The sequence below is a fragment of the Phodopus roborovskii genome, unplaced genomic scaffold (assembly GCF_943737965.1).
Source record: "Phodopus roborovskii unplaced genomic scaffold, PHOROB, whole genome shotgun sequence".
NCBI classification, from domain to species: Eukaryota; Metazoa; Chordata; class Mammalia; order Rodentia; family Cricetidae; genus Phodopus; species Phodopus roborovskii.
The window spans coordinates 2,491,205-2,562,430 of NW_026125675.1; the positions used below are offsets into that span (position 1 = coordinate 2,491,205).

The window sequence follows — 71,226 nt, forward strand, 5'->3', positions numbered from 1 at the left end:
TCCTCCTCCTCCTTCTTTTCTTCTCCTCCTCCTTTGTTTTTCGAGACTGGAATTTGGAGTCTGTCCTAGACCTAGCTCTTGTAGACCAGGCAGGCTGGCCTCAAACTCACACAAATCTGCCTGCCTCTGCCTCCCAAGTGCTGGGATTAAAGGTGTGTACCACCACTGCCCGGCTGACTCTATTTTGAGTCTTTAAAAATTTACTTGAGGTATAAATATTATCTAAAAATTTATTAGATTAATATATATACATATATATTTTAAAGTTTTTGCCATGATACTAATGATTGTATAGACTACTAACTAATTATAGAAAAAGGCTTCATCTAGCTTCCTGTACATATTTCGGGTTTGAATCTCTATAGGGCAACTAGAAATTAAGTTTTTGTACTCTGGATATAAATAACAAATATTGATCCTTTAACCTCTTTGAAATCTGCTGCATATGACATTTAAAATGTTTAAGTTTTCTGCAGCAAACCATGACTATGCCTAACACTGACCTTTGAAGTCTCCAAAAGGATGATATGACCTCACAATGATGATTTCATCGGAGTATGATGATGGGTGATATCCTTCTATATGGTGTGAATACATTTTTCTCTTATTGGTTGATGAATATATGCTGATTGGTTAGTAGCATTGAAGAAACTCCACATGGAGTTTACTTTCTTTTTGATAAAGGTAAGCCACTGGGCAAGAAACTGCCCTTGCCTCAACTGCTGACAGTAAGCATGCTGTCCAAGCTGGACAAGCAGGTTACAAAGGAAAGTAACTGCAGAACTTGCCAAGAGACAGGGAGGTCTTTCAGGGTTCCTGATTTACAGAAGAAAGCAACTGACAAACTTTGCCAGTACAAGACAGAACAGATCTTCAAATTTCCTACTTCATTAAAAAGTCTGCCAGACACTATGGCCTATGGGCTAAAGATGGATGCTCCAACATTACAGAGAAACTTTGGTGACTGTTCAGGAAGTGAGATGTCTTTGTTAATTCTGGAGCTTATATATTATCCTTCTGGGGCCTCAAATTTACAGATATCTGCCTTCAGACTGCTGGAATAAAGGCATATGCTAACACATTCAGCTCTATTGTGTATTTTTTGAGAGAGGGTTTCTTCTAGCCCTTAACCCACTGTTTCCAAGGATGATCTTGGACTTCTTGCCTATACTTACTTAATCCTGTAATTACAGGTGAAGTTCCAGGTCTTTTATTCCTCCTGGGGTAAACTTTCAGTCTCTTTTTCCTCCAGGGCGTGAGCTCTCTCTCTCTCTGCACGTCTGTGCTGCAGATTGAATTTATGGTTTTGACATGCATTTGCTTTACTGCTGAGATAAAACGCCAGCCCTTTATCCTTTAAAATGTACAATTGTGGTATAAATTATATTCACAGTGTTTGCAGCAATTACCAGTATCTATTCCTGTATATATATAGGTATTTACATACAGAGTTTTTCTTTTAAGACAGGACCTTACTGTGTAGTCCTGGCTGGCTTGGAACTTGCTTTGTATACTAGGGAGGCTTTGAATCATGTAGATCAACCTGCCTCTTGAGTACTAGCACTAAAGGTGAGCTCCACCAGACTGGCTCCAAGGTTATTCTTTTTGTCTGTTTGTTTGATTTTTGAGACAGGGTTTATGTGTGTAGCCCTAGCTGTCCTGGAAATTACTCTGTAGATCAGGCTGGAACTGAACAGAGAGATCCACCTGCCTCTGCCTCCTGAGTGCTGGGATTAAAGACGTGTGTGCCACCACCACTCGGCCTCTAGATGTTTTTGAACTGCTGATTCTCCTGCTTCTACATTCCATGTCTTATAATTAAATCCATGACAACATGCCCAGCAGGATTTTTAGATTTATTTATAATGTCCTAATTTTCTTTTTTCTATTAAGTATGTGTGTGTTCATGTTCTTGTATGTTGAGTGTAGGCATATATGTACCAGGGCACATGTGTGGAGATCAAAGGACAACTCAGGTGTTGTTTTTCACCTTCCACCTTGAGACAGTGTCTCTTTTTATTGCTTTGTATGCCTCCCTATCTGGCCTAAGAGCTTCTGGTTTTTGTCTCTGATCTCCTCATAAGAGTGCTGATATTACAGGCAGTTGCTACTGTATCCTGCTTCACATGGATTCTGGGGATTAGAATAGCATAAGTGCCCTGCAGAGAGGCAGAGACAGGTGGATCTCTGTGAATTCAAGGCCAGCCTGGTCTACATAATGAATTCCAGACTAGACAAGGCTATATAGAGAGACCCTGTTTCAAGCAAAACAAAAACCTAAAAAATTAAGAACCCCCCAAACCCTTAAAGAATGCAGGTCCTCATGTTTGCATGACAAGTATTTTACCCATCTCCCTGACCCATCTGTTCTATTTTTTTTTTTTTGAGATAGGGTTTCTCTGTATGGCTTTGGAGGCTGTCCTGGAACTAGCTCTATAGACCAGGGTGGCCTCAGACTCACGGAGATCCCACTGCCTCTGCCTCCTGAGTGCTGGGATTAAAGGCATGCACCACCACCGCCCGACTACTTAAAACAAAACAAAACAGGCTCTTACTGCTTCTTGGCCTGGATGGTCTTGAACTTGCTGCACACCAAGGATGACCTTAAACTTCTGATCTTTATGCCTTTACCTCCCAAGTGCTGAGATTTCATGTCTGTACCACCATGCCTGCTTTATGTAGTACTTACTGGGGGTGGGGGTCTAGGGCATCATGCATGCTAGGTAAGCACTCTATCATCTGAACTATATCCCTAGTCCTAATTTTATGCATTTTAAAAGTAGATTTCAGTTTTTAAAGAACTGTCCTGACTCATTTTGTTGTCTACTTGACACACTTGGGAAGAAGAAACTTCAATTAAAGAGCTGTGGGAATGTATGTGGGGGTGTTTTTTTTTTGATTGCTCATTGATGCAGAAGTACTGAGCCAATTATGGGCAATGTTCTCTAGGCACATAGACCTAGTTGGGCTATATGAAAAAAAGGTAGCTAAATGTGTCTTTGGAAACAAACTGGCAAATTTTCTTCCATGTCTTCTGCTTCAGTTTATGCCTTAAGATTCCTGCCTTAAGTTCCTGCCCTGTCTTCTCTTTGTGGTGTATTATGATCTAGGAATTATGAGATGAAATACACAATTATAAGATGAAATAAGTCCTTTCATGTCCTAAATTGCTTTGGTTGTAATGTTTATCATGGTAATAGAAAACAATTGTAGGTTAATAGGAAAATTGAGCATAATTTATGGGATTTCCCATGTATAGCCTGCTCCTACATATGCGATATAATATCTATTGCAATCAAGATACAAAGAAGAATCTAGTGATATAGATTTTATAAGTGCTACCCATGTGGTAGTAGAACTTTTCCATGACATTGCTGCCTGAGTGTCAATCATGATCCTTTAGTAGGCACAATTATGTGATTGGGGAAAAAAAAACAAAAACAAAAAACCCCACCAAAACAGATGGTAGGAAAAATACAGAATGATCTCAGGTAGGCACTGAGAGGCTTAGTGGTAGAGTTCTTAGCATGGCTATGGCTCTATGTTCAGTCCTTGGCACCTGAACAATAAAAAGAAGGAAAGAGTGGTTAGAAGATCCCCTAGAGCTTCCTCTCCATATTTCCTGTACCCTACTCCTTCTTGTTTCCTGATAACCACTAATCTGTGCTCCTCCTTAAGCAGCTCTCATCACTTTGCTGGCCCAGATGCTTACCCAGTGAGGAAAACTGGAGTGCCTTTTTTTTATTTCCCATTTATTCTATCCGAGTCCTGTCTATGCAATAATACTACACACATTCCAAGGTGGTATGGTTTATCTATGTCCTAGGGGCTTTTTGCTGTTGCTTCTGTTTTTTTGCATCTCACTCTATAACTCTGTCTGTCATGGAGCTCACTGTGTAGACAAGGCTGGCATCAGACTCTCAGAGATTTCCCTGCCTCTGCCTCTTAGTGCTGGGATTAAAGGTGCACACCACTAACTTCAACATAATCTCATAGGTGCTTTTTTTGTTTTGTTTTTTGTTTTGAGACAGGGTTTCCTCTGTATTGCTTTGGAGTCTGTCCTGGAACTCGCTCTGTAGACCAGGCTGGCCCTGAACTCAGAGATCCACCTGCCTCTGCCTCCTGAGTGCTGGGATTAAAGGTGTGCGCCACCAATGACTAGCTATCCACCTAGGTGCTTTTTACTCCAAGCAAGTTAACATCAATTTTAACCACCAGAGTCCAGTATGGTGACTCAAACCCACAGATCTGGAACTCAGAAGAATGAGGCAGGGGGATCACTGTGTAACCAGGCCAACTGGGTGTGCTGGCTGGTTTTATGTCAGCTAAAGTCATCTGAGAGGAGGGAACCTCAATTAAGAAAATGCCTCCAGAATACTGGATTGTAGGCAGGCCTATAAAGCATTTTTAAATAGTTTTATGTGGGAGGGTCTAACCTATTGTGGGTGGAGCCATCCCTGGGTTCTATAGCAGGCTAAGCAAATCAGGAGGAACAGCACTCTTACATGACCTCTGCATCAACTCCTGCCTTTCTTGTGTTCCCTGACTTCTTCCAGTGACAGACTATGATGTGGAAGTATAAGCCAAATAAACCCTTCTCTCCCCAACTTGCTTTTTGATCATGGCATTTCATCACACCAACAGAATCCCTAAGACACTGGGCTATACTTATGCCTTATCACGAAGAAAAAAAAAAACTAAGAAACAAAAAGATTAACTGGTGAGCATTGGGCCAGAGTGCGGATCCAACAACCCCTCCATCTACATTGCCTGATCTTTGGACCCTATTGTCTGCCCTTTGCTGCAGAGACCTCCAAGAGAGCTTGGGTCATCCAGAGTTGCAGACATCGAACTCCTGACCCACCTACAGCCACCAGGACAGCAGGGTAGAGAGAGACTCCACCTGCACCCACTGGAAGAAGCAATGGGAAGACAGCTATAAAAGAAAACAACCAACAATAGAAAGTCATGACATCACCAGATTTAGGGACTCTACACCAACTAGACCTAAACGCACCAAAGCAGATGAAGCAGAAGAGAATGACTTGAGAAATAACTTGATAAAATTATAGAGCCCCTCAAAGATGATATAAGAAATCCCTTAAAGATATGGGAGAAAAAACAAACAAAAAATTGGAAGAAATAGAGGAAAAGACCAAGCAAAAAAATGCAAGAAATGAACAAATCTCTTAAAGAAAATAAGGAAAGCCAACAAAAAATAATCAGACAGATAAAGGAAACAATTCAAACAGTTCAAGACCTGAAAACTGAAATAGATACAATAAAGAAAACACAAATTGAGAGAATGAATGCTGGAAATAGAAAACTGTGTAAACAATCAGGAACTACAGATGCATGCATAACCAACATAAGAGATGGAGGAGATAATCTCAGGAATTGAAGATAAACTAGAGGAAATAGATTCATATACCAAAGAAAATCTTATATCCAACTAATCCTTAACACAAAACATCTAGGAAATGTGGGGCATTATGAAAACGCCAAACCTAAGAATAATAGGCATAGAAAAAGCGAAGAAGCCCAGCTCAAAGGTGCAGAAAACATATTCAACAAAATCATTGAAGAAAAATTTCCCAGTCTAAAGAAGGACATGCCTATGAAAGTAAAAGAAGCATACCAAACACCAAATAGACTGGACCAAAAAAAAAAAAAAAAAAAAGTTCCCTCAGCACATAATAGTCAAAACACCTAACATACAGAATTAAGAAAGAAAATTAAGGGCAGCAAAGGAAAAAGGCCAGGTAACACATAAAGGCAGACCTATCAAAATTACACCTGATTTCTCCATGGAAACTCTCAAGGCCAGAAGGTCCTGGATAGATGTTCTACAAATACTAAGAGCCCACAGATGCCAGCCCAGGCTATGATACCCAACTCTCAATCACTATAGAGGGAGAAAACAAGATAGTCAATGACAAAGCCAGATTTTTGCAATGCATATCCACAAACCCTACAGAAAGTTCTGGAAGGAAAACTCCAACACAAGGAAGTAAACTACACTCATGAAGACATGGGCCATAGATAAGCCCACTTTACCAGAACCCAAAAGAAAAAATGGGGCAAATATACTCACAATACCACCACCACCAACAAATCTAAAACAAACAAGAATTAATAATCAATGGTCCTTACTTTCCCTCAACATTAATGGTCTTAACTAGCCTATAAAAGACACAGGCTAATAGAATGGATACGAAGACAAAATCCATCCTTCTGCTGCATACAAGAAACACATCTAAACTTCAAAGACAGATATTTCCTCAGGGTAAAGGGTTGGGAAAAGATTTTCCAATCAAATGGAACCAAGAAGCAAGGAGGCATGGCTATCCTAATATCTAACAAGTTAGACTTCAAACCAAAATTAATCAAAAGAGATGAAGACGGTCATTTCGTATTCATCGCAGGAGAAATCCATCAACACAAAGTCTCAGTTCTGAACATCTATGCCCCTAATACAAAGTCACCCACATTCATAAAAGAAATGCTACTAAAACTCAAAGCTCACATAAAACCTCACACACTCATAGAGGGAGACTTTAACACCACACTCTCACCACTAGACAGGACCATCAGACAGAAACTTAACAAAGAAACAAAAGAAATAACAGAAGTTATGTCTCAATTGGGTTTAACCGATATCTATAGAACATTCCATCCAAACACAAAAGAATATACCTTCTCCGTTCCACATGGAACCTTCTCTAAAATCAACCACATACTAGGCAACATAACAAACATTAACAGATACAAAAAAAAATTGTAATAGTCCCCTGTATCTTATCAGACCACCATATTTTAAAGTTGGAATTCAACAACATCAAAAATTGCAGAAAACCTACAAACTCGTGAAAACTGAACAATGCACAATTGCACCATTCTTGGGTGAAGGGAGAAATAAAGAGAGAAATTAAAGATTTCCTAGAATTCAATGAGTATGAAGAAACAACATACCCAAACTTATGGGACATTTTGAAAGCAGTGATATGAGGAAAGTTCATAGCACTAAGTGCCCATATGAAGAAAATAGAGGATAGTCACATTAGAGAATTAACAGCACAACTGAAAGCCTTAGAACAAAAAGAAGCAAACTCACCCAGGAGGAGTAGATGACAGGAAATAATCAATTTGAGGGCTGAAATCAATAGATTAGAAACTAGAAAACAATACAAAGAATCAATGTAACAAAGAGTTGGTTTTTCAAGAAAATCAACACGATAAACAAACCTTTGTCCAAACTAACCAAAAAGGAGAGAGAGAGAGAGAGAGAGAGAGAGAGAGAGAGAGAGAGAGAGAGAGAGAGAGAGAGAGAGAGCATTCAAATCAACAAAATCGAAAATGAAAAAGGGAACATACCAATGGACACTGAGGAAATCCAGAGAATTTTCAGGTCATACTTTGAAAACCTGTGCTCCACAAAATTTGAAAATTCAAAGGAAATGGATAAATTTCTGGATAGCTATCACATACCAAGATTGATTCAAGAACAGATAAGCAACTTAAATAGACCTATAACCCCTCATGAAATAGAAGCAGTCATCAAAGGCTTCCTATCCAAAAAAAGTTCAGGGCCAGCTGGCTTCAGTGCAGAATTCTACCAGAAACTCAAAGAAGAGCTAATACCAATATTCCTCAAATTGTTCCACACAATAGAAGCAGAAGGTTCATTACAAAACACTATTTATGAGGCTACAATAACTTTGGTACCCAAGCCACACAAAGTCATAACTAAGAAAGAGAACTACACACCAATATCCCTCATGAACATTCAGGCAAAAATACTCGATAAAATACTGGCAAATCAAATCCAAGAACACATCAGAGAAATCATCCACCATGACCAAGTAGGTTTCATCCCAGGGATGCAGGGGTGGGTCTAGATATGAAAATCTATCAATGTGATCCACCATATAAACAAACTGAAAAAGAAAAACCACATGATCATCTCACTAGATGGTGAAAAAGCCTTTGACAAAATCCAACACCCCTTCATGATAAAGGACTTGGAGAGATCAGGGACAACAGGAACATACCTAAATAGCTTACAATCATTTGTAACTCCAGTTCTAGAAGATCCAATGCCCTCTTCCATCCCCATGGGCACTAGGTATGAACATGTACATAATAAAATAAAAATAGATAATATCTTTAGGAAAAAGAAAGATATTTTGAAGAAGGATGTGGGGTGAACCTTTGTAATCCCAGCACTTGAGAGAATGAGGCAGAAGGATTGCAAGTTCAAGGCCTGCCTTGGCTATAACAAAAGTTTTAGGCCAGCTTGGATTACAGGAAACTCTGTCTCAAAACAAACAAAACCAAAATTGCAGTAAGGGCCATTGAGGTGTTCTCTATCTTTCTCAGTCACTCTCCACTTTAATTAAAATTCTTTTTTGTATGTGTGTGTATATGAGAACAACTTTGAAAAACCAATTTTCTCCATTTACCTTTATTTGGGTTCTAGGGTTCTTACCTGCTGAGATACCTTGCTAGCCCTTCATCTTATGTCTTGAGATTAGGTCCCTCACTGAATCTGAGACTTGCCAATTTGTTGGTCAGTGAGCTATAGGGATCTTTACCTTCCTATCTTTAACCCCCCCAGCACTAGGATTACAGATGATCATTGGCCTGCTTGGCATGTGGGTGCTTGACATTGAATTCAGGTTTTCATGTTTGTGTGATAAGTACTTTATTAAGTGAGGGAGCTCCTTGGCTCTGACAAGCTTGCTTGCTTATTTATTTATTTTAGAGACAGGGTTTCCCTATGTAGCCCTGGCTGTCCTGGAACTAGCTCTGTAGACCAGGCAGGTCCCAAACTCAGAGATTCACCTGCCTCTGCCTCCCGAGTGATGGGATTAAAGGCAAGCACCACTACAGCTGAGCTTTCTGGTTGTTTTGAACATTTTACTTCTCTCTTGTTTCCTGTGGTCTCCATTATAGTACTTCTATGTATTGATTTCTTTTGGTGTATCCTGTTTGGAAGTGGTTGTTTTCTGTGCCTAAAGATAAAATTACAGCAGTTTGATTTCATTATATTTATTGATTTTGACTTTTCAGGACAGAGGTTCTCTGTGTAGCCCTGGATGTCCTGGAACTCACTCTGTAGACCACGCTGGCCTCAAAGTTAGAGATCCTCCTGCTTCTGCCTCCCAAGTGCTGGGATAAAAGGTGTGCATCACCAACATCTGGCTGCAACCAGTACTCTTAACTGCTGAGCCATCTCTCTAGCCCCAACTTTATTTTAATTGATAATTTATCAAAGTCTGAAGATCTAGTCTCAGACTAGTGCAGTGAATTACCTTTCTGTCAAATTTCCAATGTTCATTTTTAATTTTGAAATGTGGTGCTTATGTTTCTCAGACTGGTGTCCACGTTGCTGTATAGACAAAGATTACCTTGAACTTCTGATCTTCCTGCCTTCACCTTCCTAGGGCTGGACTGTCCTCACCTCTTGTTTGTAGCCTAGTATTCAAGATCCTAGGTGACAATTTAGAGTCCCCATCTGCGTTTTTGTGTTCCAGAGTTGAAGTGGCAGCTGAATGTCTTCACCTACTCATCATTCTCTCCAGTATTGGACCATGATCTTGGATTTCACTTGAATGCCATCATTTGGAACTTCACTTATGATTTATGTGGCTACATGGAGCTGAGGTGGTCTTTGCTGTCTGCTGAGCTTCACTGTAATGACCCCGAAGTAGAATAAGGTAGAAAAGACCAATTATTAGACATTGATTTGTTGATTTATTTAGTGATTTACTTAAAGCACTGCTTGTACCACCTATTTGCCAAACATGAATGACTTCACTTACTACCTGGAACAGAATGACCTAGACAAATACCTGAAACAAAGGGTCATTGCCCTTAATAACCTGATGACTACCACAAAGCCTTTTGTAAATTCTGCTTGCTTGACAACCCCACCTTGTGGTCTTAGAGTAGAAAACGAGAATACAAACTAGACCCACTACTGAAGCCTTTCAGGTGTCTGGGCTTTGCTCCACTGGTGACATTTCTCTTACAGTCTCATTGGTGTCAGCATGCTAATTCCAGAAAGATTTCTGCAACACTGTCATTGTACCTCTCATTCCTGAAGTGCTGTTGGCCTATTGTGTGTTTGGTCCTTGGTAGAGATTCACATCTGAATATTAGCTGAATGTACTCACCTCTCTCTTGTGCTTCTGTGTTAGGGCCCTGCAGCCAAGGTGAAAGGCAACTATACCTGGGCCTTTGAAACTACGATAATCTTCTCATCCAGAGACACCCAATGTTGTAGCCAAGACTTAATGTTTCTATTCTAGTTTAGCTACAAACACCTGAGGTGATAGTTGACTGTCCCACTTAGAAGTTCCTGATTTCATTCAGTATAGGCATTCAGTTGAATTCCCCAGATTAGGTCATGAATCTCAGCATTAATGTTGGCACCAGAACTAAGAATGTATTGGAGAAATGCCTTAGTGCGTAGGTGTGCCTGCTGGTCTTGCAAAGGATCTGAGTTTGGTTCTCAGCACCTACATCACATAGCTCACAGCTCCAGGGGTACCTGCATGTGCGCATATAGACACATGCACATAAATAAAAATAAGTATATATTTTAAAAGAACGAATGTGATGGATGACTCAGCATATCTGCCATGTTTTTCCCATTTGGCTCCAATAGCTGAGGTGACCCTTTAATCCATGGGAATCTCAAATCTCCCATCAATTATCTGTGCTTACTTGGTCCCTCATGATTATGTTTCAGTGTAGGCATTCAGAGCTGAGGTGACCTGCCAATATGTTTACTGAAGATCACATGCCTCTTACCCACTGTAAGTATGTAGAGCTCATCAGGACCCTCATCTTATATAATACCTTATATAATACCAAAAGGTATGGTAACAACAAAGTGTCCTCACTAGATCCTTTGGCTTCTGTGCCAGTGCGCGCGCGCGCGCGCGCACGCACACACACACACACACACACACACACACACACGACCACCCAGAGAGAATGTAGTGAGATATCCATCCTGCCCACACCTGTTGTACTGACCACGCCCACTAGGGCGTAGGGACAGGTGTAGGCATGACTGGTGGAGTCTAGGTGTGGGTCCCAGCCCTCATGTGCTCTTACTTCCTCCTGACACCAGATAAAGTGGGTAATAAGATTCTGGGACACAACACAGGGTGATTGAAGTTTATTCGGGGAGAATTCACTTACACAAGAAACAGATGACCCCAAGGATTCCAGCTCCAAGGATATCCTTGGATCTTCTTAGTCTCCGACCCGGAAATAAGAGAGCACATCTGGGTCATGCACCAGTGGGCGTGATCAGAACAACAGGTGTGAGCGGGGTGGATATCTCACTACAAGAGAATATTCTAAAGAGACCCTTGTGTTCCTTTTTTTCCCTATTTAAACATCAACCTCATGTCAGGACCCTAAGTATGTACTTTGCAAGGGGGTCACTGGGTCAAATGGAAGGAATCATTTTCACTATTAACTTGGCTCTTTTAATTGGCTTATTGAGGATAGATGTTTGAACCTGGCTCATTAGGGCCGCCAGAGTCACAGGCTCTGACTCTTAAATAACAAGAGAGACCTTTAAAGAGTCTATGATTTGTCTCTTATCTCCTATCAAGTACCTTTTCCCACTATTTAGTGTGCAGGTAAAGCTCTCCTGTCACAACCTGGAGGTACCACTTCTACATGAAGCAGGGGTTGCAGTAAACACTCCAGTATGAGGTGGGTGGAGGTGCTGCTGTGACAAACTTAGAAGAGCCCATATGCCCCTTGACTTTGTTACATTGTGAAGTCGAGCTCCCAGCAATGGGATGAGATGTGGTCACCAACTATATCAGGGATAAAAAGTAGAGGACATGTGTGTTCCCTAGTCTAATTTGGATTCTGGCACACTCTTTTTGCAAAAAGAAATTGATATGCTGAGATTGTGCAACATCAATAATGCCATGTGTCATCTTAGCAAATAGGCAAGTACAAACTTGCCAGTGTTCTTTTGCTTTTATCCATTTTTTTCCTTGTAGGTTTCTGGGAAGTAGCCTAGGGTCATCCTTTAGGTCTGCCTGCCATCCTCACCCTAAAGAGACTGTATCACCATCATGGATAAGAGAGCAGGGAGGTGTGAGGGCACCCAGTTCTCAATAGCAGGCTAGTGAGAGGAGTTGAAGATCTCAAAACCAAGATCATTTGAGGTCAGAAGGTCCACCCTAACTAAATCTGGCCATACCTGGTGGCACCCAACAGAAAAGGACACGGACAAAAGAAACTTGTGTTTTGCCTGCCTGTGTTCACTCTTGCTGGCAAGTTCACCTTTATTATTAACGAGCCATTTCTTTGCTGATCTTAGAACCTACTTCCTTGGGATTCTAATCTAGATTGAAAACTGGGACTCAAGCATGGGATTGGGGCTGCTGCTGTATTCAGTCTCATGGACTGAGCAACTACTGCATCCTTGGATTTTCTGTCTAGAGACAGCATTGTTGGACTACTTGAACTGTAGCTTGTAAGCAACTCATATATATATATATATATGTTCCAATTCATATATGTTCCTTTATGGACCCACAACTAATATACATGGGATTGGGGGAATAAGTCTCTTCCTCACAGTCCTGGATAGCAGGGAGGAAATGACAAGGGGACAAGGGACAACTGTTTGAGGTTTTAATGGCAGGGAAATCCTAGCTGCTACTTCTGCCTTCCTTTGGTAAGAAGGCTGCATGTGGGTGGGATGAAGATGATCATGGAGTATGGAATTGGTAAGGGGATATCTCTGGCACCACAATATTGTTGGGCAGTATGTGGTCTCTTCCAGCAGATGAGGAGGAATGTCAAGTGGCACTGAATCTATTGTGGCCATGGGCAGGTCCTCTCTAATGGGTACCCTTGATCCTTCCTTTGAGTTTTGAGGAGCTTGCCCATAGACATTAGGGAGTGTAGTTTGGTCATTATTCCTCTGAGGCTCAAGGTTCCTCCCCATTGTTTTTAACTCCTGCCTTGAGGAGTCTAGGGACAGACTGATAGGCTGTTCTTCCCTTTGCACAGACTGGAGTGAGAGGAGGAGGTGATTTGGGTCTTGTGGAGAGATGGGTTGCTCAGGTAGGATCAAAGGTGGTCTTGAAAGAATTACAGTGAGTTTTGAGAACTTGGTAGTTGAGGAATGTAGCTGGGCTCAGTGGTGGTGGTAACAGCAGCAGCAGTGAAGGTAACTACAGTAGTAGCAGCGTAGGATATAGAGTGGTGGCATGAGCCCAGGGACTGGAATGTGTGGCTAAGGCCTATGGTCCCAAAGTCCTTCCAATGTGGGTCACTAGTCCTAATATAGGGTTAGGTGGTGGGAAGGGCAGATACAGAAAGGGTGGCCAAAAGGGGCAGAGTGCAGATGGTGTAAGTTCCCAAAGTTCAGAGCTTGTGAGGGTTCACCCACTTGTAGGTGCCCTCATACTGGAAGCCCACTCTCTTCATCAGTTCATCTGCCTCTGTAGGGCCGCGGCTGGGAGGCAAAGGGAGACATGAATGACCCTCATCCATGGTAATTCCCACTGCCCTGCTTCATTTGGCTTGGCTCCCTTAGTTGCCATCCTTCCCTTACCTGCCATAAACATAGGGGATAGGCTGGGGCTTCTCTTGATCAATTTTGTGCAGCAGTGGTGTGAAGATACGCCAGGCTTCCCTGAGTTCATCACTGAAGGGGTACAGTATAGAATGGAATAGAGGCACATGTGTGGGGAGGGAGAAGACAACCCACCTTTCTTGCCTGACTATATTAGGCTGGGGGTCCCTCACCTGCGGACAAAATGCATCTGGCTCCCACAGAAGACATCTAGGATGAGGCGTTCATAGGCATCAGGGAGCTTCACATTCTGCAGGGTTGGGGAAGGGGAAATGTTGTTGATACCACTGTGCTTGTCTACCCAAGTCCTCCCTTAGGGCCCTGTCCAGATGATGCCCCCTGTGGGAACCTTGTATCTGTTGCCATAGGTCAGGTCCAGCTCTGACTCCTCAGGATTGAAGAACATGCCAGGCTTCTTGGTCATCATCTTGGTGTATACAGCCTCATTGGGCTGCACACGGATCACCAGCTCGTTACGCTTGCACTGCTGATGGAAGATGTCGCCTGCCACATCTCGGAACTGCAGTCTCACCTCAGCCTTGCGTTCATTCAGGGCTTTGCCACAGCGCAGGATGAAGGGTACCCCTACAGGGCAGGGCTGGCCTCAGGGACTAGCTTTCCTATAGTTTTGTGTTTTGTGAGTGAGTGAGTGAGGGAGGCAGACAGATTTCCTGTGCCTGTGTACATGTGTGAATGTGTACATGAGGAAAAAGTGACTAGCGTGGTGTCCCACTTGTGACAGCCCTCCTTCCAGCATCCCTTACCACTTAGCACCATGTATCTGACCTTGCTAATAAGTGTATATTTGAGGGCACATCTAGCACTGCCTTCTGGGTCCTAAAGATGTCACCTACCATCCCACCGCTCATTCTCCACATAGAGGACAGCTGCTGCAAAGGTGGCAGTGGTGGACCCACGGGGCACTGTGGGGTCATCTAAGTACCCGTTGGTAGCTTCTCCTTCTCCATTGGGGTTCCCCACATACTGGCCAAGGACCACATTGCTGGTTTCCACCTCTGAGATACATTTCAACACTTTGACCTGGGAGAAAACCAATGTAGAGTGGGTGGGCCCCTCAGTTACAGGAAAGGTGTAGGGAAATGGACATGAGCCCAGTGCCTTGTCATAGAGTGGCCTGCCATGGGGCACAGCTGCTCAGAATCTGGTGGACATGTCTCTCTACCTACCTTCTCATCACGGACATCATCTGAATCTGTGGAGGCAGGCTTTTCCATGGCCACCAGACACAACATCTGCAGGAGGTGGTTCTGCATAACGTCCCTAGTATCAGAAGAGGCATACTCTGGTCTAGTGCCACTTCGAGGGTGGGAACAAGGGTATGACCAAGTTCTAGGGACCCTAGGGTTACTAAAAAAGGCTTTCTAGTGACAAACTGGGAAATCTTGCTTCTTTAACCCTATTGTCTTCCAGATCTCCTAAGGCAAGAAAGTAGATACTGACCCTGGAAACCCTTTGGGGTTTAGCTGGATGGGTTGAATACTAGCTCTTAGGGTGTGAAGATGAACTGAATTGGGGTTCTTACCTGATGATCCCAAATTCATCAAAGTAGCCCCCACGACCCTCAGTACCAAAGGGCTCTTTAAATGTGAGGATCACACAGGCAATGTTGTCTCGGTTCCAGATGGGGCCAAAGATCCTGTTGGCAAATCTGTGGGAGATATAGGAGAGAGGCTAGCATGGGAGACATTATTATGGAAGGGCCCATGAATCGATCTACCCCTGGGATTCCACAGTATAGTGGTTGTAACTGAGCCAAGCTAGAGCCTAGCACCCTGGCCGGTATCTTTGAGGAATATGTCTTTGGGGCAGTGGGGCAGGTGGGGTTCCTCTCATTGCCACCCTTGCCCTGGTCCTCTCCCACCCTGCCCCTTTGCACCTCAGCACCATGAGGTTCTGGACCATCTCCTTGCCCAGGTAGTGGTCAATGCGGTAGATCTGGTCCTCACGGAACAGAGAGGAGATGTGGTTCGACAGCTGGTTGGAGCTCTGCAGGTCTCTCCCGAAGGGCTTCTCCACTATGATGCGGTTCCAGCCTCTGCTGGGAGACCCCAGTCATGTTATTTCCCAAAATTTCCCCCAGGAAAGGCCCAGGGCCATGTCACCCTAACCTTCACCCCAAGGAGCAGGGCTTTCATCCACTCTGTGTTCTCAAATGACCAAGGGAAGCTCTATTGACTACTTTTGATCCTTACCCTGCACAGACAGCATCTTAGAAGCCTTCCTGCCAAAATGCTGAGGACTGGATCCGTTTCTGGGATTTGCCTACCTTGGTGCTATGGTAGCATGACTGGCACATTCTTAGGTGGCTTTGTTTTCCTTTTCCCCCATGCCAGATCCTCTGTGGGTCTGAAGTAACCCAGCATCCAACAGAGAAGTAGGCAGATAGGATATTGAGGACACAGCTTCCTATTACTTTTATTTTAATTAGTTTGAGATAGGGTCTCATGTTTCTAAGGTTGGCCTGGAACTTGCTATGTAGCCAAGGATGACTTTAAACTCCTAATTCTCCTGTCTCCACTTCCTAAGAGCTGGGATCACAGGCATATGCCATCATGTCTGGCTTCTCTCATTGATTTTATATTCTTATTTATTCAGTGTACATCCACATGCCAGAAGAGGATGCTAGATCTCATTACAGATAGTCATGAGCCACTGTGTGGTTGCTAGGAACTCAGGACATCTGGAAGAGCAATCAGTACTCTTAACCACTGAGCCATCTCTGTAGCCCCTGGTTTTATATTCTCTAGATAAAGTCTTGCTATGTTACTCAGGTTGGCTTGGAACTCCTTGGCTCAAGGAGTATTCTTGCATCATCCCTTGAGTAGCTAGGACTATAGTTATGGCCCAATGTAACTGACTTCAATTGGCTTTGTTTGTTTTTTAAACTAGCCTTTTTTTCTTTTTGAGACAGGTTTTTTTTTTTTTCTTTTTGTTTTTGTTTTTTTTTTTTTCAAGACATGTAGCCTTGGTTGTCCTGGAACTCCTTCTGTAGACCAGGATTAAAGGTGTGTGCCACCCCCACCCAGTGAGACAGGTTAATACTATGAAGACTAGGCTAACTTTAAATTCACTATGTAGCTTTGCCAACCTTGACTACATAGTGATCTTCTTGCCTCCTGGGATTACTCTGTATTTCAGGTTACCCTTGAACTCCAAGTCCTCCCCTTGTCTCAGTCTCCACAGTGCTGGGATTATATGTGTGAGTCACCTTGCCCAGATTTCCACTGATTTTAAAAGAGCAGGTTCCTTTCTTTGCTTTTCACAACAGAGCACTAAAGTTATTTTTTAGATTCAAAATCAGGATCAAGAGAAAGATGGCGTTGTACGAAAAAACACTGCCTCCTGGTGGGCCTGTTGGGAATTTTGAAAGAGACTGAGGTGTGTGTGTGGGTGAGAGAGAGAGAGAGAGAGAGAGAGAGAGAGAGAGAGAGAGAGAGAGAGAGAGGGCACGAGCACACTCATGGGCCTCACAATGAACAGCCTTCTGTGTAGCAACACTGTCATCTTGTGGTCATGGTGAGAACTGTTGCAAAGGGCCACTACTTTGTAGTGAGACACTAGAAGTTGCTCAGTGATTATATGTGGTTATAGCAAAGACTGTTAGAAAACTCTAGTACTTATAGCCTGTTCCCTTTTTTGGAATGCTAATCCATCTGGACCACAAACATTCAGCTTTGTAGCTTGCCTAGATTGGCTTGAGCTGGGTTTAGAGTAGCAGAAGCAATTGCAAACAGACAGGGAGAGGAAAGATAGGCCTTACGTCTGACTCAAGCAGGTCTCTTGAATGTTCTTGGTGACAGCTTCATAGACTGTGGGAGGCAAGGCCAGGTAGAATAGGCGATTGGCCTGCATCCCCTGATGTAGGGCATTCATATGGCTGTTGAGGTGCTTGTAGGAGGCTGGATCATCATACTGGCCAGCCACATAGGAGTTACGGGCAAAGAACTCCTCCAGCTTTGGCCTTTCCTCTGGGGTAGCCTGGGAGAGATAGACAGGCAAATGTCAGTTTCTACTTCTCTTAGAGTCTATACTTGTTCTACCCTAAGGAGTGAAGGATATCATTTTTCTACATTTTTTCCACAGCTAAGTTGGATTTCTCTTGAATCAACAGTCCTGGCTCCACAAATACAAGAGATCCCTTCATCCTGGTAACTGTGTACCCACGGGGATGGGGCTGAGACATACAGCAGGAATACTGTATGTAGGTGGGGCTAATCACTGGTATAGTTTGCATATCCTTACGGCCCTCATGCCTAGAACAGAATTCTGATTTCAGGAAACTCTGACTTGAGAGAAAAGAATGTTGGAAAAGGATGTCTCTCCAAAATTATCACAGCAAACTATAGATGCTAAGAAAATGCCAATATAGCACAGTTGCCAGAGGAAGAGGTACTTGGAGGAGTCTGTCCGGCTGCTGGCACTTCCCAGTGTGGCACCAGAGCACAGCAGGATGAAGTCAGAGAGGCTAGGTCAGAGTGGAGCTGGGAAACAGATCTGAGGCTGAATTACCATCTTCTTCTGTCTTTGTTCAGAGGTCATGGAAAAGGTGGCATAATTAAGAGGATACAGCTTGTAAGTGGTTGATAGGTAGAGCAAGTATGTGAGGGGTTAGAGCTTGTGTGTTGTGGGTGGCCCTGCCTTTCGGCCAGTCAAGTGAGAAGTGGGGAAGGAAGTGTTGCTCATGATGTGCATGGAACATGTCTCCTCATGGGCTGCCTGGAGCTAGTCTTGCTGTGGAGTAGGAGAAAGGGCAGAACAAGGCTCTGGGATACTCCAATGTCACTCACTTTAAAGAAGGGTTCACTCTGCTTGCGGATGTCATCCACTGTGAGACGGGAGCGGGCATAGCCCACAATGAAGGTGTCTTCAGGTAGAAGTCCATCCCGGAACAGCCACCTAAGGGTACAATAAGGCTGTTTTCAAGCTGGGTAAGGAAGGTCAAGGCTTGTCCCTGTTAGAGATGGGGGGGGGTGGATAGTGTAGAGATATACCTACCAGATAGTGGGATAGATTTTCTTCTTGGCCAGGTCACCCTACAGCAGAGGAAACATGTGGTCAGAAAGAACTGTCATGACCTAGATCATCCCCCAGCCCCCCACACTGATGATATGGGTCCTCATTTAGGGTTACCACTCAGCTACAGATATATAAGTTATGCTCCCATATATCATTAGAGGAGCTTAGAAATTCAAGCCTGCCTCAGCCTTGTACCAATGCAAGTTAAGTAGATGAGTCTGCTGGGTTCAAGATGAAAATCCAGATACTGAGTTCATTAGACCTTAAGGATGATAAAGGCAGTGCATACAACAAAAGCAAATCCTGTCAGATATGACAGATGTCACATTAACATAAAAGGGGCTACAAAGTAATGAGATGGTCAATTAATGAACTTGAAGAATGACAGCAGGCTAGGCTTGATGATGCCGTGTGTGATCTTCTTTCAATAACCTTCCAACATATAGGGAGACACTATTCCAAAAGCTCCTCCTCCAAATCAGAATTTTAAGATAAAACTTTATAAGGAGGCAATGAAAAATACAAAGGGAAAATTGGGTTGGGATAATGCTCAGTGATTTTGGAGAAGACACAGATTCTCCTTTCTATCCCTGCAGTAAAAAACAAACAAACAAATGGAAACAAAACAGAAAATTAACAAAAGAGAGCTGGAGGATGAGGAGGAAAGGTATGAATTGTCTTCTGGATATGACATGGCTGTGGTTGCTTTACAAGATCTGCACAAGATCATGACAGTCAACATGCTAGCATGGAGTGTGTGTATGTAAGGGGATGGTTCACAAGCTCCCATCTCTAACTAAGGATCTATTGGCAGCTTATGGTTGCTGGGGAGTATAATTTTTCTTCATGGGTGTAGCTGCTCGTTGTTCAAGGAGAGGATGATGAAGCACTAATTGCACTTAATGGGTTATAAAAAAGAAAAGTTGGGAGGGTGAGGGGGAAGGGGGTTCAGAAGGAGTAAAGAGGGACAATGGAGGGTTGATATGCCTTAAATATTTTGTATACATGTATAAAAATCATGAAGAATAAATTAAGAACTAAAAAAAGAAAACCAAAATAAGACCAACTTCCCCAAATACCAAACCAAACATCAAACCCAAACAAAAGAAATCTGGGCTTGATGGCACAGGTCTATAATCCTGGTACTTGGGTGGTTGGAGCAGGAGGATCAGAACTTCAAAGCCAGCCAGGCCCTTTCCCTGTCTCAAAAAGCAAAAACAAACAAACACCAAAACAGAACAAAAACAAACAATAAAAAACCCAAAAAACAAAACAAAACAACAAAACTAATAAAAATCCAAACCAAACCACCACAACAAAACCAACAAAATCCAACAAAAGCATAGCTTTAATCCCTGCACTCTGTGTAGCCCTGGCTGTTTTGGAACTAATTCTGTAGACCGTGCTGGCCTTGGACTCAGATATCTGCCTGCCTCTGTTTCTAAGTCCTGGGATTAAAGACATGTGCCACCTTGTCCTGCCCATGTTGGTCTTAAATTCAGTATGTAGTCTTTACTGGCTGCTTGCTTCAAACTCCAAATAATCCTTTGTTTCAGCCTTTGTTCTGGGATTGCAAATGTGTACCGCCATGCTCTCAGCACAAGGGAGAAATGTCTGGGAAAAAAAAATCCAATCTACCATATAATGAAGCAAAAGACCTAAGAGGTGGCAATAACTACAAAGACAACCCCTGGCCTGGATAGCATTGCTAGTGACTTCTATTATAATCAAGGAAGTGAGAATTTGAGTCTGAAGCAAATTTCCCCTGAAGACAGAAGAAAGGGGGATTATTCCTAAAGCCATTCTGAGAACCTTAGTTCTACAACTTGATGACAAAGGCAGATGCAAAAGCCTTTCTATTTATTGACTGATTGTTTTGTTTGTTTGTTTTTTAGACAGGGTCTCTCTACATAGCCCTGACTGTCCTAGAACTCACAGGAACTCACAATAGAAACTTCACACTCCTATTACCATCCCTTCCCTGACATGACAGACTGTATCTTCAAACTGTGAGCCTGAATGATCCCTTCATCCTTTAAGTTACTTTCTGTCAGGAATTTTGTCACTGGAGTCACTAGAAAAGAGGGAGCAGGAAGGCCTCTATTAGACTGGCCTGTAGGCAAGTCTGTAGAACATTTTCTTAATTAGTGATTGATCTGGGAGGGCTCAGCTCATTGTGAGAGGGGCCACCTCTGGGGAGGTGGTTCTGGATTCTATAAGAAAGCAGGCTGAGCAAGCCAGGAAACAAGTTCGTGAGCAGCACTCTTCAAGGCTTCTGCATCAGCTCCTGACTCCAGGTTCCTGCCATGTTTGAGTTCCTGTTCCAATTTCCTTCATTGAAGGACTACAATAAATAAACCCTTTCCTTCACAACTTGCTTTTGATCATCATGTTTCATTACAGCAAAAGTAACTTTAACTAGGATTATCCCAGATATATATTTATTTATTTATTTATTTATTTATTTATTTATTTATTTATTTTGAGATAGGCTTTCACTGCTTGGCCTTGGTTGACATGGAACTTGCTATGTCAAGTTGGCCTGGAAGTAACTCTGTAGCCCATGTTGGCTTTGAATGTCTGCCTGAGACTTTTGAGTAGCTAGGATTAGAGGTATGCACAATTGGGCCTTCTGAGAAATCTTTACATATTTCCATGGATTTTTAAAATATAGCATCTTTGTTAAGTTCAACAAATACAAAAATAATTTCTGTTTAAGATTTTTCTTAATCAAGGATGGAAGGGAATCTCTTTATTTTTTTTTGGGGGGGGATATCTATCAAACACCCTAAGAACACCATACACCATGGGGTATTGGTTACTTTTCTTGTTGCTGTGACAAAATTCCTGACAGAAAGCAACTTAGGGGATGAAAGGTTCATTCAGGCTCACAGTTTGAGGGTACAGTCTGTCGTGTCAGGGAAGGCATGGTAATAGGGGATGAAGTACTTTGTGTCCACAGTCAAGAAGCAGAGAGATGAATATGGACACTTAGCTCATTTTCTCTTGTTTTCTTTTTGTTAAGTCATGGAAACCAACCAATAGAGTATGCCATGAACATTCATGGTAGGTTTCTCTCTTCCTCAGTTAAATCTTTGTGGAAACATGATCATAGGCACACCTCTGTCTATGAGAAGATTCTAAATGCCTGCGATTGCTTCTTTAGTCAGTCTTAAACTAGAAGCTCTTGCCAGTACATTAGACAGGGAAATGAAAATTGTGTAAGGTTTGGAAAAAAAGACAAGAACCTGTCATTATTAGATGAAAGCTTGTTTATTTAAAAATATCTCAATTAAACCTACAGAGTAATCATTAGAGTTAATGAGAGTTTAGCCAAGTAGCTAGATTTAAAAAAGTGATAGGAACATGTAGATTTCTTAGGATATAAAGTAATAATCATAAGCCAGCACTGTACTGCAACCTGTAATCATAGCACTCCAGAAGTAGAGGTGGGAGGAGGATAAGGACTTCAGGGTTATCCTTGGATACATAGTAAGTTCAAGGCCTGCACAGAGAGAGGCGGGATGGGAGAGGAGGGTGACATGACAATATGAAGGGTGTATGTGAGACTCTAGGTTCAATTTTCAGTATTATGAAACAAAGAAATGAAAGGAAATAGGTTGGTAAGCCTGGAATTATGGCCATGTGCTTTATATGTGCAGGGCCCAAAGTATAATCCCTAACACCAAAAAGACAAGCTGCAGCCTTAGAGATAGCATTCACTAAACTATCTGTATTCAGAATATCTAAACATCTTCTATGACACATTGTAAAACAATCATTGACATGGTTAAATGGCTTGGCCAGATGTTTTACAAGAAAGAAAATGAATGGCCATTAAATAATACATGGAAAGTGTTCAGGAATAACAGCTGTCAGAAAATACAAATTGAACAAGACACCACTTCATACTCATTAGAATGGTTGTAATCCAATGATTAGCAGTTGGACATGTTGGTATATACTTATAATTCAACCACTTGGGAGGCAGAGGCAGGAAGAACTTCATGAGTAAAACACTAGCCTGGGCAACATAGTGAGTTCCAGGCTAACTTGAGCTCATGGGACCCTGTGTAAAATAGAACTAATTCCACGCCCCAAAACAAAACAAAACAAAACAAAACTGTTGGTGTAGACCTCACAGACTGGATAGAAATGTGCAATAGTTATTAAATCTAAAACAGGCTAGCAGACTCTTATCATCTGAAACACCTACTTCTATCTTATGATCCACCATTCCTCCACTAGGCGTTACCCCCAGAGAAAAAAGCAGGCAGCCAGCCACCCAAAGATCTGTGCATGAATGATCATGCCATGTTTAATTTAAAATAGCTTGGACCCAGGTGGTGGTAGCACACACCTTTAGTCCCAGCAAATGGGAGGCAGAGGCAAATGGATCTCTATGAGTTTGAGGCCATTCTGGTCTACACAGAGATCAAGTTCCATAACAGCCAGTGTTACACAGAGAAACCCTATCTCAAAACAAAAGCAAAAGCAAAACAAAACAAAAGCCGGGAGATGCTCAAATCAACTTGCATACAGATAGACAAACCATATATTTGTATTCAGCTACTTGGGAATGAGCTACCATTCTACTATTCCAAACAGTGTTGGCAAGTCTCAAATACATTATGCTAAACCACAGAACCTAGAAACAAGAGACTGAATACACATGTGTTCACTTAAAAGTCCAAGAATGGGCAATATGAGTCTATTATGACAGATCTCAGGTGAGTGGTTGCCCGGGGAGGTAGTAGTCTGGCTAGCAGGGATACCCAAGAATTATGTGGGGAGAAAGGAATGTCCTGGATTAGGCCATCAACAGTACAGCTACTATTTATGTATTACAATATGTAAAAGAAAAGAGGGTAAAAGTAGAGGAGGTTTGACATTACTCCTGGGAAAACAATGATTGCAAAGTGGGAGGCTTCTTGGGTGCAGATTTTTGCTGTAGTTTTGAGTCAGGATCTGGTTACATAATCCTAACTAGTTTGGAATTTGCTGTGTAGCCTAGACTGGCCTTAAAGTCAAGGCAATCATTTTGTTCCACTCTACTAAGTGCTGTGATTACAGGTGAGTACCAGTACACCTGGCTTTATCCATTTAAAAGTGTTTTTTTTTTTTTTTTGAGACTTGGTTTTATGTATCCTAGGCTAGCCTCAAACTCATTATGTAGCCAAGGCTGGCCCTGAAGTCCTAACCCTCCTGCTTCTACCTCTCTAGAATTATAGGAGTATACCACCGTATGTTTTACATTGTTTTAAGCAAGAGCCTTGTTATGTTGATAGTCTTGAACATCTTCCCTGAAGTGAATCTTCTGCTTCAGTCTCATAAGTGGTAGGATTTCAGATGATAACGTTCCATTTCTTCTTTTTATTTAAATAATCATTTTATTTTTAATTATGTATATGTGTGGTGGTATGTGCATATTAGTATAGGCACCTATAGAAGGCCAAAGAGGGCATTGGATCCCCTGGATTGGGAGTTACAGGGAGTTGTTAGCTGCCTGATGTGGGTGTTAGGAACCAAACTTGGGTTTGAGCAAAAGTAGTAAGTACTCTTAACCAATGAGCCATCTTTCCAGCCTTTCATTCTTTCTTTGTTTCTGTTTCTTTTCTTTTTTTTTGAGACAGGGTTTCTCTGTGTAGCTTTGGAGACTGTCATGGAACTCAGTCTGTAGATCAGGCTGGCCTCAAACTCACAGAGATCTACCTGCCTCTGACTCATGATTAAAGGTGTATGGCACCATCGCCTGGGTCCAGTCTGTTTCCTTTCCTTTTCTTTCCTTTCTTCCTTCCTTTCTTCCTTTTTTCTTTTTTTGGTTTTTCGAGACAGGGTTTTTCAATGGGTTTGGAGGCTGTCCTGGATCTCACTCTGTAGACCAGGCTGGCCTCTAGCTTACAGAGATCCATCTGCCTCTCTCTCGGCCTCCCAAGTGCTGGGATTAAAGGTGTGCACCACTAATGCCTGGCTAGTCCGTTTCTTAATGTGAGAGAAATTTACAAGGGTGTGCCAAGTTTGTGAAAAGTTGTTCAGCTGCCCTTAAGGTCTTTTGATATATATTCCAATAAAAATTATAAACATCTGGGGCCAAGAATATAGCTCAGTGGTAAAGTGCTTAGAAAGCATGAAGCAGTGGGTTTGATTCCTATCATTGCAAAACTAACAAACCAAACAGCACCCCACAAAAACACTATAAATATAAGATAGCTGCTTTTATTTACTAACATCAAGCAGTTGGCAAAGTAAGCAATTTAAAACAATACCATTTACAAAAGTTAACAGTATATAAAAAAAAAAAAACCTAGCAATAAGTTCAATAGAATACATGTGTGGGTTTACTGAGAAAATGATCCAACTCCATTAAAGATGACCTATATAAGACCCCATACTCAACTCTAAGCCAATGTGCACACCCAGTTCAATCTCCCAGTAACCATCAACAGCCCAACATATTTTCATTTCATATCCTACCAAAAAAGGTATAAGAAGGAAGGGCTTAAATGGCTACCAGGCTCTTGTAGAATAGAGTAGGGTATCTGCCCTTTCATCTGAAACCCTATAATTAGGAGCATGGGATGGGTGCTAACCCATGCAACACAGGTACTGCTACTCCATGGGAAGAGGTGAGCAATTGGCATAGGAGTGTGGCACTGATCTCATCTGTATCCCAACTCACTTTCTACAGAAAAAAGCAACTCTGAGTATTAAGGACTTGGATATTTATGCAAAAGTAATTTGTTAAAACTTTTACAGGCATATCTAATTGAAATTTCAAAACACCACTCCAGCTAAGAAGGTATCTTGGCACTAATTTCCCAGACGTTTGGGATGAGTTTTCAGATGGAGTTGGTCTGTGTGGCATGAACTTTGCCAAGTTTAAACAAGCTATGCAGAATATAGCCAGACCAATACTCTGGGCCCATTGTGACCTGGGAAGGTGCTGGGCTCCATGGATCAGGCACCTCCAGAAAGTGAAGTGAACTGCTTTTCCCTTCAGCACAATAACCAATAACCAACTTCCTGCCAACACAAGTTGACTAGTATACAACACAGCTCATGCTGACTAGCTCTTTAAAATGAGGAGGTGGGGCTAGAGTGGTGGCTTGGTGGTTAAAAGCAATGGCTATTCTTTCAGAAGACCCTGGTTTGATTTCCAGGAACCATATGATGTCTCACAACCATATATAACTATAGTTTCAGGGGGATCTGATACCCTCTTCTGACTTCTGAGGGCACCAGGCATGCAAGTTCTATAGATATACATCAGGCAAAATACCCATATACATAAATAAAACAAAATCAAAACACTGAAGAGGCAATACAACCTTAGATATAAACTTGAAAAATGACTGAGCCAGATATAGTAGTATATACCTCTAATCCCAGTACTTGGGAGGCTGAGAAAGGAGACTGGCTACATTGACGAATCCATTTCTATAGGAAATGGCAGTTCTGGATAAGGATGGCTATTGGCACTCAGGATTCCAGTGGTTTAAATGTTTGCCCTCCACCTATAGCTAAACACTGAGCCAAACTCCTAGAATCCAGTTACAGAGAGGGAGGAGTGATGAGCAAAGGGGTCAAGACCAGGCTAGAGAAACCCACAGAGACAGCTGACCTGAACAAGGAGGAGCTCATGGACCCCAGACTGATAGCTGGGAAGCCAGCATGGCACTGACTCAGACCTCTGAACGTGGGTCTCAGTTAGAAGACCTGGGCAGTCTAAGGGACCTCTGACAGTGGAGCCAGGATGTATCGCTGATGCACAAAAGGACTTTGGGAACACATTCCCCATGGAGGGATACTCCCTTAACCTAGAGACAGGAGAGAAGCCCTAGTCCCTACTCCAAATGATTTGACAGATTTTGATGATCCCTACTGGAAGACATCACCCTCCCTGCAGAGTGAGCGGGCATGGGAGGGAGAACTGGGATCGATAGGTAAAATAAGAAAAAAAAAGAGTCTATAATACTGCAAAGGGATAAAACAATACATTGCATATAACAACAACAAAATAAATGTTTGTCTTCAACGGTTAGCTGAGTAACAGGTCCATGGAAGCAAGTGTGTGCAGGTAATTTCCAGGTTCTACTGGGTTCCTAAAACTTCCACAGGGGGCTGTTACCAAACTTTGATAACCTGGGTTGGCCTGAGGGAGGAATTCCCTCCACTCAGTGCCCCTGTCTGTCAACTATTCAGGGTTAAAGTCTTGAGCACTGTGGAGTAGGTCCATATGATACCTGCCATGTTCCATATGCACATCTGGAAGCCTGAGCCCAATGGTCACCTTGTAGCACCATGCTATGATGACTATCTTTAAGAAAATGTCTAAGATTTTTGCCAGCTGGGTTCATATTGTTCAAGAGCTTCCTCATGTGATGCCTAGTATGGCCATCTGAGTGGCCTACTTACTGTCCCCTAAGTCACTTTGCTGGGCATAACTTTTATCCTGTTGTGCCAGATAGGTCCCACAGAGTTCAGCTTAGACAAGCCCCATTCTGGGCCAGCATTTTCCCCGAGGATGGCTCTTGGTTCCTCAGACTACCTTCAATGCCTGCCTCTGGCATCTCCTATTAGTGGGATGTGGGTTATAGCCCATGTACAGACGGATTTGTCCTGGTCTCACATACTCCAGAAAGGGCTGGCTTGCTGGGAACTAGACACTGAAAGAAACAATAAGAACCCTGGCCTGCAGGCTTCTCTAAGCAGGCAGTGTTTGCTTACGATCAAATTCCAACAGACTGGGAGGAATCATGACAGACTCCAGCCAATTTATTGGTGGCAAGGGACAGGTTTGCTGAGTCATAGTTGCCCCACACCCAGGGCTGTTTTTCTTGTTCCCTCTGGGATTAACAAGACATAGAACCTGCTTTCCTTGTTTTAGTTCAGTCCCTGCAACCGGCAGTCTGCCTGGCTTCAAATCACTCAAGGGAGGTGAGGTAGGACTAAGGACAGTGGGAGCGGGAGGCAGACATTCTTCTCAGGGATGGGGTGACCCTGCCTTTCCTGCTGGCTTCATGGCTCTCACTGAACTCTTCTTAAGTAAGGAACATAAGAAGAACTAATATCTAAATGTGTGGGAGTGGGGCAATTAGTGGTAGCTTTAAGTCTCTCATCTTTGCCACCCCCTCAAATTGCCCAAGGATCATGACAGGGAAAGGAGTTACCTAAGGACATGTGGTGACTTAGGAGAATTAGGGCAAGATTAAGATCTCCAGCCACAACTAATGGTCAGATAAGGACAAAGAGCCCTGAGTACCAACTGGCCTATGGTCAGCTGAGGTTTGACCTCTTGCTTTATAAACCCAAATCTTACCCAAGGGTTGTTGTGGATAAGGGACCTACCTAAGTTTCCAAGGTAGAGTTCTGGGCTGTGACTGAGGATTAGCTGGCTTTCAGGTACTGGAACGAGATGGGTGGGCACGTGTTAGGGAGGTTTGGACTTAAAAAATCTAACAAAAGGCCTCCTTTCTACATCTTGGGGCTCCATGAGTCACCAGGCTTTTGGGAGAATGCCAAGGTCATCGTGACACAGCAAGGATTTTACCAGCCCAAGGGAGAAGGCAATTCTGAAATGACTCAAGAAAAGGGATGGGCTTGGAGTGTCAGATCATTCCTCACACAGGCTTGTCAGCAGGATGGACCCTGAGTACCCACAGAGTCTATGTCTATCACACAGTCTAGGTGGGAAAACTGATGTACAGAGATAAGCCCTGTAGTGTGCCCATCTGCCCATGTGGACATTTTCTTCTGCATAAGGGGAAAAGAGTCACTTTCCAGTCTCACCAAGGTCTTATTGGCTGGGGGAGATGCCCTTTTAGGTCCACAGTTCCTCCCCCCATCAGTCCATAAGGACTGAGTGGGGCAGTAAGGATTTCTGTTTCCTTCCTTGTTTGGGTGGGAGTCCTGAGAAGAGGCAGCATAAGAATGCCCCTATATAAGAAGCTGGGTACATGGGTAAGACTGGGCAAGGAACTGGGGAGGAAGAGGGGTAGAGGACACTACTTGGGCTCAACTTGCCCTAGTGTGTTCCAGGTTTTTAGGCTTGGGGCCTGCCAGCCACTGGATTTCTTTTAGTTTCTAGATCGTACTGAATTTATTCCCAACTTAAGAGGACAAGTGCCCTCCTATCCTCAACTTGCCTTGCTTTCTAAGTCCACTTGGGACTTGTGTGTTGCAGGGCCCTTAGTACACAAGAGCTCATTTGTGACTTCTGTCACATACAGCTCCCTAAAATCCTGTTGGTTTCCTTACTCCCAAAAGACACTGTCCCCACAAGGAGGATAGGGATTGAGGCTGTTGTGGATTGGAGGAGGAGACACTTAATTGCTACATTGAATGAATGTAGAACTTGCAGGTCTCCTAGATCAGCAAGCACCTTGCCTACCTCATGCATTCAGTAAAGTGTCAGGCAGGGGATTCTCTGAGGGTTGTCTCAGCACAGGGTGTGTCTGTCTCAGGCTCTCTGAGAGGAACAGAGAGAAAAAAGATGCTCTTCAGCAAACCTCTCTGTTCTTTCCCACTCCCCTCTGGTGGAGCTAGCACTTCCTATTTCTACTCTGGAAGACTCAGTTCTCACTCATAGAGCAGAGGAGAGCAAAGGGGAACTATATCGATTGCAGTGAAATGGAGTTGCTCAACTTCAGACTAGAATTCACATAATCAGCCTAGGATACAGCCAGAGGCTGTCTGGCCCTTGTTTGTTAGATGAAAACTCCTAATGTTCAGAGAAATGTAGACATTTGCTCTAGACCACACAACAAGCTATCAATGAGGTATCTAAGATTTCAGATCCTCCAGTTATAAACTGTCATTGCTGTTTGGATTATTATTGTTGCAAGCTTATGGGTGGGCAAGGGAAATCACCCTCAGTTACTTTCTTTTCCAGGTGATACTTTAGATTGAAGGGCCTAATAGAGTTCTATATGCTCAGGTTTGTGGTTGATACATGCATGCATGGCTTCTTTAAGGGGACTGGGCTGGAGCCAGGGCTGAGGGTAGGACTTCTGTACTGTGTGTTCCAACTGGGTACGTCTCTTGGGTGTTAGAGTTACAGGGAGTTAGGGAACAGTGTCTCTCCCTTACCATTTCTGTGGTTGAGGCCTTCTCCTCTGCTTCTCCATTCCTTTTCTAAGTTCTCCCAATCCTAGTTTTGCTCAGAAATACAAGGCTGACAAAGAACAGGTCTGGCAAAAGGGGTGGCATGTTCTGATTTCCTCTTTTTTGGTAGCACTGGAAATTGAACCTAAGGCCTCATGCATAAGAGGTTACTACTTTACCATTGAGTTACAGTCCTAATCCTTAGTGGGTGGCAATGCTATGTATGAATAAAGAACCACAGAATTCACCCAGCATTGAGGGGCCAAGAGTGTGGAAGGAACTGGCTACCCTCTCAAGAACACACTAGCTCTGAAGTTCTTGCTCAAGATTACACAATAATTTAATAGTGAAGGCGGTCATACGAGAGTGAGCTGATTCCAGGGTTAAAAGTGAGCAATTTCTTTCCCCACAAATCCTTGGTCACTGAACATGCCCTGCTGCCACAAAGCACATAAGAGAGGGTGCCCTCCCCACCTGCCCCAATCTCAGGGTGTACCATCATCAATACACCACCCCTCTGATTGTGTTTCTGTTCTTCAGTTTTCCCTAACAGAGCACATTGGTAGATGTTTCAGTTAGACAACTGAGAACCAGGTGGAATCAGCAGAAATCTGCAGTAGGCTTTGGAAGATTGTGGCAAAGAGGAGGTGCTTGCCTCCAGGGAACTTCATATAGTAGAGAAAAAACAGGCAGAGGCAGGACCTCAGATCCTTTCACTGAAATCAACTGTAACATTTGTCAGATTATAGATTTGGAAAACAATAGACTGAATAGCACTTCCTGCCTGCACCTCAGTTTTTTTCTATCCAGAAGAAGTCCAAGTAGATGGTGCTTTAGAACTTGGATGCTCCAAGTCTGGTTCACATTTAATGGCTAAGCATAGATTTCTAAAAGACCTTGCAAGTGAGAAATTTGACACAAGTATATGATGTACAGAAGATACTTCTGTGATGATCAGGACACACAGGCGGGAACATATGCCATAGTTTTCAAACTAGTAGAACCTGTATGGTTCCTTAGCAGTCAGTTGGGAAAATTCAGGTAAAGAGAGAAGTGCCTTGCAAAATGCTACATTTGATTTTTTAGACTCAGGGCCTGAGGGGAGACTCACCGATGCACCCATGATGATAAATATGTGTGTATCAGCTTGATGGAAGGCATCTCCCTGGTACAACTCTTCCCTCAGGATCCCACACACCTGGGTCCGGCTCAGGGCCACCTGCTCTGCCATGGTATTTTCTGGTGGAAGAAAGGCTCATTGATAAGGCAGGAGAACAGAAGAGCATTGACTACTTAACTTTATCTGAAGGGTCCTTTGGGTTCTCACTAGGCTGGAGACTGATTACTAAAACTACTGGCTAGGAACGGTGTGTGTGTGTGTGTGTGTGTGTGTGTGTGTGTGTGTGTGTGTGTGTGTGTGCTGCCTCTGGGCTCCAGCTATATCTTCCTATGCTTTCTTCTCTGGGGGCTATACATTACGAAATCACTATAAGCATTAATGGAATTCAGCTAGGGAATCCACTCTAGGAAACTACATAAAATCCGGTCACGGAATCGCACTGTGGGGTCATCGCACTCTAGTCTCTACCAGAAACTCCACAATGAACTGAGCATCTTTGATTGTGCAGATGATGGAGTTCAGCTCCAGCTCTCTCTTGGCCAAGCTAGGTGATCCCGGAAAGACCCTTTTCTTCTAAAAGTCTAGTCCTCATGGGCCCAATGCGGGGAAGTGTGGGGTACAAAGGGATGGGGTAAGACCTCGTAGATTTTCTTCCACACCTAAGCAAGGCAAATAGCGCTCATCAAAGGGACATAAGCGGGAAACACATCCCTCCACCTGTGTGCTATCAGACCACCCCTTTACCTGCGTTTAGTTGCTGCTGCCAAAGAGGTTCACAGTTCTGGAGTGTACAGCTCGTTTCCGGGGGCTGCGCTTAGCTGGCCCATTTAACGCAGGAAGGCGGGTGCTTCCACTGAGCTGACCCGCCTCAGGAGAGGCAGGAGGGGAGGCGCTTCGGACTACTCCATCAGTGAGGGAGGGGAGAGGAGCAGAAGTAAGTGCGCACGCATCCCTTGCCTGCCCCACCCTGTTGGCCGTCCCAGCTTCCCCTGCTCCGTGATCGCAATGCCTTGCTGGCACAGGTGCAGCTCCGTACAGTTCTCTCGTGTTCCTATCACCATCCCAGCTATACTTTATGATCTGTTTTCCAATGGACCCTAGTGTCTCTGCGCACTCCCGGATGACCCCACTTCCTCTAGCAGCATAGCCACGCCTCCCCTTGCGGTCGGTTTGGCGTCCTTTAGCAGCTTCTTCTAGGCTTTTTCCATGGTAGGGACTTGGTGGCAGAGAGCCTAGTGACAGAACCAGACTGAAACTGGGATGTTTCAGTGCGAATGCGATGCCTTGAAAATGTGGTTGGGGCGAGTGTGGGCTTGGTGACACGCACGCCTTTAATTCCAAGCACCCGGGAAGCAGAGGCAGGTAGAGATCTGTGAGATCAGAAGACAGCCTGGGCAGCTAGGAGAGAGACCCTATCTCAAAAAAAAAAAAAAAAATGTGTGTCTGTGTGTGATGTTTATCAGTAAGGAGCGTTTCGCTCTTCGGTTGGCCAACGCAGGCTGGCGGTCTAAGGCTTCCCTTCAGAGCGGGATGCAGCCCTATTGTGGCTTCGCATCTCCACTTATAATCTCCACGACTTCGACTCTGTTTTACTTCCGGATTCCACACTTACGACACCGGAAGCCGGAAGTAGGGGTTTCCACAGCCGAGAAGGGAAGGGTGACCGCTTAACCAGGACTTTCTGGGAGCTCCGATTCAGTCTGAGAGGTTGGGTTCTGCTGCTCCGATCCTCTTCACTTCTGGCCGACTCTGCTGACAGGTGTGGTTCTCTTCTCCAAAGACAGGGCTCCATCGGTGGCCATTACTCAGCTTCCGAGCCTCCTGAGCCGTCCCCCCACCCCCACCCCGCCTTTGGCCCAGTTTGTCCTGTCGCATGCTTTCACATGCTTTTAGAGCATTGGTTCAGAAGTACAGATTCGCAACCCTGCTGACTAGTCAGACTGATTCTGTCCTTCCCTCTGCTCATCTGTCGCCTAAGGGCTTGGCCCCTAGTGCTAGAACTCGTCTAGTTCAGAGACATTTTTCTGTTGATCAAACTTTGTTTTCTGAAACAGCATTTCCCCATGTAGGCCAGCCAGACCACGAACACAAAGTTCTCCTGCCTCAGCCTTTTCTAGTGCTGGTGTACGCCACCAAGCCAAGCTGTTTATCAAACCTGAGTGTATTTGAAGTCCTTAAAAAGTTTTCAAGTGTTCCCTTACAGCTAAATACCTTACCGTATGCATGTCAGCTCACTTTGCAAATAATTAGTAATCTATTTGCCTGTTCTCATACTATTTATCTGATATGAGAATGAATGTATTGCCTTGGCATTTCTTAGGTAAAAGGTAGCAAGCGCAGACAGTCAGGGAGGAATAGTTGGTGGAGAGGAAAGAAGGAAGAGGAATTTAGGTAGTATAAAACTTTGTAAGGTGTTGTACAGACTTTGCTTTTGCTTTTGATAGGGTTCACTAGAAAGGAGAAGTAGTCTGAGTTACCTTTGATGTAACTGGCCTCAGTGGGGCCATTGAATGTAAAAGACAAGGGAAGAAGCAAAACATGGCAATCTGTAAAGAGATTATTGCAGTAATCCATGTGAAAGATGATAGTGCTTTCAGCCTTTTATTATTGAAAACTTTAAAAATATACAGAAATAGAAATAATAATAGTAAGCTCCATGTACATAGTTCTTAGGTCATAGCTAACTTTAATTCACAGTCCTCATAGTCTTCTACCATGATTGTTTTCCTCTTTAGAGAAGATGTTATTTTATTGTAGGTGTTTTGGCTGTGAGTATGTATGTGTACTACATGTTTGCCTGGTGCTAAAGGAGGTCAGAAGAAGGTGTCAGGTCTGCTTGGATTGGAGATACAGATGTTTGTGAGCCATCATGTGGGTGCTGGGAGCTGTCCTCTGCAACAACAGGAAGTGCTGTTAACCACTGAATAATCATCTCTTTTGCCCCACCCATTATAATTTTAATAACACACAATTTTCATGCTGCACCATTCACATTGAAAAACTAAAAAATATTTACTATTATTTTTTTTTTTTGTGTGTGTGTGTGTGTGTGTGTGTGTGTGTGATGTGTGATGTGTGGGGTGTCATGGCCAGAATGTGTAGAGGTCAGAGGACAGCGTTGATGAACCAGTTTTCTCCTTTCCACCTTTCCATGTGTTCTTAGGTCTCCAGGCGTGCATACCAAGAGCTTTTATCCATTGAGATATCTCACTTGCCCATAATTCAAAATTTTTGGAGACAGAGTGAAGATCCCTTTCTTTTGAGTTCCTAATCCTCCTGCTTTTACTTGCTAAGTACTAGGATTACAGAAGTAAACCACCACTCCTGGCTACCATTCACATATTTAAGGTGTATAATTCAGTGGCTTTTTTTTTTAAAGTGGATTTATGGGAGTATACAAATATCACTAATTGCAGAATATTGCACCCCTACAAGAAACCCTAACTAAGAAACCCCAATCCACCTCATCTCTCTAAGTAACCACTAAACTACTTTCTGTCTGGATTTACATGTTTTGCATATTTCTTATGAGTATATAGCTTTTGGTGATATTTCTTTCTCTTTGTAATTATTTGGAGCATATGTTCTTGTTTTAGCATGTGGTTGTAGATTTTGCTTATTCATCAGTTGATGGACATTTGGATTGTTTATACTCTGGCTGCTTTGAATAATGCTGCTGCTGTGATCATTTATATATGAACACATGTTTTCATTTCTTTTGGGTATATATATCCTTGGTATCTCACTTTTATTATGCTGTGAGTTTCAGACATGTATTTTATTATGTATGTCTTTCAGAAAGGACTCTAAATATAACTACAACACCATGGTCACACTTAAAATACTTAATGTTACAGAGTTTCTTCATGAATTAGCTATGATGATGAGCAGGGGGTAATGTTACAGTTTCTTCATGAATTAGATATGATGGGCAGGGGGGAGAGAAAAACAGAAAAACTAACTGAACAAACAAACAAGCAAATACTCAGAGATACTCAAGCTTTTTGTCCTGATAATTGGGGAATGGATTTGTTTTCAACTGATAGTAAGGGAAGTTGTGGGTAGAAGTAGATTTGGGAGATTCATTTTTTTGGGTAGTGCTGGGGAATCCAGGGTCTGGTGAATGTTTGGCAAGTGTTGTATTGCTGAGCTATACTTCTAGGCCTGAGAAATTAATTTTGAGAAGATGTCTTTTTATTTTAATTTTAATTTTTATGTATATGTATATGCCTGTGTGTGTGTGCATGCGTGCGTGCATGCGTGTGTGTGTGTGTGTGTGTGTGTGTGTGTGTGTGTGTGTGTGCCTCAGAGACCAGAACAGTACATTGGATCCCCTGGAACTGGAGTTATAGATGGTTATGAGCTGCCCAACATGGGTGCTCAGAACCAAATTCTCTGGAAGAGCATTGAGTACTCCTAACAGTTGAGCCATCTTTCTAGCCCCTTGAATAGACTTCTAAACATTCAATTACTTTGGTATGTGAATCCGGAATTTAGGAGTGAGAACTATTTGGGATATAATATTAAAATTTGGGTTAAAGCCATGAGACTGGGAGAATTACTGCAGGGGTGAATGTAGTTAGGAAAAAGGTCCCAAGGCACCTCAACATGAAGGAATGGGAACTCAGTGAAAAGACCTCAAGAAGATCATCTTTTGAGTGAGTGAGAGACATCAGAAGAGGCTTTTCTGGAAGCTGAAGGAAAAAAATTAGGTGAAGAAGAGGGGAAGGGTCAGCTAGGTGAGCTTGGGCAGATGGATCTATGGGTATCAACACTTTTAGTGTAAATAGCTAATTTTCTTCAGTGTTACAGGCATCTTCCCTTACTGAAGGTCCACTTCTGGAAGCTTGCATTGATATTGTCCTGTTCCTGGCAGTCAGTCTTAGGCAGGATTTAGAAAGTCTCCAGGTTAGCTCTGACCAGCATGTTCTTCATCTGGTTGATAAGCCATAAGCAAACCAGGTGTCATTTGTCTCAGACTGACACTGCAAGTCCTACTTTCAAATTTCTTAGCATATAGAAGACACCAGAGGTTTCCTTTATCCCTAAGGAACACTCCTCAGGTGCAATGTTTTCTCCTGAATCCTCTTATCAAGTGTTTGAATTTCCTGTGATTCCTATTAAGGAATGACCACGGGCCTGGTGGCTTAAAACAACAGAAATTTGACATCTCACAGTTCTGGAAGCCAGGAGAATAAAGCCAGAGGGTTAACAAGACCACACTTCATCTGCAAATTGTACAAGAGTATCGTGTCTTTCAGCTGCTAGTGGCTTGGTTGTTCCTTAGCTTGTGGTTATATCAGTCTAATCTCAGCTTCTGTCTTCTCATGCCATCTCCCTGTATTTCCACCTGTTTTTCATCTCTCTTTTGCCTCTTTTGTGTGTATATGAGGAGCTGGGAATTGAACCCAGGGCTTTGTGCATGCTAGGTAAATGCTCTTCCACTGAACTATATCCCCAGTCCTGTCTCATCTGTCTTTCAGAAGGGTACTTGTTATTGAGGTCATGGCCCAACCCTGTAATTTAGGATGATCTCAATTTGAGAGCTTAATATTTGTGTGACAGGTTCTTACTATGTAGAGTATTCTAGCCTTGAACCCAGAGATTTGACTGACCTCTTAATTGCTGGGATTAAAAACATGCATCACCATGCCTGGCTTGAGGTCTGTAATTTAATCACATCTGTAAAGCTCCTTTTTTTCCAAGTAAGGAACTAGGACAAGCTATGAAGCCATGATGGGTAAGGAGAAAAGTGGGGTATAGGGATCAGTGGTAGTAGGTTTGATCTTTCTTGGGACACAGCAAGCTTTTATGTGGGAGGGAATTTAGTTTTCCTTGGGAAAGAGAGGTTTTTGCTAAGATGGAGTGTGGCCTGCTCATGGAAGGGTGTGGCTAGTTCCACTGAGAGGATGTCTTTGAGTTGCAGGAATTAGGACATGGATACATCAACCATTCTACTACATTAAGTGAGGAGATAGAATTCCCAGTACACTGTCCTTTCCTTCCACAAGTAACTCTCTCTTTGGAATGGGAATATTTGCTATGTCTTAGATCCATACTCTACTTTTGTATCTGGTTCCACCAGATAAAGTGTACAGCCTTTTGGTATGAATGGAAGTCTAGGGCTTCTGTATAGATTGAATGCCTTGTGTTGGTTGACAGAACTCTGCTCTGTGTCATGCACTCTTACTGTCTTTTTCTTCTAGACACTGTCTTGTTGGATGAGCAGGCACCTCTGGAAGAATCAGTTGAGTGAAATGGTGCAGCCCAGTGGTGGCCCAGCAGGGGACCAGGACATGCAGGGTGAAGAATCTTCTCTGGGGAAGCCAGCAATGTTACAGCTGCCTTCAGAGCAGGGTACTCCTGAGACCCTCCAGCGCTGCCTGGAAGAGAACCAAGAGCTGCGAGGTGAAGATTTCTGTGTGAAGGAGGCATGGAGTAAAAAGTCAGGAGGGGCCTGGCCCACTAAGGGCAAACTTATTTTCACCCGTACTTTAATATTGGTAGGGTACAATTGAGGCTATGTTCCTAAGAACCAGCCAGCATTTCAAACTTAGCTATCTTCTTGCTTGGTTAAAGGTGGGGTTCTCCGTGAAGATTTACATACAGGAAAAAATGTGGTTCAGGACCAGCACCAGGGAAGGGGAAGGGGGAAAAGAGGACAAGCTGAGAAGCTATGGTGGGTAGGGGGAAACGTGGGGTATAGGGGCATAGGGGTATAGGGATCAATGGTAGTAGGCTTGGTCTTTCTTAGAACACAGCAAGCTTTTAGGTGGGAGGGGATATGGTTTTCCTTGGGAGAGAGAGGGTTTTTCCTAAGATGTAGTGTGGACTGTTCTTGGAATAGTGTGGTCAGCTCTGGTGAGAAGAGGTCTTTGAGTGTGTTTTCTGTACTGGCACCCTGTCTCCCTGATCATGTCACCCTCATTTTGTAAGGTAGGTATTAACTGTACTTAAATATGCAGCTGAAGATGATGATTCAAGTCCAAGATATCACTAACTTGTCCTGTTTGCACCTTCTGTGCTCCTAGGCTGTAGCCAGAAACTACACAGTGAAATTTGCCTTGGGGACTACTTCCCCAAGTCTGCAGGCTGTTTAGGGCCCCCTGATCCTGAAGATAGAGATACTGGCCTGGGAGGACTAGAACAAAATATTCCAGGGTAGGGATATCCCCCAACTGAACAGAGTATAAATGAAGCACATAAAAAGAAAGTTGTGTTTGATGTATCTCTTCAAGTGAGGATGATGTGTTTAGTAATGCATTGCAGGCACTTGGGGGCATATCATCAGTGGACTTGGCTGGAAATTTGTTTGACTTCTTTGAAAAAGGCCACCTAGTATTACAGAGGTGCCATGCTGTCAGAATCCACATCTACTTTTCTGTCTTCCCTGTCCCCAGATGCCATCAGGCAGAGCAATCAGATGCTAAGGGAACGCTGTGAGGAGCTCCTGCATTTTCAGGTCAGCCAGCGGGAGGAGAAGGAGTTCCTCATGTGCAAATTCCAGGAAGCCAGGAAGCTGGTGGAGAGACTGAGCTTGGAGAAGCTTGACCTGCAGAGGCAGAGGGAACAGGTCTTAAAGGATTTGGAGCACCTGAAGAAATGCCAACAGGTAGCTGGTGGGTGGATAGCCCCTGTGCCCCATCTTTGTTTGAAGGCCATAATGAAATTCATGTTCTCATAGGAGGCATGTTGTTGGGGGTTCCCCAAGACTTCTTTCAGCTTGATTGCTGGGAACACTTTTAGAACCAAGAGAAGCCATCACATTCACTGTTAGATTATTACAGTGAAGGGGTCCACATTAAAATCATCCAAGGTACAAGACATGTAGGGCAGGAGCCAGTAGAGGCCAGATATGAGCTTCTCAGGGAGCAGTACTTTTGCTGTGAGCAGTGTACATGGAGCAGTGTCATCCAGGGAGCATGCCTATGTCTTAGGAGCCAGGGTTTATATGGGGCTCACTTGTGAAGGCATAGAGTGCTTGGACACCTGGCCCAGTTTGTTCAGATCTTAGGTACCCTGAAATCCAACTGGTACCATACCATATATTCCAAGGCCCTTACTTATACCTTGCCATCAGTCTAGATAGCCTGGTAGGTCCTTAGGCCCCTGATAAGCCAAGGCACTCTCATCAGGCAGGATGCCTCGGGGGTCTCAGAGATGATTACCAGGCACATTTGGAGAAAATATTTGGTCCCAGGCCTGTAAGTTGTCTTGTATTGCACTGTCTCCAAAGGATGGTGTTCTTAGTGTGAGATGATAGGATATTTCAGGGCCTTTTTGGACTGGCTGGTTTCAGGAGCCCCGTGACAGTAGTTGAACAGGTATTGTGCCACCTGGGAGAGTTAATCTGGGGAAGAAGGGTAGGGAGGAGTTGCTTTAGTCAGGTTTTAACAGTGTAGGGCTAAGTTCACAATGCTGCTGAGAGTGCCTGGTCAAAGCATTTGGTTCCTGTCTGAGAAGACAGCTGCAGGGTACCACATAGTGGGGACTTAGACAACTGAGATTGTCCCCAGTTTTGGAGGTATGGGCAGATGGGTTCCTCATAAAGGCTATTCCAGGTGCTTCTTCAAGTGTATTGTCAGTGTTGGCAACCCTTGGGGCTCCCCAGCTCTCTTGTCACATGGCCTTTTTCCTGTTCTTAAAATTTGTTACATTTTCTTTTGTGTAGTGTGTGTGTCTGTGCATCCTCTCATACATGTGGGCATGATTATGCCATGGTGTGCATATGTATGTCAGGGAACAATTTGCAGGAGTCATTTCCCTCTTTCTACCATGTAAGTCCCAGGGATTAAACTCAGGTTGTCTGGTATCATGGCAGGCATCTTTACCTGCTGAGACACCCTGAGCTGTCTCACAACCCTCCTCTCTTTTTATAAGGATACTAATGTGAAACATTAGTGGACAGTTATTAAAGCCATGAAAGCAGATTTTGTTCAGTAACTGATAACAATGAGAGAGAAAGAGCTAGCTGAGTGCTGGTGATTTGCACAGGTGACTGGATATTTTATTATTATTATTATTTTTTTTTTGGCTGTGAACCTAGCCTTTAATGGCTGAGCCATTTCTCCAGCCCTATTTTATCATTTCTCAAGATTTATTTTTATTTATGTGTTTGGATGTTTGTGTCTGTGTCTATGTATGTAACGTGTGCAGGTGCCCTTGGAAGCCAGAAGAGAGTATCAAATCCCATCAAACTGGAATTCTAGGTGGCTGTAAGCTACTAGATGGTTGTGGTGCTAGGAACTGAATTCTGATAATCTAAAGAGCCTCAAGTACTCTTAACCAGTGAGCCATCTCTCCACCCAATGACTGGGAATTTTAAAATGACAATAGGGACCAGAGTGTGGTTCAGTAATAAGAGTATATACTTTGCATGTGTAAGGCCTGGAATTCAGTTTTTAGTATTTCAAAAAATAAGATAAAGACGGAAATAGAGATAGAAAGAAAATGAATGTTTGGGCAGGGGAAGGAGCTCAAGTGAATGAATGACAAAGGGTATTACTGTCAATGTGATGAGGCCAGTGTGTTTATGAGCTTGTACAAATCAATATAGGATTTTACCATTTACTGGGAATCTGAGTCCTAACCTTTCTGATGATTCCATTTTAAAGGAGTAGCACTCAGGGTTTTTGAGACAGGGTTAGTATCATAGGAAATACATGGATTTTGAGAGGGTTAGAGGAAGGAGTCATGGCTGGTTGTACTTACTAGTTTTTCCAGCCTAGAGCATGTGTTGGCTAGAATAGTCTGTCCTTTTAACAGTTCTGACCATTTGCAAGTAAGAACCAGGAAGGGGTCTGGAACATTCCAAGAATGTGATCTTTTTTTTTTTTTTCCAGGAATGTGACCTTAAGTTGTTTGAAGGCATGTTAATGTTTGGTCAACCTTAAAGTTTTGCTGAGCTGAGTATGGTTTAATATCCCAGCACTTACGACAGTTTGTAGGAGTTAATTCTCTCCTTCCATCATATACGTTTTGAAGATCAAAATCAGGTCATTGGCCTTGATGGCAAGTACCTTTACCCGAAGAGTCTTCTTGGTGGTTCAACTCTCAGTATTTAAAAAAATTCTCATTTTTTGAAACTTCTCACCTGTTGTATATCTGGACTAGGTTGTTTATTTTTCTTGCTGTCTTTGGTCTGGTCTCCTTTTATAGAGCTTCAAAGAGACTGAGAAAGGTTCATTACTTGCTGAAAGTCAAGGTTGGTGACTGGGGGAGGACAGATAGACATTGGGCTAATGAGCCTCCAATGTACCCAGGTTTATAGGTACTGAGGGGCAAGAGAAGCCCTCAGTACATCAGCTGCTTGCTTGGGGATGCCAAAAGTGGGCATCGTGGGAGAAAGTAGTAGTGATAGGAAAGTACCTTTTCTCTTGCAGCAGATGGCTGAAGACAAGGCCTCTGTGAAAGCCCAGGTGACATCATTGTTGGGAGAACTCCAGGAGAGCCAGAGTCGCTTGGAGGCTGCCACCAAAGAACGACAAACTTTAGAGGGAAGGTGAGTAGGGAGAGGAAGCTAGCCCAGGAGGCCCTTTCCAGGGTTTTGAATGAGGCCCTAGGAGTTCCTCTCAGGGACTGACAGTCTTCTTAAATTCCCTGCCGCCTTCATAACTGCCTTGGGAGAGCCCTGGTCAGATATTCAGCAATCTAGTTCTACTTTTATTTCCAGTATCTGACCATTTACTGGGTGTCTTAGTTAGGGTATTTATTGCTGTGAAGAGATACCATGACCACGGCAACTCTTATAAGGAAAACATTTAATTGGGGTTTGCTTACATTCAGAGGTTTAGTCCATTATTATCATGGCATGAAGCATGGCAGCATACAGGCAGACATGGTGTTGGAGAAGGAGCTGAGAGTTCTACATCTGGATTGGCAGACAGCAGGAAGAGACACTACGTCTGGCTTGAGCATTTGAAAGCTCAAAGCTCACTCCCCAGTGACAGACTTCCTCTAACAAGGCCACACCTACACCAACAAGGCCACATGTCCTAATCTTTTCAAATAATGTTGCTCCATATGAGCCTATGGGGGTTGTTTTCATTCAAACCATTACACTTGGGTTCAGTTTATTCTTTAGGAAGCATTGTAGCCTCCCTCCCCCCAAGACCACATTCACGATCTTACTATCCAGACTGAAGTTTCTATTGGGAGTTGGTCACATTCACATCCTCTACCAGGCATGAACCAACATTTCTGACTCTTAGCAGAAAGGTGTTTAGTTGATTTTGCCAACTAGTGGCCTTAGGCCTTGGCAAGGGGATTGTGTTGCCACATGGGACCATTGGGTCACAGGCATGGGCACTTTTGTGTCTGTCTTACTGACTTGCGGCTGTCCTCCAGATAGTTGGCGAAGGGTAGCTTTGGTCCTGCCCTTTCAGGGCAGTAAGTAGTCATTGTGTTTGTGGAGCAGTAGGTTGGGGCTTCTGTCCTGTAGGAGGGAGGAGTTGACTTGGGTTCAGAGACCACTGGAGGTGGTGGGTGGGGAAGGGCAGTGTGAGTAAAGGCCTAAGATGAGCAAGCCCAGTAGTCTAGACCTGCCCTGGCAAAGTTGGGGTGACCTTCAGTCAGAGGCTACCTCAGAGACCCATGGAAATGATCATCATTGCCTTTATAACGGGCATATAAGGATGTACCATGGTGATGAGGCTAGTGCCTGGGAACTGGGGTTTAAGGGAAGCTGTAGGGTACTGTGGGCCAGGATCAGAAGATATGGAGGGCATCGGTGATATAGGTAAGAATACATAAGCTTTTACAATGAGAGTATAGAGGGAGAGATGGAGTCTCTGAGACTTTGATGCTATATCCTGTCCCATGAGGCTGTATTACTTAGATATGGAATCTGAGCCTCCCATGAGGGGGCCTGGGACTCTATCTGAGTTGTGAGTAACACAGTAGTTCCTGCCTATCCCTGAGCTCAGTGCTATCCAGCTCAGATGGTAGTCTTCCCTGCAGCTTCTAGAAGAGTCTCTTGATATACCTTTACCCAGACTGCTTTGGCACCTTCCTGGGGACTCCTTACATCTGGTCCCAACAGCAGCTTGCATGCAGGTACCTAATCCTCTTCCTTGTCTACCTCCTTGCCAACTGCACATGATTGTGTTATGTTGGGCATAAGAAGCAAACACATCAGGATATGCTTCTTTTCTTCTTTTAATTTATTCTGTGTCGTTTACATCATGTACCTTGATCCTATTCATTTCCCTGTCCCTTTGCATCTACTCTTTGCCCTTGCATGCCCCCAAAATTTAAGAGAAAAAAGGTAAAAAAATAAAAAAGGGAAAAATTAAAAATCTTGTTGTGGAAGCTACAGTATGACACAGTGAGTCATGCTGTAAATCCCTTTGTCCATATATTGTTAATTGTACGTGTTCATTTTAAAGAGTCATTAGTCAGGTTTGAGACTTCTGGTTTCTACTACACTAGAGATACTGGGCCCTCAGTAGGACTCTTCCTGGATATGCTGTTGTTGCCCTGTGTTGTGGAGATTCCACAGCTTTGGGTCTGCAGGTCAGGTCTAGTAGATCATAGATAGGGTAGATATTAGGGTAGGTCAAGTCATAACCCTGGATCTGGGTGTGGGCAGCTGTGGTCTGCCAACCAGTTCTCCTCTGTCCTCACACCAGGGTGAGCACTGCAGCATTGTCCCCGGCTAATTGACCTCTTGCAGCAAAGAGCGAGGAATGGTGCCAGTTCTCCTGCTTTCAAGCCCTTAGGGTTGGTTCTTCCACACTGGCACCATTAGGGCCAGCTCTGTTGTGTTGCTCAGGTGAGATGCAGAAGGCCACTTTCCTGAGTTCTGCAGCTGGTGAGGGGTAAGGACAGCTTATGACTCTAAGACCAGATTTTGCACATCTCTCAGGCATTGATGGGTGGGATGTGGGCTGCCACATGTGAGATGAGTAATGGGGGAAGTTCTCTTGCTCACAACATTGGGGCTGGGTCACCATCACCTTCAACCACTGGGCAGCTCTGCTGTGCTGCCTAGGCAAGGGACAGGGACTGATTCCCGAATGCTGCAGCTAGTAAGGAGGAGGGTCAGCTCTCTTGTCTGTTGCAGGTGGTGAGGGGTAAAGGGGGGCATCTTTCACCTCCCCACATTACCACATGACAGACAAGTAGTGGGGACAGCTCTCCTATGCTTACAACTTTGGGGCTCGCTCACCCACACTTCCACTGACAATGTTGGCTCAGGTAAGGTACAGGGCCTGCTCTCCCAAGTGTTGCAGCTGGTAGGGGTCAAAGACAGCTTTTTCACTCTTACGACCTCAGGGCCAGTTGCAGGAAATGCTTCTTAGTTTTCATCTTGTGGCTGCCATGGTCCCTGTACTCTGGTACCAGAATCAGCTCTCAGACACAGGCTGTTCAGGACCTGACCCCTTCCCCAGGCTGTCTTTCTCCAGCCCCTTCAGTATGTTCTTTTTTGTTGCATGCCAGGATACGAGCAGTTAGTGAGCAGGTTAGACAGCTGGAGAGTGAGCGGGAGGTGCTGCAGCAGCAGCACAGCGTGCAGGTGGACCAGCTGCGCATTCAGAACCAGAGTGTGGAGGCTGCCCTGCGAATGGAGCGCCAGGCTGCTTCAGAGGAGAAGTGAGTGGCTCGGAGGGTTGGTACCAAGAGATCCCAGAGCACCTATGGTACTTTCTGCCTTTTGGGGAGTTCTGGTAGGGACTGGCTATGTATGGAAGAGCTGACTTTCTCCCTTTGCCTTGCTAATGACAGAATCAACTATTATATGTAAACAGAAGTATTTTCCATCCGCATTCATATTTTACTATATGTCCTACACAAGTTCTTGTCACCACAATTGAAATATGCCCTTGGTGTAAGGAAAGCAAAGAGCCATGGTGGCTTCAAGCTGGCCCTAAAGACTTACCCGGGCCCACAATGCCTGCACAGGCTGTAAGCATGCTATTGGCATATGGTTCAGGATCCTTTTGAGTTTTCTTTAATTTAGAACAATCTCCTTGCCTCTTTGTTTTGTGCTGAATACAGTCAGATACCATTTTATTGAAAACATTTCTCATATTTATTTTCTTTTTGGTCCTAAGGGTGGAGTGTTTGGTGCTAGCCAAAGGTTCTACTCCTGAGTTGTACCCTAGCCCTTGTTGTAAATATTCCAAGATGCTGTCTTTAATGAAAACATGAACTATGTAGCAGCCAAATTAGTTGCAGGGTATCCTTGCAGTCAGCAAAGCCTGTCTTAGAGTTGATGGCCTCAGGAGCCTACATGTAATCCAGGAAGCCCACATTTCAGGTCTTTTATGGGACAAGAAGGAAGAGGGTGAAGCTATACCAGGCAAGCTGTGGCTGTACTGGGACAAAGCAGTTTCTTCAGTGACAGCTCCTTTTGCACAGGCGGAAGCTGGCTCAGTTGCAGGCAGCCTATCACCAGCTCTTCCAAGACTACGACAGCCACATCAAGAGCAGCAAGGTGAGTGAAGAACACAAGCTAGTAAGTATGGCTGCCCTGGGTTTTCCAGGGAAAGCCCCCCCCCCCCCCAATATACCTGAAGGGGAGTAATGTAAGTTTTGAGATCTGGCACATCTAACTTTTGGAAGGGACTCTCAAGTTGCCTAACACTGTCATTGGAGCTGTAGCTCTGACAGTTTATAGGTAGCCACAAGGAGATGAGATGCATCCACAGAACATCTGTAGGGCATCTGTGTCTATGACCTTCAGATACACTGTATGGCAGTTCCTTCATGATCAGAGCCAGGGGAAGTCCCAGAAACATTTATAGTTTTTTGAAAACATTTTTATAGTTATTTAATGTATAGAGAAGTATTAATAGAAGTATTTTGCTTGCACATATGTAATTATGTGAACTTGGTATAAGTGAATGTGAGTGCCTTGTTTTGGCACCAAAAAAGTGAGTGTGAGTATTACAGCTCTGGAGTGTCTTGACTTATTGGGAAGCCAGTCTACCTGAAGCTGGGGCGCATCCTCCCCCACTCCCCACGCAGGATATAACAATCCTGCTCATTTCCTAGAGAGGGCCATTACAGCTGAGCTCTGCTCTGTTCCTGTAAGGGAACGTCTTAGCAGGGTCAACAGCTTCTTCTACCTTCTTAGGTTACAGTCTGCTAAAGGGGAAACTCATGCAGAAATGTAGCAATCTTTTCCGGATGTGGCAAGAAGTAGTTACTTTTCTGCTACAGACTTGCTCAGTCCCCTAAGGGAATGTCATGGCATTTTTTTTTTTTTTTGTTCTTCTCAACCTTGCTCAGTCCCCTTAAGGGAATATCCTAACAAGTTCTTCTATTCTGTGCTGGTGAATGAAGATCTTCACCCAAGATTCTTTTATATTTTTAAAAATTTATTTAATTTAGAAACAATCTTATTTTACATATTAATCCCAGTTACCTCTCCCTCCCATCCTGCCATGACCCCCACAAAACACCAAGCCCCCATCCCCTATTCACTCCCCAAGTACTGTGAGACCTTCCATGGGGGATCATCAGTGTCTGTCATATCATTTGGAGGAGGGCCTGGACCCTCCCCCGTGTGTCTAGGCTGAGAGAGTATCCCTTCATGGGGAATGGGCTCCCAAAGTCCACTGGTATACTAGGGATCAATACTGATCCACTACCAGAGGCCATATAGACTGCCCACATTGGGAGGTAGGTAGGTAAAAAGAGAAGGGGAGAAGACATGAGGGGAGGAGAACATGCAGGATAACCCAAGACTCTTTTTGAGAAAGAGATTTATTTGTAAAGGAGTCCAGGAGAGTGGCTGCCTTCTGCCAGGGTGGTAAAGGACAACCAACAGCTGAACAGGCAGATGGACTTATATAGGGCTTCTAGAGGGTGGTGTTTTCCTAGGGAGAGGATTTTCTGCTCAGGGATTGGTTAGTTTAGTGGAGCAGAGATAGCTCTGATTTGAGGGCAAACTGTTTCTTTCACTGGTCCATTATAGCTTTTGCCTCTTAATTTTAGGACCAAGGAGTATTTCTTTCACTGGCTCTGGTTCTAGGGACAAAGTGTGTTTCTTTGGCTCTGGTTTCAAAGTCAGGGTATTTTCTTTGGTTCTGGGTTCAGGGATAAAGTGTTTCCTTCACTGGCTCAGGTTTCAGATCCTGGGTGTGTTTCTTTCACTGGCTCTGGGTTCATAGTCAAGGTGCTCAGAGATTGGTTGACTGTGATTCAGTTGGTCAGGGGCAGAGGTGACTCTGCTGTCACTTGGCCAAAGTGGGTTTCTTTAGCTGGCCATTTACCCTATACTTGATACCCAGTCACATAGAGAAGAGTGATTGACCTTTTGGAACTGTAGTTATGGATGTTGTTGAGCCATAATGTGGGTTCTGGGAACAAAACCTGGATTCTCTCCAAGAGCAACAAGTGCTTTTTTGTTTTTATCTCTTTGGTTTTGCGAGACAGGGTTTCTCTGTGTAACTGACCTAGCTGTCCTGGAACTTGCTTCGTAGACCAGGCTGGCCTTGAACTCACAGAGATTCTTCTGCTTCTGCCTCCTGAATGCTGAGACTAAAGGTGGGTTCCACCACTGCCCAGCTGCAACAAGTGTTCTTAACTGCTGAGCCATTTTTCTAGCCTTTTCTTTGCTTCCCCTGAAACATTTCTAGGGTGATTTAGAGCACTTTTTGAGTTTATCCTCATCAGACCTAAACTGGGTTTAGTTTCTAGAGATCACTTTGTGTGTATACATATGCATAAATATATGTGGAAGTTAGATGACATCATTGGTGTTATTCCTCAGGAGCTCTTTTTCTTAACATTGGTTCTCTTGTATTCAGGTCCTCACAAGTACTTTATTATATTTTTAGTTTTCCTCTTTTAGTTTATTCTCTTTTAGTTTTTTTTTTTTAATATTTGTTCTTTTAAATTTCCTTTTACATTACACCCACAGTTCTCCCTTCCACCCCTTCTCCCATCCCTGTTTCCCTCCCCTACAGCTCACCCTCCAGTCCACTCCTCTTCAAGGGTAAGGACCTCCATGAGGAGACAACAAAATCTGGTTGTGGCAGGGTGAGGCCCCTCTCCTATGCATGGCATCCCACCGCAGGGAGTGGCCACCAATAAGCTATCTCATGTACCAGGTTCATATCCTGGTCCTACTGCCAGGGGCTGCTCAGACAGTCCAAGCTTCACAACTGTCTCTCACATATGGAGGGCCTAGTCCAGTCCCCTGGAGTCTCCACAGCTGTCTGTCTATAGAGTTCATGAGTTTTCATGAGCTTGGTTCAGATGTCTCTGTAGATTTCTCCATCATGATCTTGATCTCCATTGCTCATAAGTTCTCCCCTCCCTCTCTTCAACTGGATTCTCGGAGCTTGGCTTGGTTCTTAATTGTGGATCTCTGTGTCTGGTTCCATCACTGGATGAAGGCTCTATGATGACAGTTGGGGTATTTACCAATCTGATTACAGGGGTAGGCCTGTTTGGGCATCTATTATTGCTAGGAGTCTTAGCTGGGGTCCCCCTTGTGGACTCTTGAGAGTTACCCTATCACCAGGTTTCTCCCTAAGCCCATAGTGGCTCTCTCTATTAAGATATCTCTTTCATTGCTCTTCCACTCCATCCCTGTTCACCTGGACCATCCTGATGGGGGATGTCCTTCTGTATAGTTTCTCTTATTGGTTGAAGAATAAAATGCTGATTGTTCAGTAGCCAGGCTGGAAGTATATAGTTGGGGCTACCACACCAGGAGAAGGCTGGGGAAAGGAAGGCAGAGAGGCTACCAGAGAGAGACACCATGTTGCCAAAGGAGTAACATGCTGGATTATGGGTAAGCCACAGCCTTATGTGAATGCATAGATTAATAGAAATGGGATAATAATTAAGACAGAGCTAGCCAATATGAAACCTAAGCTATCCGCCAACAGTTTTATAATTAATATGTCTCTGTGTGCTTATTTGGGACTGAATGGCTGTGGGGTCTGTCACCAACTTTGGGTACCAACGTTAATTATGGCCTTGTAAAAAGAGTTTGTTAATGAACCTTCTTCTCCCATTGTGTGGAACACTTTGAGGAGTATTGGTATTAGCTCTTCTTTGAATTTCTGGTAGAATTCTGCACTGAAATTGTCCAGCACTGGGCTATTTATGGTTGGGAGGGTTTTGATGACTGCTTCTATTTCATTAGGGGTTATAGGTCTATTTAAATTGCTTATCTGTTCTTGATTTAATTTTGATAAGTGATAACTATCCAGGAATGTGTCCATTTCATTTGAATTTTCAAATTTTGTGGAGTAAGGTTTTCAAAGTATGACCTGAAGATTCTCTGGATTTCCTCAGTGTCTGTTTTAATGTCCCCCTTTTCATTTCTGATTTTGTTAATTTGGATGTTCTTTCTCTTTCTCTGTCTTGGGTTAGTTTCTTTTTTTCTTTTCTTCTTTTGGTTTTTCTGGACAGAGTTTCTCTGTGTATCTCTGTAGACAAGGCTGGCCTCAGACTCACAGAGATCTGCCTGCCTCTGCCTCCCGAGTGCTGGGATTAAAGGCATGTGCCACCAATGCTTGGCTCTTTTGGTTAGTTTTGATAAAGGTTTGTCTATTTTGTTGAATTTCTTGAAGAAAGAACTCTTTGTGTCATTTTTTATTGATTTCAGCCCTCAATTTGACTTTCTTGCTATCTGCTGCTTCTGGATGAGTTTGCTTCTTTTTGTTCTAGTAGTGCTTTCAGTTGTTCTGTTAATTCACTAGCCTGTGAGTTTTCCAGCTTTTTAATGTAAGCACTTAGTGCTATGAACTTTCCTCTTAGCACTGCTTTCATTGTGTCCCATAGTTTGGGTATGTTGTACAGTCATTTTCATTAAATTTTGGGAAGTCATAGGAGAGACCAGTTCAGGCTACTTATTGGCTATTGCTAAGGAGTCTAAGCTGGAGTTTTTCTCATAGTCTCCTGGGTGATTCCCCTGTGCTAGACTTCTACCTGACCCTGAAATGCACCCTCAGCACTCTTTCCCTTCATGTCCCCCCCAACCTGATCACTAGTATTCTCATCTCCACCTGCTCTCAGTCTCTCTGGATCTGTAGATTGTAGCATAGTTATCCTATATTTTATAGCTAATGTCCACTTATGAGTGAGTACATAACATCTTGTTGTTCTTGGTCTGAGTTATTACACAAAATTGAAACAGAAGGAGCTTTGCCAAATTCTTTCTATGAGGCTACAGTCACTCTGATACCCAAATTTCACAAAGACCCAACTAAGAAAAAGAACTGCAGACCAATTTCACTCATGAACATTGATGCAAAAATACTTAATAAAATACTGCCTAATGGAATCTAAGAACACATCATAAAACCATCCATCATAACCAAGAACATCTTTTAAAAATGGCTGCTTAATCTTTGAAGGGAATTCTTGGTTGAGAACATGGGTGCATGTGTATAGTATGTGTGTGATAAGCATACCTTTGACGAAGTGGCAGAGTGGAAGGACTCATGGGTTGCAGTCTTGCCTGATGTATGGTGGGCTTGCAGTCTGTGGAGAGTTAGTACATATAGTACTTACTGTGGAGTGAGAGGCCACAGAGGGGAGGGTGGCTCTTGTTCGTGAGGAGTTAGAGAAAGGCTCCCTAGTTGGTAATTCTCTGAAGGGGATGAAGCAGAATAGGAGGCAGTGCCTTATATATCATCAGAGTTCCTATCAGTCATAAAATCTTTGTGCATCCTAAGAAAGACCTCAGCATTTCTGTACTATAGAGCCATAGCAGGATGCAATCTTCATTTGACCCAAAGCCCAAAGGACTAGTTTTCCTTCTTAGTTCTCAGAACAGTGGCCAGCCAGGGAGGTAGTTTGGCCCCACTATGGGCCAAGAGACTCTGCCAGCACCCTTTGTCCTTCTGTAGGGCATGCAGCTGGAAGATCTGAGGCAGCAGCTCCAGCAAGCTGAGGAGGCCCTGGTAGCCAAACAGGAATTGATTGATAAACTGAAAGAAGAAGCTGAGCAGCACAAGATTGTGATGGAGACTGTGCCAGTCCTGAAGGCCCAGGTGAGAGCTTTGCTCCAACCTGCCTATCACATGTGTGGCCTACCCTCCCAGACAATGGGATCTGATGCACTTCTTTGGCATCATTCTTTGGTGGCCGCTTTTTTAGTCTTCTTGAGTCCTTTGCATTGGTCTTTGACCTCTTGGTGCCCTTGGGATCACAGGCTTTCATATCTGTTCCCAGTGTAGTATCATGTAATACTGGGGGAGATAACAGGACTCTGTTCTTCTGGGACATGGCATAGAATGCCTGATGGGCAGCTGATGGATAGTTGGCACACCTTTGTTTTATTTGCCAGGCGGATATCTACAAGGCTGACTTCCAAGCTGAGAGGCATGCCCGGGAAAAGCTGGTGGAGAAGAAAGAGCTATTGCAGGAACATCTGGAGCAGCTGCAGCGCGAGTTGAACAAGCTGAAGGTTGGCTGCCATGAATCAGCCAGGTGGGACTTTAAGAGTGTAGCCAGGAGCACAGCCGCACACAGAGCAGGCATATACTAGCAGCAACTAGTAGTAACTGCAGGAGATTGATGGCTCTTGCTGTTTGTGTTAAGTTTCCTGTACTTCCTGCTGCTCTGTGTCCTGTCCTTCCAACAGTGACCTTTCCCACTGATCCAACTAGAAACTCCACAGAAAATGCATGTATTGAGAGGTATCTAAGGCTGGAGTTTTTGTAGGGATGTTAGGTTTCTTAGTGTCTTAGTTTGGTTTCTATTTGCTATAATAAACATAATGACTAAAACAACTAAGGGAAGAAAGGGTTTATTTTCAGTTTACAATTTACAATCCATCTTGGAAAGAAGTCAGTGCTGGAATCTGGAGGCAGAAACTGAAGCAGAAGCCATAGGGGAATGATGCTTACTTGCTTGTTTGGCTAGCTTTCTTATACAACCTAGCCCACCAGTCCATGGGTACCCACTGTAGGCTGGGCACCCCATACCAATTATTAACCAAAAAATGCCCTATAAACTTATACCTGCAAGCCAATCTATTGGAGATAATTCTTCAATTGAGATTCTCTCTTACCAGTTTGTGTTAAGTTGACAAAGCCAACCAGCACAGTTAACACCCTGTCAACTTGACTTACAAACACACCACAACCTTTCCTTTCTTGTTTGTCCTCCAATTCATGTTAAGATAAAACATAAATTTAGGCTGATCACTGGTGACACATGCCTTTAATCCCAGCACTTGGGAGTCAGATGGATCTCTGAGTTTCATGCCAGCCTGGTCTGTAGAGTGAGTTTCAGGCCAGCCAGGGTTACAAAGTGAGTTTCAGGACAGCCAAGGCCGTTACACAGAGAAACCCCGTCTCAAAACAAAACAAAACAAAACACCAACCAAACAAACAAACCCTCCTCCCATAAATTTGAAAATCCCACAGTCTTTAAAACATTTCACCACTCTTAAAAATAATGTCTCTAAATGTCTGAAACTTTATCATTTGCATTGCTCTCAGCATTCTTTCCTTCCTTGACTCCCACACAACACCCAATTAAGCTCTAACTGCTTGATGATGGCATTTCCAGCCCAAAGTTCCAAAGTCCTTCCAATGTCTCATTAGGCTCTTATAAAATAATAAGGTACATATTTTCTTACTGTAAGAGTGAAGAACCATGGCACAGTCACAATCAAATCAAAGCAAAACCAAAATCCAACAGTGTGAAAAATGCAGTGCTTGATGTCCAGGACCCACTCATAAACCTTTGGGCTCCAATGGGCTTGAGCAGCTGTACTTCTCTGTCTTTACCTTTCACAGCATATATAGCTTGTCTCATAAGCTCAGGCTGGCTCTTTTCACAGCTACTGTTATCCTTGGTTGTTGTGTCATGGTACTGGCATCTCTACTGCACTGAGGATGCACCTTCACAAATAGCTTCTCCTGACCTCTCAAATACTGCTTCTGTGTATGCAGAAGATGATCCTGAGGAGATAACTAGATTCTAGAATCTAGAAGATTTAACCTCAGTGATGCTGTTCTCTTAATCACAGCTGTTTTCTCTGCTTCGGGTAACTAGCATCAATTGTCCTATTAAAACAGGTTTTACTTCAATACGGCTGGTCTTTTGTTCATCACACCTGATTCTTCAGCCCCAGCTGACCAGAACTACAGATTCTTATTTCAAAATACCACATAAATGGCCATGATAGAATCTTTGCTTTGCTTTCATCTGAAACTTTATCATTTGCATTGCTCTCAGCATTCTTTCCTTCCTTGACTCCCACAGAACACCCAGTTAAGCTCTAACTGCTTGATGATGGCATTTCCAGCCCAAAGTTCCAAAGTCCTTCCACAGTCTTCCACAAAACAGTATGGCTAGGTCTGTCTTAACAAATCCCCAAGAGCCTGGTACTAATGTCTGACTTAGTTTTGTTAACTGTTGTGATAAACACCATGGAAAAAAAAAACAACAAAAAAACAAATACCAACTTGGGGAGGAAATTGTTTATTTTGCTTACAGTTGTACTACGATGGGGGAAGTCAGGTCAGGAACTAGAGATGGGAACTAAAGCAGAAATCATGAAGGAACTGTTTTTTGGCTTTTTCTCCATGGCTTGCTCAGCTTTTTTCTTATACCTAAAGGGATGGCATCATCCGTAGTGAACTGGGCCCTCTCATATCAATGATTAATGAAGAAAATGCCCTACAGGCTTGCCTCCAGATCAGTCTAATAGGGACATGAACTCAATTGAGGATCCCTTTTATCAAATGACTCCAGCTTGTGTCAAACTCATAAAAAAAAGTAACCAACTAACAAAAAACTAACCAGTACAAATACAATTCCCTCAAATTCATATCTACCTAAAACTGCAGAATCTGGCCTCATTTGGAAATAGTATCTTTGTATATGTAACTAGTTAACATAATGTCACATCAGGTTAATAAATTGACTGTGGTCTTTATAGAAGTACTACATTAATATACAGAAGGGAGACACAAGAAGGCCATGTCTGGAATTCAGCTACGAGCCAAGAAATACCAAGGAATCTGTTAACTACCACCAGCTAGGGGAGAGTATAGTACTTCTGCCCAGTCCTCTGATATGTTGATTCAGGGCACCTGAATCGGGCTCATTTCTGTTATTTTAAGCTACCAGGTATGTGGTAGTTTGTAGTAAGGTTCTGAGGAAACTGGTGTAGGAGGAACCCAGGAACTTTGGAAGATGATGAAATATCCTAAAATTACACAAGCGATTGGACATGCAAATTATAGTAAAAACCAGTGAACGATACAGTTTAAATTGATGAATTGTATAGTACATGAATTATATCTCAATGAAAGTGTTTATTCATAAAAAACCCTGTAGGCATTGATTGAATGTTTTTTGTTTTTGTTTTTGTTTTTGAAGGATTGAGGATATGAGGAAGCGGCATGTAGAGACTTCCCAACCCCCTTTACTTCCTGTTCCAGGTGAGTGAACAGGTGGTAGATGGTGGGTGGAGATGGATAGGGAGGGCAGACTCTTGTGCTGAGCGAAAACATGCATTAGTCTCCCTGCTGCTCTGATTTGGGGAGTTCTTACTGGCCACCCCCATCAGTAGCCTACACCACCTGGAGGCAAAAGGAGGAATGTGTTGGTGGAGGTGGCTCCCAGCCACACATGTAGTCAAATAAGGTGGTATGTGTAGGTCTCAGTACCTTGTTAGCCTCTACTTCCCTTTGAGGTCTACCAAGTCTGTGTATGAAGCCTATCCAGCTAGCCTCTGTTCTTTTTTTCTCAGCTCACCACTCCTTTCATCTGGCTTTGCCCAACCAGCGGAGAAGTCCTCCTGAAGAGCCACCTGACTTCTGTTGTCCCAAGTGCCAGTATCAGGCACCTGATATGGACACTCTACAGATACATGTCATGGAGTGTATAGAGTAGGAACAGCAGATATAAGGCCACTTGTGATACCATGTCCCGAACTATGCAACCTGTGCTTTCTTGTTTCACCTGCATAGTCCACAATTAAGGGTTTGTTGTCAGAGAGCTGGCCTCAGGACCTAGTAGGACCCTTGCTTTAGCCCTTTGGTCTGCTAGTTCTCCACTAGGGTAGACAGCCCCAGTCAGGGCTGTTTTTTCCCCTTTTCTTCTGTGTGCCTGAGCCACTTACCTCTGGTAGCTTCTTCCTCCCTCTTCTATTCTCCTAGGTAGTCTAGAATGGAGGCCAGGGGCTCTCAGGGAGCACCCCTTCTCCAAGCAGGGCTGGGTGCAGCTCTTACTCCTTCTACCTGGTGCCTTTTTTGCTCTGAGCTGCAGGCTGTCTTCCCAGGGTATGTGGCACTTAGGGCCATAACATGTTGCCTGTGATGGACACTTGGGAAGTATTCCATCTTTTTGCTACCATAACTAATGGTGTAGTGAAAGTACTTGCACACTGACCTATGTGTACCTTTAAGACATATGCTTAGACATAACATTGCAGCCTTGCCATGGAGGAGGTGGGTCAACCTTTGTGTTTCTGTCATCTGCTAGACATGAGGTTCTTTACTAAAGAGTGTGCTTAAGTGCCTTTTTCTGGGGTATGTGGGCCCTTTTTAATTCCGCTGATGTAACTTGGATTTTCATATTTTCTACCCATTTTTGTGTTGCATCATTGCCCTTTATTCCTGGGCTTTGGGGTGCTCTTTGATCATGAGTCATGTTAGCTCTTATCTATCCCAGGAAGTGCACATTTGCTCCACTTTGATTGTGTTACTGTTTTGGGGCCTAGAAGCAGTTTATGTACTCATACCCATTCTTTGCTCCCATATTTTGGCTTTGGAGTTATGACTGCTTTGTGCTCTGACAGAAGGGCATTTCACATACATGCTTTTTTTTCTAGCACCAGTGTGTTCTTGTCTTTGTGAAGCACATTGTTGTCTTGTGTGAATGGTGGTTTCCATAGTTCATCACAGTCTAGGAGTTTGTGATGGCATATTCTCTACTAGCCCAGATAATCCTGTCTTGGGAATCATTTAGTAGTGACTGGCAGATTGTGAGCAAGGATCTAGACATTTTCTGGGACCTTACAGTCATTAGTATTAGCCTTGCAATTCTAGTAAAGAAAGGAAGTTGGAGTTGAGAAAGCAGTAGTGCCTTGCTGACTCCTCAGGCCTGAAACCCTTTCATGGTTCTGAGTGGAACCTATAAATCAATCCCTGTCTGGGCTTTTATTCACAGGGCTTCTTGCCCATAAAGAGTGAGGAGGCTGAGTAGAATTAGGATTTAAAAAGTAAGCCTGAGTTGGGGGCTTCTTTAGAATTTTCAGGGGATGAGGAGCAAATTTTCTGTTTCCTAATTCCCAGGTATCTATCATACAGATCTTTGGGGAAATATTAAAGTAATAGAAATGTTCTTTGCTCATGAGCCCTTCATTTAAATACCTAATCTAATTTTCCTCCAGGAGCACTATTGATTTGGTTTTTTGGTGGTCTATGATTTTCCTATAGCTGTTCTAAAAATTCTCAGAAATTTGAAGCAGCAAAAATATTACTGTTTTATGTCTGGAAGCCAGATGTTATGTTTCTCCTGAGAATCAATTCCAGGCTTTCACTCAGTTCTTGGTGGTTTCTGGCAGTTCTTGGTGGTGTTTGGCTTATAGACCCATCACTCCAATCTCTGGTTCTGGGGCCTTGTGGTCTCCTTTTCTACACCAAATTGTAGATGTGTGTGTGTGTGTGGGGGGGGTCTATCTGGTAATTAAGGAGGATCTCCAGCTTATGATTTACTTCACTACACCTTCCAAGATCCTTTTCCCAAATAAAGTCATGTTCTCAAGTTCTAGGGGTTTGAGCTCACACAACCCAGAGTAGAGGGATATCATTAGAACCTGAGTAAACACAAAGGCAGATGCCTTTAAGTCTTGCAATTTTGCTAGAGAGACTTGGTTTCTAGGGTTATGGTGACCACTAGACTTCAGAATTTGGAGGTCAGGCCCTTATAGGCTCCTAGCAGAGCCAGTGGGTGTGACTGAGAAAGGCAGGTTGGCTGTAGTAGGAAAGAGCTGTTGACTGCCTGCAGTGGCTCTATGGGCTTCATGCTTCTTGGATAAATAGAGATGCAAAGGTATATTTCTGATCAGTACTTTATCCTGAAAGTGGCTTAGAAAGTCAGTGCCACCCATGTTGCACATCAGGATCACCCAGAAGCTTGAAAGGTTGAGAACATTCTGGTTTGGGCTCCATGGACTGGTGAAGCCAAAATCTGAGTGTGGCTCCAGGCAATGGCTGGGACCTAGTATTCTTCCTAGAAGGTGGGAGCTCTTGACACCTTCTTACCCTGAACCATAATGCATGATTAACCACACATTAGATATCAAGGATTTGAGATTATGCCATCTTCCCTGACATGGGACATGCTTCTTTCTTTCTTTTCTGGAATTACTTAACTAGACCTGGAAAAACTGGTTGTTGGTCCTCACTCCCTCTTACCCCACAAGGAATTAGCCCTGTGTTTGATACCCTCAGGCATGGTAAGACCTTGAAGTATTTCCCTTTTCAAGGGGGTCTGTTTGGTGAGATGGATGGAACAAGCACTCTGGAAACATCCTCACAGTGATTAATTCCTTGGAGTCCCTCCCTCTCATGGTACCATCATTTGTCACCACCAAAAGCTGTGATGAAATAGCCCATATATCTGATGACACAGGCCTGCATAGCCAGCATCTTGAACATTTTGTTGCATGGAACATTCTCTGTAGTATGGTATAAAAAGGTCAGAAGATTAAATTATGTATAAAATGGGAAATAAAGAAGACCTGCAAGCATGCACCTTCTCCTTACTTGGTGGATGTAGGGATAGAACTGCCAGTAACAAAATTTTTCTTTTGTGCTATTTCTATGCCTTTAATTCTCATTCATTATATAGGAAGTAGCTGTTACATACAGCTTTGAGGTTTCCTCTGCCTATGACTGAGGAAAGCTCATTGTTAATACAACAGAGTGGTGCAAGGGACCAAGTCAACTAACATGGAACCTGGATTTCCTGTGACTGCAGCAACAAAGTACCACTCGTTGGGGGCTTAGGCAACAGAGGTTTCCTGTCCCCCTGTTCTGGAGGGCAGAGATCTGAGATATGTGTGGGCAGAGTGGGTTCCTCATACGATATAACCCACTCCAGGCCCGCTTTTCATTGTGTAGCAGGTCCCAGCAATTCTTAGTGCCGCCTGGTTGGCCCTGCATGTCGAATTCTGTCACTTTTGTCACATGGTCACCTTGTGTTTCCTTTTTATAAGCATACCCATGTGAAAAAAAGTGGATATTTGGTAACATAAGAACATTTTGTTCATTATCTAGTGATGGAAAGAGCCAATCTGCAGAGATGGTCAGAACAGCATGAGGGGTTAGGTATGAAGCTGTGGACAACATCATGGATATGGAGGAGAGAGGAAGAGGTATCTATTTAGTAACTACTGGGCTCTTGGCTTCACACCCAGGTACCTGGGCCATCTGTCTACTACTGTGAGAATTAGGGAAAAGGACATCAAAGTTTTGAGAGAAGCAGTTCAGTGTTAAAATCTGATCTAGCCAGGCTCAGTGTGAGGTGTCTTGGGTTCCTTCATCTTGCCGTGACTGTTAGGAACATTGAGACTGCAGGCTTTTCATTATCCATTGTTAACTGGCAACCAGTATGATCTGGTAAATCTGTTTCCACTTTGCTTAATGTCCTCCACTGATTTTCTGTTGCTTCAGGTCTAAACTCCATCCTCAGCCTTAAGTTGCTCTAACTTCATGTCATCTCCCCTAAAAGCCCTTTTTCCTTTCCTCAAACTTCTGTATCTTAAGGCTTTTGCCTCTGTCAGTTGTCTTCCTTGCTGAGAAGGCTCTGTCTCCTAATCTACACAGTTGATTTCTTTTTGTCATTCAGATCTAAGTATAAACAAAAGTTCTTTCATCCAAAGTCTCCATCCTAAATCACATTACCTTGTTTTAACTCACATGGGAAACTCATTGACCTTTTCTATTCTGCTGTTTCTTCCCTCCCACTAGAGGGAGAAAGAAGCCTAGTCAATCCAATTTAGTAACACACTATACAGGAAGAGCTCAGCACAGGAATACTGTGTTTACTGATGGCCGAGCTTGTTTGACATGACATCAGGATTCTTCTGCCAATATTTTCACAGATATCATCTGTCACCATAATTGGTGACTTAAAGAAGTTATTATATTAATGTACTAGGGATAATAATACAGAAATCTTATTTTAAAACTATAGCTTTTTTGGTGCTGAGGATGGAACCCAGGGTCTTGCACATGCAAAGCATGGATACCACCACTGAACTACAATCCCAGTTTATCAGCTTTTCTCTGTGTCTCCCTACCCCTGTCTCTCATAGTCCTATTCTGTCACTCTGCCTAGGTTAGAATTTACTATGTAATCCATGATGGTCTTGAAATTTGAAATTGCAGCTATCTTTATTGCCTTAGCCTTTCTCTCCAGTGCTAGGGTTACAAATATGTTTCACTATGCCTGACTAGCATTTTTTTACTTTGTTCAGAAACTGAATGGGTATCTATCTGTGCATAATGGTACACACAATTCTGACCCTTGAGAGGAAGAGGTAGGGAGAGTACCATGAATTTGAGGCCAGTGTGGGCACAAGAAAGACTTAGTTTCAGATAGGGAAATCTGGAAAATAGGATTTGGAAGGATGGATCATGTGATCTTCATAATAGATAGTTAAGGAGACAGATTCTGAGGTCGTATGGACAAGTTCCAGTGTGAACATTAATGAAACCCTTGAGCCTTGGCTTCATCTGTAAAACTGCAAATCAATTTCAGTTTAGACCCAAGTCGAGATTTTCCATTAGGTTTTGAGTGCTGGAATGAAAGTTAGTTGGGCCTATCTGTCATACAGTATGCACTTGAAGTTGAAGCAAGATGCTAATGCGTTCCAAGATAACTTAGGCTACATAGCAAAACTCTCTCTCATAACACAAACAAAAAGTCAACTGGTGAATCCTTGGGGATGAGTGGGACAAGGAGAGAGTAACAGTGGGCACAAGGTTCTTTGGGGGAATGGGGATGTTTTGAAATTGGTCACAGTGATGCTCTTATATCTGTGAATATGTTGCAGACCATTAAATTGTATACTGCAGATGAGTGATGTGTTGTATGTGGATTAGATCACAATAAAACTGACATTTAAAATGTTGTCTAAGCTCTGTACAGTTTCCCAGAATGCTTTCTGACAATGCAGATGAAGATACAGAAAGACTTGAATATTTGCATTTGAAGCTGCTTGAGAAGTGACATATTGATGGGCTTTTGGTGTTGTCCCATTAACTAGGAAGGCAGACCTGAAGGTGGGGCACATGTGATTGGCTTTGTCTCATGAAATAGAATGATCACACCATGTTCTTTCTTCAGAGTCCCAGGGTTGGAGCTAGCAGCTGCTTCCCAACCACCATGAGCCTGGATGGCTGGGCAACAGGTGGACACTACTGCATCATCAGAGGAACAGAATTAGGTAGGCAAGTATGGTAGATATTGGCCAGTGGGGAAGCAGGAACCCCTAGGTGTAAGGAGTATGGTTTTTCCACCTGCCGCCTGATCTGGTCCCGCCGCTGCATCAGCCCCAATTAACACACAGAGACTCTGTATATGATATAATTCTGTTGGCCAGTTACTAGTTTCTTATCGGCTAGCTCTGTCTTAAGTATTAACCCATTTGTATGTATTTCCACATGGTCTTACCGAGAGCGGAGGAATGGCAGTTCTGTTCTCTCCAGACTCTCCATCTTGACTCTCCTTACTTACTACTTCCTCTTTCCTCCTTCTCTCCTAGTCCCCCCTATCTTGCTTTCCTATTGGCCAACAGTGCTTTATTCATTAACCAGTATGAGAAACATATACAGAATGACATCTCCCATCACCTAGGGATATCAGGTTTTTAAAGATTCCACTGGTCCCAGGTGTCCCAGGATCAGGGCTGGGGATAGAATTTGATTTGTTAGTCTGGCAGAGCCATGGTAGATGTCTATCAGACTTAGAGATAAGGCCTTAACCCATATTCAGGAGTTGCTGGCAGCTGGAGTGAAGGGCTTTGTGTCAATCCTAACAAGCACTGCAAAATAGTCACTGCACAGGGAAAGCCCAAAATTAAACAACAGAAGCACCAGCAAATACCACAAAACTAAACTGGCAATAAGGTGAGATACTCATGAACAGAAGTTTCTATGATGCAGACTTATGTCTAAAGGAAAGAGGCCCAGTCAGATGGCTCAGTGAGTAAAGGTGCTTGCTGCCAAGCCTGGCTATGTGAGTTTAATTCTAAGGATACTTGGTGGAAGTAGGACTCTGATTTCCACATATGCTCTCTTATACCCCACCCACCCCAATTAATAAATGTAACATAAATCTTTTTTTTTTAAAGTTAAAAGAGAGGCTGGAGACTAATAGGAAAGTTCATAGCACTAAGTGCCTACATAAATATATGGAGCAACTTAATAGTATGCCTGAAAGCTCTAGACCAAAAAGAAGCAAACACACTAAAGTGGAGTAGATGACAGGAAATAATCAAACTGAGGTCTGAAATCAACAAAACAAACAGCACAATACAAAGAATCAAAGAAACAAAGATCTGGTTGTTTGAGAAAATAAACAAGATAGACAGACCCTTATTCAAATTAACTAAATCACAGGGAGAGAATACCCAAATTTGTAAAATCAGAAACAAAAGAGGGCTAAAACAATGAGGAAATCCAAATAATCATTAGGTCATACTTTAAAAGACTACTCCAGAAGATGGTAAACTCTAAAGGAAATAGATAATTTCCTTTTTAGATACTACTTACCAAAGTTAAATCATGATCATATAAATAACTTTAATAGCTCTATAAACCCTAAGGAAATAGAAGTGGTCATTAAGTCTTCCAACAACAACAACAAGAAGCCCAGGGTAAGATAGTTTTAATGTGGAATTCTACCAGACTTTCAAAGAGTTAACACCAACGCTCCCCAAATTAATTATTCCACAAAATATAAACAGAAGGAACATTGTCAAACTCATTTTATGAGGCCCCAGTCACCCTGAAACCCAAACCACAAAGATTCAACAAAGAAAGAGAATTACAGACCAATTCCTCTATGAACATAGATACAAAAGCACTGAACAAAATACTTACATATGAATAGTGGAAAGAGTACCTGAACTGGAATTCCCCTGTAAACTGATTGAGGACAATAATAATTATCATCATAGATCTTCCATCCAGTAACTGATGGAAGCAGATGCAGAGATCAACAACTATCCACTGGGTTGAGTTCTTGGAGTTCAGTCAAAGAGAGGGAGAAGCAGTAATATGAACAAAGGGATCAAGGATGTGTCCCTGGTGCACGAAAGGACTTTGGGAGCACATTCCCCATGGAGGGATACTCCCTTAGCCTAGAGACAGGAGAGAGGGCCTGGTCCCTACTCCAAATGACTTGACAGATTTAGATGACCCCTCCTGGAAGGCATCACCCTCCCTGTGGAGTGGGGGGTGGTATGGGATGGCATGGGGATTGGGGGGCATGGGAGTGAGGGAGGGAGGAAGGGAGAGAGAGAAGTGGGATCAATATGTAAAATAAGAAAAATAAAAAGATCATGGTGGGGAAACAGAAACAGTTGACCGGAGCTAGTAGAACTTCACTGACTCCAGATAGCTGGGGGACCTGCATAGGACCTAACTAGGCCCCCCTGAGTGCAGGTGACAGTGGATGGCTTGAGAAGTTTTTGGGGCCCTTAGCAGTGGACCAGGATATAACCCTAGAGCATGAAATGGCTTTTTGGAGCCCCTTTCCTTTGGAGAGATACCTTGCTTAGCTTAGACACGGGGAAGGGCTTGGTCCTGCTTCAATGTGGTGATGGGACAGATGCCATTGACTCCCCATGGGAAACCTTACCCTGTCTGAGGAGAGGCTGGGGATGAGGTGTGGGAAAGGTATGGGGAGTGTGAGGAGAGGAGGAAGGTTGAACTGGGATTGGTATGTAATAAAAATAAAATAAAAAATACTTGTAAACCAAATTGAAGAATACATCAACAAGCTCTTCTACCGTGATCAAGTAGGCTTCAATCCAGAGATTTAGGGTTGGTGCAACATATGAAAATCAGCCAATATATTCCACCATATAAACAAACTGAAAGAAAAAAAAAACACACGATCTTCTCATTTGATGGTGAAAAAGCCTTTGACACAATCCAACACCCCTTCCTGATGAAAGTGTTGGAGAGATCAGGGATAATAGGAAAATACTTAAACATAAAAGCAATATAGAGCAAGCCTATAACCAACATTAACTTAAATGTACAGAAACTCAAAGCAACTCCATTAAAATCAGGGACAATACAAGGTTGTCCACTTTTTCTGTATCTATTCAACATAGTTCTTGAAATTCTAGATAGAGCAATAAGACAACAAAAGGAAAGGAAGAAGTCAAAATACCATTTGTAGATGATATGATAGTAGCATAAGTGGCACCAAAAATTCCACCAGGGAACTCCTACAACTGAAAAGCACCTTCAGTGAAGTGGCTGGATACAAGTTTAAGTAAAAAAGAGAAGAAAAAAAAAAAAAAAGAAAGAAAGAAATCAAATGACAGCCTGAAAAGGAAATCAGGGAAGTATCTTAAATGCCATATTCTATAGATCTCTGTTTGACCTTGAAAACATATCTAATAGGACAAGTTTGATTGTAATAGGTGACTAACTACTAATCTGCATTTCCTTATTATCCTAAATAGTTTTTAATAATTACTTTAAAAATATTTTTTACTTAATACTTTTTATTCTTATTTTACATATCGATCCCAGTTTCCTCTCCCTCCCATCCTCCCATGCACCCTCCACCCCCTCTCATCCCATTCCCCCTTCCCACTTCACAGGGAGGGTGATGCCTTCCAGGAGGGATCAACAAAATCTGTCAAGTCATTTGGGGTAGGGCCTAGGTCTTTCCCCATGTCGCTGGGCTAATGGGGTAACCCTCCATGGAGAATGTGCTCCCAAAGTCCTTTCGTGCACCAGGGATACATCCTGGTTCCACTGTCTGAGGTCCCTTAGACAGCCCAGGCCTTCTAACTGAGACCCATGTTCAGGGGGTCTGAGTTGGTCCAATGCTGGTTTCCCAGCTATCAGTCTGGGGGCCCATTAGCTCCCCCTTGTTCAGGTCAGCTGTCTCTGTGGGTTTCTCCAGCCTGGTCTTGTCCTCCCTCTCTGCATCTGGATTCCAGGAGTTCAGCTCAGTGTTTAGCTGTGGGTGTCTCCTTCTGCTTCCATCAGCTACTGGATGAGGCCTCTAGGTAGTCGTCAATTTCACTATCATGGAAGGGCATTTAAGGTAGCCTTGCCACTATTGCTCAGATTGTTAGTTGGGGTCATCCTAGTAGGTCTGTGGACATTTCCCCAGTGTGAGATTTTTCTTTAAACCTATAGTGGCTCCCTCTATTATAGTATCTCTTTTCTTGTTCTTTTCTATTCTTCCTCTGACTCAAGTTTCCTGCTCCCTCATTTTCTCCTCTCCCCTCATCTTCTCCCTTTCCCTTGTCTTAACTTCTTCCCCACCCTGCCTGCTCCCAATTTGCTCAGGAGCTCTTTTCCATTTCCCCTTCTGTGAGGGACCATGCATGTCTCTCTTAGGGTCCTCCTTGTATCTTAGCTTCTCTGGTAGTGTGAATAGTAGGCTGGTGATCCTTTACTCTAAGCCTAAAATCCATATATGAGTGAGGACATACCATGTTCATCTTTTTGTGACTGGGTTACCTCACTCTAGTTCCATTCATTTGCCTGCGCCTTTCAAGATTCCCTTGTTTCTGTTTTTGTTTGTTTCGTTTTTTTTTTTTTTTGTTGTTGTTATTTTTTTTCTGCTGAGTAGTACTCCATTGTGTAAATTTCCCACATTTTCTCCATCCATTCTTCAGTTGAGGGGCATCTAGGTTGATTATAGGTTCTGGCTATTGCAAATAATGGTGCTATGAATATAATTGAAAAGGTGTCTTTGTTGCATGGATGTGCATCTTTTGGATATATGCCTAAGAGTGGGACTGCCGGGTCCTGTGGTAGACTGATTGCCATTTTCCTGAGGAACCGCCATACTGATCTCCAAAATGGCTGTATGAGTTTGTAGTCCCACCAGCAGTGGAGGAGTGTTCCCCTTTCTCCACATCCTCTCCAGCATAAGTTGTCATTGGTGTTTCTAATTTTAGCCATTCTGACAGGAGAAAGATGGTATCTCAGAGTTGGTTGTTTTGATTTGCATTCCCCTGATAGCTAAGGATGTCGAGCACTTTCCTTAAGTGTCTTTCAGCCATTTTAGATTCCTCTAATGAGAGGCATTTTAAATTGTATTATTTGGTGTTTTGGTGACTAGCTGCTTGAGTTCTTTGTATATTTTGGAGATCAGCCAGCCCTTTGTCAGATGTGGGGTTGGTGAAGATCTTGTCCCAATCTGTGGGCTGCTGTTTTGTCTTGTTGACTGTGTCCTTTGCATTACAGAAGCTTTTCAGTTTCAGGAGGTCCCATTTATTATTTATTGATCTCAGTGTCTGTACTACTGGAGTTATGTTCAGGAAGCAGTCTCCTGTATCAATTTGTTCAAGGATACCTCCCACTTTCTCTTCTAAGAGGTTCAGTGTGGTGGATTTATGTTGAGCTCATTCATCCATTTGGACTTATGTTTTGTGCATGGGGATGGATATGGATCTATCTGCAGCCTTCTACATACCATCATCCAGTTGTGCCAGCACCATTTGTTGAAGATGCTTTCTCTTTTCCATTGTATAATTTTAGCTTCTTTGTCAAAATTCAGGTGTTCATTAGTGTGTAGGTTAATACCAAGGTCTTCAATTTGGTCTACCTGTCTGTTTTTGTGCCAATACCAAGCTGTTTTCAGGACTACAGTTCTATAGTAGAGCTTGAAGTCAGGGATGGTGATGCCTCCTGAAGTTCCTTTATTGTACAGAGTTGTTTAGGCTATCTTGTGTCTTTTGTTTTTCCATATAGAGTTGAGTATTGTCCTTTCAAGGTAGGTCAGTGAAGAATTGTGCTGCAATTTTGATGGGGATTGCATTGAATCTATAGATTGCTTTTGGCAAGATTGCCATTTTTACTATGTTGATCCTACCTATCCAAGAGCATGGGAGATCTTTCCGTTTTCTGGTATCTTCTTTAATTTCTTTCTTTAAAGACTCAAAGTTCTTTCTCTACAGTTCTTTACCTTGTTTGGTTAGCATTACCCCAAGATATTTTTATGTTGTTTGTGGCTATTTTAAAGGGCCATGTTTCTTTGATTTCTTTCTCAGCCCCTTTATCGTCTTTATACAGTAGGGCTGCTGATTTTTTTTAAGTTAATCTTGTATCCTGCTAATTTGCTGAAGGTGTTTATCAGCTGTAGGAGTTCCATGGTAGAGTTTTTTTGGGTCACTTATGTAAACTATCCTACAATCTGCAAGTAGAGATGTTTGAATTCTTCCTTTCCTATTTGTATTCCCTTGATTTCCTTTTCTTATCTTAATGCTTTAGCTAGAACTTCAAGTACAATATTGAAGAGATATGGACAGAGTGGGAAGCCTTGTCTTCTTCCTGATTTTAGAGAAATAGCCTCAAGCTTCTCACCATTTACATTGATGTTGATGCCTGGTTTACTGTATATTGCTTTTATTATGTTTAGGTATGTTCCTGTTATCCCTGATCTCTCCAAGTGTGTTGGATTTTGTCAAAGGCCTTTTTCATCATAGTGAGATGATCATTGGTTTTTCTTTTTTGGTTTGTTTATGGGGTGGATCATGTTGATAGATTTTCATATGTGGAATCATCCCTGCATCCCTGGGATGAAGCCTATTTTGTCATGGTGGATTATTTGTCTGATGTTTTCTTGGAATCGATTTGCCAGGATTTTATTGAGTATTTTTGCACTAATGTTCATGAGGGATACTGATCTTTAGTTTTCTTTCTTAGTTGTGTCTTTGTGAGGCTTGGGTACCAAGGTAATTTTGGCCTCGTAGAAAGAGTTTGTCAATGAACCTTCTGCTTCTATTGTGTGGAACAATTTGATGAGTATTGGTATTAGCTCTTTGAATTTTTGGTAGAATTCTACACTGAAGCCATCTGGCCCTGGGCTTTTTTTTTTTTTTTTTTTGGTTGGGAGGCTTTTGATGACTGCTTCTATTTCATTAGGGGTTACAGATATATTTAAGTTACTTATCTGTTCTTGCTTTAATTTTGGTAAGTGATAGCTATCCTGAAATTTGTCCACTTCCTTTGAATTTTTGAATTTTGTGGAGTACAGGTTTTCAAAGTATGACCTGAAAATTCTCTGGATTCTTCAAACCAATAATGGCTCCCTCTTTTATGTTCTCTCTCTCTCTCTCTCTCTCTCTCTCTCTCTCTCTCTCTCTCTCTCTCTCTCTCTCCCTGTCTTCTAGTCCTACCCTGACTCAGTTTTCCTAGTTGCACGTTCTTTCCTCTCTTCCCCTTATTTTTCTCCTAGTTCTCTCTCCATTCACTGCCCATCCTTCATCTAGTACCTGTTGGAAACAGAAGCAAACACCCACAACTAAACATTGAGTCGAACTAGAATCCAGATGCAGAGAGAGAGGACAAGACCAGGTTGCAGAAACACATAATGACAGCTGACCTAAACAAGGAGGAGCTAACGGGCCCTCAGACTGATAGCTGGGAATCCAGCATGGGACTGACTCAGGCCCCCCTGAATATGGGTCTCAGCCAGAAAGACTGAGCAGTCTAAGGGACCTCAGACAGTGGAGCCAGGATGTATCCCTGGTGCACAAAAGGACCTTGCGAACACATCCTCCATGGAGGGATACTCCCCTAACCTAGAGACAGGAGAGAAGCCCTAGTCCCTACTTCACATGACCTGTCAGATCTACATGACCCCACCTGGATAGCATTCCCCTACATGTGGAATTGGGGTGGGAGGATGGTAGGGGAGGGTGGTCAGGATGCCTGTGAGGGGGCAGAGAGGGTAAGAGGGAGGGAGGGAAGGAGAAAGGGAGGGGGAAGGAACTGGCATAGACATGTAAAATTTAAAAAAAAAAGTTTAATTCTGGGCTCCCAATGTCATATGAGTACATTGCATTACGTACTCCTGAAAATGCTTGTAAAGTAGTTTGTGCTATAGTAATTTTCTTAATTCTTAATCCTTGCTTTCATTCTGTGTACTCAGCCCTATGATGTTGAAAACTTCCTCTCTATTGACAAAATATACACTTTCTTATTCCACTGATATTGATTGACTTTATCATGTGACTACCCCAACCTAATGCAATGTTGACAAAGTAACAACATGCTAATTTTACCCCCAGCTCAAAAAGGCATCACAATGATCTCACTCATACTTCTGCCATAATCACAAAAGAATATCTTCAATATTCAGGTTATCTTATTGTCCCAGAATAAGAGACTCATGTAGTGTGGCCATTCTAGCTATGTGATGTTCTGTAGAATAGGTATACTGTAATTTATTTAGACATTATTCAAAAAGGCACTTAGGGCCTTTATTCAAAAACTTTCACGAGTCTAAAAATTGCAAGAATTTTGCATATTGCATATTGCATATATAGATAAGTACTTCTGTGGTGTATATTCATCTAAGTGGCATGATGATGTAAGATAACAGTTTCCCTCCATTTTCCTGGAATTGATGACTGAAGTTCACAGTTGTGAAAAAGCTTCATGATACCCTCCATTATAAGGGAACAAAGAAACTTATTTAGGATAAGTCACCTCTCTGCACCTTTCCTACTAAAAGAGCAGAAGTACTAGGATTAACTTCTGCGAGAAACAATCCGTTGTTGCAAGTTGTTCCCAGGTTGAAAAAGATCCAATTGCATGGTGAGTGACAGCTTGTTCTGGGTTGGAGTTTATAGAAGTACCAGGCTTGTAAATATACCACAATGCTCTCTAAGCAGCCAGTTCAGAAGACAGTGGCCATCTGGGGGCCATATCCCAAACAAATGAGTCACCTAAATGGTTAGTTTTCATTGTTACTGAAATTGTCCCCCTAATTTTGTATTAGTTTGTATACCAGCTTGAACAATATTTCCTTAAACCTTCATCAACACTGAATGCTTTCATTTTTGTTAATATACGTAAAAAGTACAGTCTGTTGCTGCTTAACTATAAATGCTTATTTCTTCTTTACAGAATTGATTGTTTGCACCTTTTGACCATTTTCCAACTGAAATATTTACCATCTGTCTTAATGAAGTTTATCTATAAAGACCATTTATTCTTTTCTGGCATGAACTTGCAAACTTTTATCCTCATGTAGAGCATGCATTTAAATTTTGCCTAAGATGAACTTTTGGAGCCCATTCCACATAGAGGGATACTCCCTCAGCCTAGACACATGGAGGAAGGCCTGGGCCTTGCTCAAAGTGATATGACAGACTTTGAAGATCCCCCATGGAAGGCCTCACCATCCCTGGGGAGCAGAAAGGGGATGGGATGGGGATTGGTTGGGGGAATAGGGAGGACAGGAGAGTGCAGGAACTGGGATTGATTTGTAAAACAGGCTTGTTTCAAATTTAAATAAAAAATTATATATATATATATATGTATATATATATATAAATAAAGAAAACAATAGAAGAAAAGATACATGCAGCATAAAGAAGTTTTACACTTCCATCATAAAATTCTTGTTATTGTGTAAGTTCAATTATTCAAAAGTTTTGCAAGTTCTTTTCCATTTCTGAAGTGACAATCACAGGTGTGATATTACCAGGAAAACTAAAGGCATCATCTGGGATGTTGTTGTGTACTTGAGGCATTAAGACTTAGCTCTGCAACTTACCCTCCTGAGAGCAGTTTTCACATCCTTATTTCTTAGTGTATAGATGAGTGGATTTAGCATCAGGATCACTGCTGCATAAAGTATTGAGACAATTTTGTCACTGTTGTGGGATGTTTTGTTCTGTGGTCTCACATAAATATATATTAGTATCCCAAAGTAGATAGTTACCACAGTCGAGAGCCACATGTACAAAAGGCTTTAAGCCTGGCCTCAGTTGGGTGGATTCTTAAAAAGACCCTTGAATAAGAGATAAGAATGAAAATTAAAGGGACTAGCATTAAAATGACAGCACATATCATCATCATAATCTCTAAAGAAATGGTATTAGAACAGAGCAATTTGAAGATGGCTTGAACCTCACAAGAGAAATGATTGCATTATGATCACAGAAACTGATTGGAAAGAGTACAATGGGCAGAATAGTGAGAAGGAGGGCTACCATCCAGGCAATCAAATCCATGAAAATGCACAGTTGAGAAGACATGACCAGGTTATACCTGAGTGGGTTTGAAATAGCCACAAGTATGTCATATGCCATAATGACAAGCAGAAAACATTCAGCTAGTGGCAAGAAGGCCTTTATAGCAAGCTGGGTGAAACAAGAGCTGCAGGAGATAGCAGAAAAGTTGTACAGTGAATTGACCATGGTCAGGGGTACAGCACTGGTGGAAAACGAAAGATCCAATAAAGACAAGTTACCAAGAAAGAAATAAATTGAAGTGTGAAGTTGAGAGTTGCCTCTCAAACCATTTCTTGCCAAAATGGCTATGTCAAGAAACATCAGTGTCTAGAAGACAACACTCTGGGATGTGGATTGCCTAGACAGTCCCACAAGAATGAATTCAGTCACTTTGATACGGTTTCCAATTTCCTGGTAATTCATTTCCTTCATCCACAGCTTTATGAGTAGACAGAAAGTGGAAGAATCAGCTCTTTCTCAACAGGGAATGCATTTATTATACTAGCATGTTGGCTAAAACATAGCAACCCTTGGTACAAGTTCATCTCTTAAAGTTTTAAGCTTCTAAATGGACAGAAGTTTTAGTATCACACTCCTATCCTTGATAGAAAAACAAAATGACAACCCTTTAGTGAAAATGATCAAGGTTCTCAGACTTCTGTGAAACGAAGTATTGAAGAAATATCAGATGATCTATTGAGCCTTCTGGACAATCTTCCCATCAGTTTCCACTCTAAGCTGAATGAGGCCTGAGTACAAATGAAAACCAACTGATTCAATCATTCAGGCATAAAAAGATGATACTATGGCAGCACAGGATAGGGAAGAGACAAAGAAAAAATGGAAGATTGGCAGGTAAAGGTATTTAGGGGAAGGGCTCTAAATAGGACCCTGAATTGAAGGCTTGTCATGTTGTATACCTCTGTTCCCTTCAGGGTACTTATATGTGGGAAAGGGTACTTATATGTGGGAAAGGCTAGGCAATCCCAACAATTAATCTTTCTTATTGTCAAAACATAGATTGTTCTCCATTACATCGAAATGATGAGATCTGAGATTTTTGATTATTTTCGGCTTTTATCCTGTAACAGCAATAACAGAATAAACAGACATAGACAGCTGTTCATATGCCTAATAATTGTGGGGTTTCAAGATAAGAATGAGTGA

At 42.9% G+C, this 71,226-nt stretch overlaps 2 protein-coding genes and 1 pseudogene across 8 annotated transcripts; 1 reads left to right on the forward strand and 2 right to left on the reverse strand.

Moving 5' to 3' along the window:
- Positions 1 to 12,949: 12,949 nt before the first annotated feature.
- Positions 12,950 to 31,781, reverse strand: G6pd (glucose-6-phosphate dehydrogenase). 2 transcript variants are annotated; one of them, XM_051178338.1, is made up of 13 exons: positions 31,632 to 31,781; positions 30,879 to 31,006; positions 18,644 to 18,681; positions 18,436 to 18,544; positions 17,409 to 17,626; positions 15,525 to 15,683; positions 15,171 to 15,296; positions 14,815 to 14,908; positions 14,482 to 14,668; positions 13,977 to 14,212; positions 13,801 to 13,877; positions 13,607 to 13,699; positions 12,950 to 13,507 (listed from the first exon to the last, which is right to left on the reverse strand). In XM_051178338.1, exons 2-13 carry the CDS (start codon positions 30,996 to 30,998, stop codon positions 13,417 to 13,419), a joined length of 1,548 nt encoding a protein of 515 aa, XP_051034295.1. In that variant the 5' UTR covers positions 30,999 to 31,006; positions 31,632 to 31,781; the 3' UTR covers positions 12,950 to 13,416. The 2 variants fall into 2 exon arrangements, with proteins under 2 accessions (XP_051034295.1, XP_051034294.1); XM_051178337.1 differs by having other exon boundaries at positions 15,525 to 15,686.
- On the forward strand, positions 27,541 to 57,547 carry Ikbkg (inhibitor of nuclear factor kappa B kinase regulatory subunit gamma). Of its 6 annotated transcripts, none has more exons than XM_051178346.1 (10): positions 27,541 to 27,606; positions 37,094 to 37,295; positions 38,288 to 38,499; positions 41,270 to 41,388; positions 44,328 to 44,480; positions 45,249 to 45,324; positions 50,705 to 50,848; positions 51,145 to 51,287; positions 54,195 to 54,256; positions 54,568 to 57,547. In XM_051178346.1, exons 2-10 carry the CDS (start codon positions 37,109 to 37,111, stop codon positions 54,708 to 54,710), a joined length of 1,239 nt encoding a protein of 412 aa, XP_051034303.1. In that variant the 5' UTR covers positions 27,541 to 27,606; positions 37,094 to 37,108; the 3' UTR covers positions 54,711 to 57,547. The 6 variants fall into 6 exon arrangements, with proteins under 6 accessions (XP_051034303.1, XP_051034302.1, XP_051034301.1 ...); XM_051178345.1 differs by lacking the exon at positions 27,541 to 27,606 and adding an exon at positions 31,692 to 31,821; XM_051178344.1 differs by lacking the exon at positions 27,541 to 27,606 and adding an exon at positions 32,515 to 32,646.
- A 12,028-nt stretch (positions 57,548 to 69,575) lies between these two features.
- LOC127217395 (olfactory receptor 13H1-like) lies at positions 69,576 to 70,491 on the reverse strand (annotated as a pseudogene).
- Positions 70,492 to 71,226: the final 735 nt, after the last annotated feature.

Bases quoted from the DNA above. Each gene is read 5' to 3' on its own strand.
- G6pd (XM_051178337.1), bottom strand. From the start codon at position 30,998: ATGGCAGAGCAGGTGGCCCTGAGCCGGACCCAGGTGTGTGGGATCCTG. The intron at 14,669-14,814 runs GTAGGTAGAGAG...GTTTTCTCCCAG, and splicing joins ATGATGTCCGTGATGAGAAG to GTCAAAGTGTTGAAATGTAT. The intron at 13,508-13,606 runs GTAAGGGAAGGA...TTTGCCTCCCAG, and splicing joins ATCCCCTATGTTTATGGCAG to CCGCGGCCCTACAGAGGCAG.
- Ikbkg (XM_051178346.1), top strand. From the start codon at position 37,109: ATGAGCAGGCACCTCTGGAAGAATCAGTTGAGTGAAATGGTGCAGCCC. The intron at 37,296-38,287 runs GTGAAGATTTCT...CCCTGTCCCCAG, and splicing joins AGAGAACCAAGAGCTGCGAG to ATGCCATCAGGCAGAGCAAT. The intron at 51,288-54,194 runs GTGGGACTTTAA...TTGTTTTTGAAG, and splicing joins GGCTGCCATGAATCAGCCAG to GATTGAGGATATGAGGAAGC.